The sequence below is a fragment of the Lepidochelys kempii genome, chromosome 6 (genome assembly GCF_965140265.1).
Source record: "Lepidochelys kempii isolate rLepKem1 chromosome 6, rLepKem1.hap2, whole genome shotgun sequence".
NCBI classification, from domain to species: Eukaryota; Metazoa; Chordata; order Testudines; family Cheloniidae; genus Lepidochelys; species Lepidochelys kempii.
The window spans coordinates 50,233,839-50,305,927 of record NC_133261.1 but is presented as its reverse complement, the minus strand read 5'-3'; the positions used below and the strand labels follow the sequence as shown (position 1 = coordinate 50,305,927).

General features: G+C 40.3%; 3 protein-coding genes across 4 annotated transcripts; 2 read left to right on the top strand and 1 right to left on the bottom strand.

Moving 5' to 3' along the window:
• Window positions 1-1,243: 1,243 nt before the first annotated feature.
• On the top strand, window positions 1,244-5,845 carry FGF19 (fibroblast growth factor 19). The gene is made up of 3 exons (XM_073350655.1): window positions 1,244-1,478; window positions 1,785-1,888; window positions 5,513-5,845. Exons 1-3 carry the CDS (start codon window positions 1,244-1,246, stop codon window positions 5,843-5,845), a joined length of 672 nt encoding a protein of 223 aa, XP_073206756.1.
• A 12,598-nt stretch (window positions 5,846-18,443) lies between these two features.
• Window positions 18,444-43,563, top strand: LTO1 (LTO1 maturation factor of ABCE1). Its single transcript, XM_073347869.1, has 5 exons — window positions 18,444-18,580; window positions 19,956-20,061; window positions 21,837-21,907; window positions 27,402-27,522; window positions 27,897-43,563. The coding sequence occupies exons 1-5, from the start codon at window positions 18,522-18,524 to the stop codon at window positions 27,963-27,965; spliced, it is 426 nt and encodes a 141-aa protein (XP_073203970.1). The 5' UTR covers window positions 18,444-18,521; the 3' UTR covers window positions 27,966-43,563.
• CCND1 (cyclin D1) lies at window positions 40,090-58,286 on the bottom strand. Of its 2 annotated transcripts, none has more exons than XM_073347867.1 (5): window positions 57,932-58,286; window positions 56,135-56,350; window positions 55,141-55,300; window positions 49,206-49,354; window positions 40,090-43,451 (listed from the first exon to the last, which is right to left on the bottom strand). In XM_073347867.1, exons 1-5 carry the CDS (start codon window positions 58,127-58,129, stop codon window positions 43,296-43,298), a joined length of 879 nt encoding a protein of 292 aa, XP_073203968.1. In that variant the 5' UTR covers window positions 58,130-58,286; the 3' UTR covers window positions 40,090-43,295. The 2 variants fall into 2 exon arrangements, with proteins under 2 accessions (XP_073203968.1, XP_073203969.1); XM_073347868.1 differs by lacking the exon at window positions 40,090-43,451 and adding an exon at window positions 46,469-46,548.
• Window positions 58,287-72,089: the final 13,803 nt, after the last annotated feature.

The following is a 72,089-nucleotide window of genomic DNA, read 5'->3' as shown; positions in this document are numbered from 1 at the left end:
CCTTGCTTTGCAGATTTTTATTATTATTATTCATCTCGAGTCTGGATGGTTTGCATACTTTTCCATCTGCACCTGCCTCTGGAACAAAGGGTGAGTAATTATAAAGGTGCGTGCTAAGTGAGATAACGTTAGGTCACATCCTCCTCAGTCTCTTCTCTGGCGTAATGTTCACCAGGGAAGTTGGGAAAAGATTATCTTTCACCTATTCTGCAGTATCTCAGAGCCATGGTACTGAATAGGGAGATCTGGGGAAGTAGTATATATATGAAGGCGGAAAGGTGTTGTCGTAGTGTCAGAAACTAAGGGGAGCCTTCTTCACATTTAATGTTTTGCTTAGTATTAATATATTTAATACTGTATCTTTAACACTGAACACCCCCCCCCTTTTTTTTTAAGGACTTTAACTTTCTCTTTGAAAGGGAAATACTGGGGGAAGTGGGCGTTAGATCCCTCCCAAACAGCTGATTGACTTTAACAAAGAATTTGAGCTTTCATGGGTAAATTAGGGCATTGTGATCTTTAATCAAATCGTTCTTGTCATGTATATGACTCCTGCCCTTGGCCACAAAAGATGTCCCTAGGGTTACCTTCATTTATGATTGATTGATTGATTTTGATTTATACACAACCACATCTGTCCCCCTCCCCCAACTCTAAAACGCGGGCACTGTGTGGGCAAGAGAACATTTCGGACTCTGAAGTTGTCCCTCACAGACTGAAAACCGTCTTTCTTGGTTTCCCACTTCAGTGCCAGTCCTTGCATTGACAGTGCCGATCCCACGTTGCGTAGTTTTGCACCGGTATGTAAGTGTTTGCACCCAAATACACATTTGTGCTTTGCTAGGCATAAGAAATGCTAGACTCCAAATAAGAGAGAGATTTCTGTATAAAGCTTTTAGGAAAGAGAGAAGGAGGGGGGGTGGGAACAACACCCTAGGGTGTCCCCTGTGAAATGATGTCATCCAATCAATACTTGGGGGGCGGGGGAGTTGTGACTGATCTGACTAACTCCTTCTATGAAATAGTCTCTATATTGGAATTGGAATTAGCCGTATCGATTGGGCTGATAACAGAGACCTATAAAAAGGCAGGGGGATTGGCTCTGCATTTACTACATCCCCGAAGCATTTAGCTCAAAAAGCACCAAGCCACTGCCTTTTCTTTAGTGGCACTTGCGCCTCTGTATGCGTGGCGGGGGGGTCTGTGCCTGGAGTCCTCTTGCAATTGAAATAACCTGGAAAAGATGTGGAGGAGCCTGTGCAAACCGTACACGTCCCTGGCTCTGCTTGGACTCTGCTTTGCAATGGTCGTCAGATCTCTGCCTTTCTCTGATGCAGGGCCACATGTGAACTATGGCTGGGGGGAACCTATTAGATTAAGGCACCTATACACAGCCAGCAAACACGGTCTGTTCAGTTACTTCCTGAGGATCAACAGTGATGGCAAAGTGGATGGCACCAGCATTCAGAGCCCCCGCAGTAAGTATAAGGGAAAGCTGCGGTCTTGCTCATGAACGGGATCTCGGCTAAAGGAATGGAGCCCCACGCCCTGAATTCCCTTAGTGAGCTTCTGAGGCTGCATTCTCCCATAGCACTGGAAACAGGCAAGCGTGTGCTTGGGTACCTGACAGTAAGGGCTCCTTTGTGAAGGGAACAGGACGAGTTTCACCTCCGATTACCTGCGAAATGTAGCCCTGAGAGGCGGTGGGGTGAGGGGGTGTGTGGCTTGCAGACGGCGATCCTCTCCCCCCCTCATCTGAACGCTGTTTTGGTTTTGCTGCATAGGTCTGCTGGAAATCAGGGCTGTGGCAGTTCGCACGGTGGCGATCAAGGGCGTCCACAGTTCCCGGTACCTCTGCATGGAAGAAGACGGGAAGCTGCATGGACTTGTAAGTTACAGGCAAGGGAGGCTGAGCTGATCGGGGGGCCGGCACTGAATCGGCATGGGAAAGTCCATAGCAAATGCGGGGATGGTTGCATGCGCTCGCAGGGCTTGTTATCGTATTGGAAAACCCGGGTGCAGGGCTTGTTATGATTTTATCTGGAAGCGTCCAGATAAAACAACTTGAACCGATCACATCTTTGCTCTACCACCAAGCAGCTCATGAAGGGTCTGACTTCAGCGAAGGAGCAAGGAAATCAAAATGTATAACGAGACAGTTTGTGGCTATGACACTGGGCAGTAACACTAATAACACTGGGCAAAATAAATAGAAAGTGTGCGTTTGCTGTAAGCTTTCATTTTAATAGGTCTCAGAGCCCCCTAACCTAAAATAATGTGTAAGATTAAATGGTTGAGTTCTCTTACTATAGAGAGTTGATAAAATGTAGACAGAACTCTGAGCTGTTTACTTTTTGTCATTACTCTCTCATTACTTTTTGTCACTATTAGTGTCATTAAACTGTAATGTTTATTAGTAGAAATTTAAGTTTAGTGTCAAATGAGAAAGCAACTTTCCGGAATTTCTAAAACAAATAAAAATAAGGAGGGCAATCGGCCATTTTCATTCTTTGTTGCATTTCCCCCCTTCCAATTTTCTATCCACTTTTAGTTAACATAGAAGAGAGGACCCAATAATGTCTACTATAAACAGCCTATTTGAGATGTGGCTATTTATCTGCAATCAAACTAAAACATGTTCATTGCATTGGAATGTAAATGATACAGGCATATTTGTAATTATCTTCTTACTGTTCAGCTTAGGTATTCTGCAGAAGATTGCTCCTTCGAAGAGGAGATACACCCAGATGGCTACCATATGTATAGATCAAAGAAATATGGGGTTGCTATCTCTTTAAGTCATGCCAAACAGAAACAAGAATTCAAAGGAAAGGACTCTCTCCCACTGTCTCACTTCTTACTTGTGATCAACAATGCACCTGTAGGGTTATGGGAGCCTGAGGACTATAGTGATTCTCTGACATGGTGTTGTTAACTCATGCCTTTTTGCCTAGGTTTTTCAGCATATCAGCTAGATACATCAGAAATACGGTCCTGCTCTTGAGAGACCCCTGCAATACCTACTCAAAGGCATGAGTTAATGAGAAAGGTCCAAATTCATTCCATGTAACTCCATTGTAGCTACCTGAGTTTCATGGGTGGGAGGTGCATTTTCCCCAGAATGCAAATGTAAGGCTTGATCCTACTTTCCTTAGCAAAACTCCCGCTGATTTCAACTGGAGAAGAAGTGGGCCCAATGGCAAAACATCCATGAACTTTAATGAGAAAAGGATCAGGCCGAATAGGATTTTTACTTGAGTATCTAGGGCAGAATTTGCCTTTCAAGTCTGAATTTCCTTGCTTTTATTATCTAAAGTCAGACCTTCAATAAACTGAAAAGGTGAGGGAGGTGATCTGGTTTTGGGCTCAGACCACCATATATGGAAAGTGTCAGTTGGAAGTTTTTATTGCATGTCCAAACTGAAATACTCAGTGACTGATAACTATAGATAGGATCCTTCTTCCACTGAAGTCAGTGGGAGATTTCCCATTGATTTCCCTAGCTGCAGGCTCTTAGTTGTTGCACTGTGCATTATTGTAATAGTCTTTGAGGAAAAAAATGAGCAGCCCTTAATTTGTAACTGTTCATTGAACTATAGCAATACTTCATTACATTAATTGATATTCTGAATAGGTACGTGTTTGACAGTTATTAGCCATAACTGCCATTCAAACTCCTGTATATGTACTGGACCAAATCCTGTATGTCTTACTCTCATGAGAAGTCCCATTGACTTCCCTAATAATGCTCACATAAGTAAGGTGAGCAGAATTTGGCCCAGAGAAAATTTGTCTTCTGAGATGCACTATCCTTTCCCTGTTTCCACTCTGCTCCATATGCCTTGTGTGTGTATATGTATATTGAGGGATGGAAGAGGAAGTCATTTACTACTGGCCTATGCCAACAGCAAATTATGGACTCCCACACTGGTTAAAATGTGCTAGCCACTCCTAACCCACCTACTCCAGAGTGATGCAGGGAAGGAATTGATGCATAATGTCTTCTGAGTCCTCTGCACCTAGACCCACCATCCTAGTAGCCTGTGCAGGACCCAAGGGGATATTTGTACTCTTCCCCTTACTCATTTTGGTTAGTACCTTACTCTGAAAGTGAATGGGGAAATGTACTACTCAGCATGAGTTGGGAGGTGGTGTGCTGGGATGGACCGGAAGGTATAAAAGCATGATCTACTGTGGGTTACAAGGTGATACCTTAATTCAGGCATTGACTAGTAGAACCTTACTCCAGGAGTAGTTCTATTAACTTCAGTGAGACTACTTGTGTGACTAATTTGGTCACCTGTAGAAGTAAAGTGTTCACAATCTGGCCCTGATATACATTCATTCAAAATGTGTGATGTCCAGACTGATAAATATTGCAAGTCTTAATCGGTGAGAAAAGCAAGTTGTTTTTTTTTAAATTTATTCCTTCAACATTAAAAGTACTTTTAAAAGGTGACCATAGCAAACACAACAGTCTATTCTACATTGTTGATGGTATTTAACATAGTTTGATTTTTTACAACTGAAAAAAAAAGAAGTCAAATGTGCTCTGGGTTATATTTTGACAGGTAGAGAGTTCATTGGGGAACACTTTGTTTGTTTGTTTTTATCATCAAAGACCTAGACATAACCAGCAATTCTCCTTTATTGGCCCAGAGTTCAGTCACCTCGAATGACTGAGCCAGAAATAACACCAGAGTTGTAAGGAAAATAGTGATTACTTAAAGGATCTGGAAAAGTCTGAGATAACACAAAATCTCAACATACAAAATCTCAACCATATCTACATATAAACTATGTCTAAGATTAATTCTACAAATTGCTAGGCAGGTTATAAAATATATTATCCTATATAGAATCTTTATTGGTGTCACAGTAGAACTGTTTGATAATTTAATGCCTGATGAGAAAGAGATACTGTACTAATACATTTTTAGAAACTTTAATAAAATGACAAGAAAAAACTTGCAGTTTGCCCTTTTTTATTGTTGTTTTTTATTTATTAATTTTCTTTATTTTAAAACCAGTCTATTATAAAAATACCTTTCTGCAGACCTGATTCTTGAAGCCCTTACACAGGCAAATCTCCTGTGGGATTCAAATTGAGTTTTGTATGCATTAGGACTGCTGGATTGAGCCCTTAGCTATCGTGGTTGCAATTAAAACATCAGCATTCATCAAAATTTATAAAACTGAGATATCTACCAGAGATTACCAAAGTTTTCCCCTAAAATCATAATAGGGCAGTCTGTAGCAACTGTGTGGTAATAGATGGAATAAAGATCACTGAGGATAATGGAAAGACTCCCAGTGACTTCAAGGGAGTGTGGATCAGGACTATGTTGACTTTTTAATGACCTCATAGATTGTTATGAATTCTGTGCATAATACGGAGGGCTTGAATCTCTCTCATATCAAGGAGAGCAGGGTCAAGCACATACAAGATTTATATCATATCTGATAAGTGTCATAGACATATCTGTAATTGTCTTCACTCCTTACTGTTCAGCTCAGGTATTCTACAGAAGATTGCTCCTTTGAAGAGGAGATACGCCCAGACGGCTACAATGTATATAAATCAAAGAAATATGGAGTCTCTGTGTCTTTAAGTAGTACCAAACAAAGACAACAATTCAAAGGGAAAGACTTTCTTCCATTGTCTCACTTCTTACCTATGATCAACACTGTGCCTGTAGAATCAATGGATTTTGTGGAATATGGTGATTACAGTCATACTTTTGAATCAGATCTATTCTCTTCACCTCTTGAAACTGACAGCATGGACCCCTTTGGAATCACCTCTAAAATATCTCCAGTGAAGAGCCCCAGCTTTCAGAAATAACTAATGCTCCTGACTTTAAATATGGTTTTTAAGAAACATTACCAGAACCAGGATATTATTTAGCTTTTCCAGTAGTAATATGTAGAATATGTAAACTTTTAAGGTATGGTGGTAGCATTGTTCTTGCAATGTACTAAACTTGTAAGGTAGTAGCACCATTCTAAGGCTACATTCTAAGAACCACCTATTCATGTTTTCACATCACATTTGGGGGAAAAAAAATCTAAATAGCTACTTAACTGGTTCACCTCTGACAAAAATACACAACATGCAGAAATTCCTTCCATCTGGTGATGGCTGGGGTGATAAGATCACTAACATTTTTCTCCACCACTTTATTACTACTTATGCTCACTTCGGATTCGTGCTGATAGGAGCAAATGCAGCAAAAGCTTTTCATTCACAGGGAGGTTAATGACCTCTTCAGTTCATAGCTTTTCAAAGACAAACATTTGTAATAAAACATGATTACAAAACCTAACAAACATTACCCTGGGAACTAGGGTTAAAACTATCTCTTAAAAAACTGCTGCTGATACTCTGGGACAACTTTCCATTTTAAACATTGCATTGAGAAATAATTCTGCTTGTATATTACACATTTTCTTCCCTTCTTTGATTATTGCTAAGGACTCACGCTGGAACACTGGATCTTTGATTCTTTATGGGCTTACCTATGTTTGCTGATGAATTCTTTGGGACCTGTATTAATATCCTTGGTCTGAGGTAGAATTCTCATTAATGTTAGTGGGAATTCTATGTATGGATTGAGGATCGTACAGAATCCATAATTATGTTAATCAGGTAGGGAACAAGCAGTAGAAACAGATTAACTTTCAGGTCATAAAGGTCCTGTTATATGTAAATATCCATAGCAATTGAAGGAAAAGACAGAAAATAAATGTTGTATAGGTCAAATGGCTTCCAAGTATGTTTTTATATTTTTCCTTAAAGCATCAGCAGTTCTTTCGAGGCCATATAAGCCTGATCCTGCACCCATTGACTTCAATGTTGCAGAATTGGTCAAATACTGCCTTTGATATGTGGTGGAGTGATTCTCGGTAGTATATGGCCCATAATGTATATATGATACTTTCAGTCCTGTTCTCCTATGTTAGCATTCGAGCAAGAGAATAACAACAAAAGGAATGTGAGACAAGGGGTCCAGGAAAATTACCCATTTCCAAAGTTTCATTTATAATAGGTATTTCTATACAGAAAACTGTACTGGAAATGTTAGTATTTTCTTGACCTAGCACTTCATTACCAATGCAATATTTATAATTAATTTATTGAATACATACATCTGTTTATTTTGTTACTGTTATTTATACTCAAAATTATATTTATGTACTCATGAAGGTTTTTTTAGTTTTAACAAATTTTGTGAAGTTTTGTAATCATGAAATCGTAAGGAAAATATAACTTTTTTTAAAATTTTCTGTGATGTCAGTAATTTAGTGTGTAAATTTGTAATTAAAAAAATCATCTCCAACATAAAATCTAACTGACTCTGTTTCAATAATTATGTGGCACCTTTTACTCAAAGACTTCAAAGAGCTTTACAAATGGTATTGGATTAAGTTTCACTGCAGCCTTGTAAGGTAGGTAAGTGTTATTATCCCCATTTTGTAGATGAAGAAACTGAGGCACAGAGAAACGAAGCAACTTGGCCAAACTCATGCAGTGAGTGACAGAGCTAGAAATGGAATCTGTTCAGGCAGGATTAGAGTGCTGCTTTCAGGATGTCAACAATGTCTCTGTTGCACATTAAATGTAATCTGATTAACACAGTTTACAGAAGCAAGGCAGGCCAGATACAATTTTAAAACGAGGGGAAATTCTGTACTTATGGGAAAAGTCCAGGAGATTGTTCACTAAGTGGCTGACCCTGGGATACACTGAAGTCATAATTCCCATTGACTTCAGTGGGTCAGGCCCCAAGTTCTGGTTCTCTGGCATAACATCTTACTGAAGCTCTAATTTAAATTCTGTATTCCTTTTATGAGGAAAAGAAAGAAAAATGCCCATGAGCATGGATTCAGGGGCATTTTTTATAAAGCCCTGTCTGCTTTAATTTTGCAGTAGTGTCCTTAAATCCTTTCTAAACTGTTGAAAAGTGTGCAGTAGCTTTCCATAAATAATTTAGGGACCTGTGTACACTGATAATTTGCCTTTCTTCCAGCAGCCACATACTGGAGCAATTGCCCTGCTGGAAATCCTTATTGTAGACAGGCAAAACTGGTATAAGCTGTGATTTGAACCACTTGGTTTCATGCAGGGGTAGACTGCACAGGTTCAAATAGCAGGTATGCACAAAGGAGTTGCACAGATGCAGCTGCTTTGGTTTCTGGCCACTGATGGCTGTCATTTGACAAAACTCCCAGCATGGATGAAGGCTGTTCTAGTCTGTGCACTGTAGCATCTGTGCCTTTAAAACAGACATGAAATGACAGTGAATAAAATGTATGTAGTGATTTTCATCCAAAGACCCCCAAACCATTCTATAAACTTTACAAATAGATTTATGTATTAACATATAAAGAATACTTCATCCGCCTGTGAAATGCAGGCACCTCTGGGGAGGAGTGTTCTGCCTTTTCTAGGAAAACTACAACACTACCCAACAATAGACCGAGGCAGAAAAGGGGTTATTTTTCTGGAGAAATTTTTAACTTTCCAGCAAGAAATTAAAAACTGAACATTTCAATTTGGAAAATCTGTCACAGTAGCTCATATGAATTGTAGTTCAGATTCCTCAGGTCCCCACTCTCCTCTATGAACTGAGTTTCTGGGGTAAACTACAACTCCATGGTGCCCCACGGTCTCCTCTCTTGCTGAGCCACCTTAGTCCCCTGGCCATAGTGCATCATGGAAGATATCATCCAGCTTTTCATGTTTAATTTAGCACAATTTGGGGGGGATTTTGAGTGGTCAGTTTCTCAACAAAAATTCAAAATTTTCTGTGGAAAGCAGATACTTCACAAAAAAATTGTTTAGTCAAAAACCCAAATTTTTATCAAAAAACAATTTTGATGGAGAATTTTTGACCAGCCCTATGCAATAGTTTAGGAGAGGTGTTGCAGCTATTAGAAAGCTGACAATTGTCAAGAAATATAGTGACCCTTCAGAGAGGGGTTCAAAAAATGGATCCAAGAGCACATTTAATGTGAGGAAAGATCTCATGGGCTACACCGTGAATAAAAGGAGGTCTGATTAGGACTGTAACTTTGAGAATAAATGTGTGGGTGATGGGATCAGATAGGTTAATCCTTGGCTGCAAGAACTGAGGCTATAAACAACACTTGAGATCTGACTGAATTGGATACATTATCTAATTAAAATTACACCTGGAATTTCAGGTAGACAGAATGTAACTACTCAGATGATATTTGGCTAGCGCACAGAGGTTAGCATCCTTACATTTGTGAAAAGTATTCTGAGATCTTACTGACTCCATGTGCTGACAGCTTTGGTTTTACATCTCACACCAGCAGTACAACATCTCTTATTGTAACAGCATGGTCAGTATTTACTCATAGAGAAGAATACCAGAAACTGAATCATCAACACCCCTTTCTGTAGCACTTAATTTTTTGCTGGAGGTTTCCCATCCAATCACTGACTAAGCCTGGCTGCTTCACTTATGAGATTATGACAATAAAATGACCTAAGGTGAAATGATGACAGGAAAATGTTTTTTCTTACTATTAGACACCTGACTAGGTCAGGAACTTGGCATGCAAAACATCTAAACAATATTGTCTTGCATTGATGGTTGGAATATAAACAACACAACCATCATGAATTGCACTGTATAAGTCAAAGGATAACTATAGTTTGCTAAATACGGTAAATTGTTTGCACTCGCTTTAGATTTATAGGTTTCAGAGTAACAGCCGTGTTAGTCTGTATTCGCAAAAAGAAAAGGAGTACTTGTGGCACCTTAGAGACTAACCAATTTATTTGAGCATGAGCTTTCGTGAGCTACAGCTCACCGATGAAGTGAGCTGTAGCTCACGAAAGCTCATGCTCAAATAAATTGGTTAGTCTCTAAGGTGCCACAAGTACTCCTTTTCTTTTTAGATTTATAATTACATTTTACAGCCCTCAAATATTTTAAAGGATTGGTGTCCAATGTTTGAGTGTGAAATCCCAGTTAGAAGCTACAATTGTTGTTCAAACTATGAGTAAACTATTGAAAGGGAGACAGTGGACATTTCTGTCTGATGTCTTTGGAGAACATGAAGGATGAACAATGCCCTTCGAGCAAATACCATATTAGAGTGATGGATGTTTGAGATAACAGTACCAAGACCACATATTTGCAAAGTCTTTTGAGATACTGTATACTTTGCCACAAGTGTTCTGTCCATCTAGGGAGAAGGCATGGTGGGAAGGTCTAAATCCATTTTTTCATCAAAAATGCTTGCACTTTGGGCAAATTCAAGCCTGAAGAAAACAAATGCACTTCCCTTTGAAGTCAATGAGAGTCCAAAATCAATAGGAGATGCACTTGTTTGCATTAAGGATAAATTTAATCCATCGTGTAGTTTTTTTTCATGAATCCCATCAGGTTGGGACCTCTTCTTTAAGCTAAGGAATAATATGCTAAAGCCAAATTATTGCTAATATTTTGTAGTCTTGAACTGCAGAGAAACTATTCAGTAATTTTTGATGTATATAACCAACCTAACTACCCTTGAGATCAGAGGAAGTTTTGTCATTTACTTCCAGGGAAGAAGAACCAAGCCAAAAGACTAGATTTATTTGAATTAATTACATAGACTGAGATTTTCAAAAATGCCTCAGGTTTCTGGACGTCAAATTCCCATTTGGAAACTGAGCACCCAAATTCCTTAAGCAGCTTTGAAAATCTCAGCTATTTATTTATTTAGGACAACCAAAAAGAAAGCTGAGTCACTTGGTATCTTTTAGAGAGTTACTCAGAAATGCTTTATTATACCCGCACACACACAAAAATTCCAGCATTAAATGCAGAAGAATCTTGTAAAAATAAAACACTGTAGAACTATAATTTTTGATTGGAGATTCTGAGAATTACCACAATATTTCCAGTCAGAAAAAAAAAATGTAAGTCTTATAAAATTTCATAAGAGAGTAAGATGTTGCTGATTTACCTACGGCAAGACTATTGATGAACATTTATTCAAACTGCTTTATTCCATTGTATTGATTTTCACCATCAGGTGACTGTGCTGATAGTCTTAAAAACGTGCAAATGTATGAAACCTCTTTTGTTCACGTAAATCTAAGAAAGATCTTAGATTTCTATGGATCTGCGTAGATACTTTTGAATGTGCTATTAGCTTTTTTAGTATTAGTCAAGATTTTCTAACAATGCAGTGATATCCCCAATATTCATGTCTAAGTTGTTCTGACCTCTTTCAGCTATTGACCCATAACTATACAGGTTAGAACTTCATTAGCCAATCAAATCACTTACTCTTTTCTGCTCATTTCATAATTGTAGATGGTGCTGGTAGCTACACCTCTCATTGAGCATACCAAACACTTTCTATTATGTGACTCTGTTTTCTGCCTCTTATAACTTTGACAAACTTTAACTGTTGAGACTGAAATTTTTCATAACAGGTTTCTGCCTTGTAGCGAGGCGGTCTGGTTCCCTGCCGCCCCGGAGAGGGACGAGCCTCTCTGGATGCCAAAGTGGGCGGAGCCAGTGAACCCTGCGCCTGCCCCTCAGAGGTCAAGGCACAGGACTGGAAGTATAAAAGCCTGACCCCAGAGCTCAGTTGAAAGACAGCCACTGGAAAGGCCAGACACATGTGGCAGAGCTCCCAGTCAGAAGACCATGGTGATCGGCGGCTGACCCGAGGACTGGCCAGACCAGCCAATGCCTGATGCTAGTCCGAGCCCAGAGACGCTGCCAAGCTTGCCGTTCGCCAGTTACCCCGAGGAGCCGCCAAGCCAACTGAGTGCCAGTTACCCCGAGGAGCCCATGGTGTGTGACCTCTTCGAGGACGCCGGCCGGACCCAGGTACTTCTGGAGGGGGAGGTAGGAAGTAGCCCGGGGGCAGCCGATCCTGGACACAGTGCAGTGGGTGGGCCTACGTCCCTCCTGTCACCCATCTTGTGGGTGGCAGTCTCCCCCTCCCAGGCTGCTCGGAGCCAGGAGCCTGGGTTTGCTATTGAACTCTGCTCAGCCCCTGCCTGAGGGCCCTGAGCTACTGACTGTTGCCCTGCCCTGACCCAGGGCTGGGCCTTGCTATTGAACTCTTTGCTCAGGCAGGCTAATTCCCCAACACACCTGACAGAAGTAGCGGAGCGGTCTGGTTCCCTGCCGCCCTGGAGAGTGACGACCCCCGGCTGGACGTGCCTACACGCCTCAGTCTGGATTTTTTTGGAAACATTCAGCTGGAACAGTTCAGCCTTTTCACTGAAAGCAATGAAGCTGCTCACAGTGAGTCTGTGAATCAAGATAAGCATATGTGCATATCTTTTCTGGAGCAGGGCCTGAGACTGTCACTTCCTGAATCTGATTCTGATCTCCCTCATACCAGTGTAAATTCAAAGTAACCACATTAGGTGGTACACTGCACACTTCTTATGGCATTGTGTAGCATACATACACAGCTAGCCCTCCTAGTGCGGGTATAAATAGCAGTGTAGATGGTGAGGCACTGAGTAGATGAGTAGAGCAAAGACATGCCTGAAGCTTGTAGGTATTTATCCAGGCATATATCTAGGATGACCAGATGTCCCAATTTTATAGGGTCAGGCCTGATTTTTGGGTCTTTTTCTCACATAGGCACCTATTACCCCCCACCTCTTGTCTTGATTTTTGACACTTGCTATCTGGTCAGCCTACATATATCCCACATGGTTCTTTACATGCCGGAGGAGAGCCTCCCCTGTCTATACTGCTGTTTTTAGCAATAGAGTGTCCCACTGCCTCCCCCATTGCTGGAGCCTTTCCCTGATGCAGCAAAAGACTCTGGCAGTAGGAAGACAGAAGGGAAATGTTCTTCCAGGTCCCTGCTTCTGAAGCTTTTTCCTGCCCTCCCCCCACCAGAGCCTTTTCTCACCTTAGGGAAAGACTTTGGCAGCAGAGAAAGGCTCTGGCAGGCAGGAAAGGTCCAGCAACAGGGCTGAAGCTTTTCCATGCTGCCTCCCCCACCAGAACTTTTCACTGATGTGTAGCAACATACCTGAGTGTGGAAGCAGCTTGCTTTTCACTGCAGTGTGTAGCTACACATAGCCTACATGCCGCTGACACTGGTGTTCAGTGTAGACATAGCCATTGATGTCAACTGCGTTACTCAGGGTTTACAACAGTGTAAATCTGGCCCACTAGATCAGCCTGATATAGTATCAATTTTAAAACAAAGTTTAATGTATTGTTTTATGTTTTGTAATATTTACTATGAAATAAACTCAGGTGAACTACTATAATTAATGGCATCATTCAAATTTCAGGTTGAGCTACATTACATGATAGATAAGGTTGCCTACTTTTAGTATATATAAGACAATGTCCTTGTGAGAGTTTAAGAACATAGCTAACTGCATCATCGATTATTTTGTTACCTACTAACAAAACATTCAGCCATGTCAGAAAAAATAAAGAGCCTTTCCTTACTGTGTTTCTCACTCTAGTATTGGGGCAGGGCCCATCTTTTGTTCTATGTATGTACAGTGCCTAGCACAATGGTGTTCTAGTCCATTATAACTCATAGGCATAGGCACCAACTCCATGGGTGCTCTGGAGATGGGGGCTTAGGGAAAGGGGTGGAGTGGGGGTAGGACCTGGGGTGGAGCAGGGGTGGGAAGTAGCAGGGTGAGGGCTTGGGGGAAGGGGAGGAGTGTGGGCGGGGCCTGGGGCAGAGCTGGGGTCAAGCCCCCTCCAAGAACACAGGAAGTTGGCGCCTATTTTCATACTGGGTAGAGTAACAAAGCTGCTTTTCTATTCTTTAAATATCTAACACTGCTGTGAATCAAAACCATTGAGGAGGTTCAACTGTTGCCTCTGACAGTGAATTGTACAATTTTTGTTGTGTAAAAAATCATTACCTTTTATCTATATTAAATGTATTATCTTAACTTCCTTGAGTGGCCTCTTGTCATATGGGAAACGGTAAACAGCAGCACCTGACTGAGATCCTTTACTCGTAATTGTGTATAATGTCACTGCTCTGATTCTCTTTTAATGACCAGGAGCCAGACTGGCTGATTTACACAAAGGCCTGTACTGGAGGAGAGCTGGGGTGCTTCACCCCTTGCAGAGTTGAGAGATTGTGGTCCGGAGGTTGTACATCCTTTCCTTTGAGTGCTGCAATGTACTTGTCCAGGGGACCTGTTCAGCTGACTGGTCGAGTGGTGCCATTGTCTCACCTCTTCCCTGCCCATTTTGGGATGCTATGCACACTTGGGGACAGACAGAGGGAGCAGATTCTGAGCTTCAGAGTGAAGGGACAGCAATTGTCCCTAGTCTTTGAACAGGGGAGCATGGTAAGATGAGGCTTATTTTGACTTCTCCCCTTTCCTGACCTCAAAGATTTGCTTACGGGCTGAGGGTTATTTAGCCCTAAAAAAATCTAATCCTTTAAATTTCAGAATGTACAAGACTCCTCTGAATGCTTCCCTGTCTTTAATCATGTCTGATGCTACCTCCAAGAGATTCTTCTGATTCTTTTTAACACAACCACAAGATCTCACCATAGCCAACAGATCAGCTCTCATTTTTTCAGTAGCTTTATATTAAATACGTTTTAGATAAAGATTAATTTTCAATGTTCCTTGCTCAATATTTATGGTTTATCACCTAGCTTGAGATGGGAGCTGCTAGATGTTTGATTAGTTTTTTTGTATTATTTTTTGCTTGAACATCAAAAGGACCATCACAAAAGTCTGGGTTGGAAGAGACCTAATAGGCTATCAAGTTCAACTATTATCAAATTCTGTTTACATGAATTATGAGCATGGAATTATTTTCACTGTGCAGGGCAACCAACAAATAAAATTCTACTGCCATAGTAGCTCTGCTGAAGGGGTGATATTAACACCACTCTCTGCATCCCAGCTAGCTAATGGACAGGGAAAATGGAGCCTTAGTAATGGAAAATTAATAATACCATATGGAACGTGTAGGAAGAAATCTTGTGTTTGCGAAGTATTCGGGAACAGGTTGCAGAACAGAAATAGGTGAAATCAGAGAGATATGAAGTGGAAGACAGTAATTCCATGGTAGATAGAAAAGGAGTACTTGTGGCACCTTAGAGACTAACCAATTTATTTGAGCATAAGCTTTCGTGAGCTACAGCTCACTTCATCAGATGCATACGATGAAGTGAGCTGTAGCTCACGAAAGCTTATGCTCAAATAAATTGGTTAGTCTCTAAGGTGCCACAAGTACTCCTTTTCTTTTTGCGAATACAGACTAACACAGCTGTTACTCTGAAACATGGTAGATAGAGAAGATGGAAATGTTATTTTGGACTCCAATATGGGCAGCCTGCCAATGAAGATTTCTGATAATGGATGTGAGGTTCTACCAACTTCATGCAAGGAGATGGATTGCAGCTTCCATTTTCTGACAAACCAAAGTTGAGAGAGTCGTAAAGGAGGAGTTACAGTAGTAAAGCTGAAAGGAGATGAAAGCAGTACTCTGTGAGTTTGTTATAAAGAATATTACATTCCTGATACATCTTGGTCTAGCTTTACACATTAAAAATAAAAAAAATTATAGAATTTTTAGTGTCAAAAATGAGATATAGCATAAGCCTACATATGGTCATTAAAAGAACACCAGTGGCATGATTCAACACACCATTACATCAATGTAAAAAGCCAAAAATGCAAGATCAACTGTGAAACTGTCCAGTTAACTCACAGATATAATTATGCAAAACTAAGCTATTTTTTTTCGGCGGGAGGGCTGTCACAGGGTGGCCAGCCCACCTGTGGAATAACTAATTAGCTGCCTCCCAGATTGAGGGGGTGGGATTAAGGCGAGTCAGATGATAGTTTAATGGACACTTGGGCCTTGCATGAGGGTTGAGAGAACTCAGTCTGAGAGTAGAACCACAGGGAGTGGGTAGGTTTGGATGGAAGACCCTGAGAATGGTACGCCAAGGGAACCAGCTTGTGCTCTGTCCCAAAGTAGCTCAGGAAGGAGCTGGGAACAGGGCCTAGAGAATGGGTTGAAGACAAGCCCCTCAAGGGTAGAAGAACTTTGTTTACTGGAACTTTTTAGTTGGTCTTCTGCTACCCTGGAAAGGGTTAAGTCGTTTCCAGCACAGAGCAGTGTGTGGAGAGCTAAGGAATTTCACTCTGGGAAAGGAAACTGAGGCAGGGAGTGGGGTAATGCCTGACTAGCAGAGGGTGCTATTGGGCAGCCAGGAGCCCCTAATCAGGTCCAATCCTGCAAATTAATCTACATGGGAAGATCCTTACACCAAGGTGGTGTCACATTCAAGCTGTCTTCATGTAGGCACAAAGATCTGCCCATGTGAATCTGACTACAGGGATGAAGACTTGGTTTGTAGGGGTTCTTCAGATAAATCTTTTATTCAGTGTTGGTTTCTGTGAGTCTTGTATGTATTCAACTGGCAACTATAAATAAACTCACGTTCACTCAGAAATACTGTCAACTTTACTTTAGAACACAAAATTTAGATGACCTCTCATGTAACCATATATCCATAACTCATCTCCTTCCTAGCTGAAAAACAAGAAAACAACGTTCATGACCATTTTTATCTGATTTTTTTTTATTGTGATGGCAATTTTTTAAACAGTTCAAAATTGTAATCAAACTATTGCCTATTGATGCAAGATATCAGAGTTTTGGTTAAAAACATGCAACAAAACACTAAATGCTAATCTAAACCCATCTGGACTAAATTTAAGATTTGTAATGACTGGTTTGGGGTTTCATTACAAAAATTTCTCACAACTGGAAATCTGAATAAATTTGGTTGATTTTTAATATTTGGATGCAGTTTATACAAAACAAAAAATAGATAAAATATAAAGAAAACAGCCTAGGGTTAACTAACACCCTGAATATATGACCCCTTTTTATAATCTAAACATGAAAAGCTATTGCTGTGTTTATTGTTTTTGTCTTTTTAATCTTTTCTTCATTAATTTGTGCTATTGCTTTATATTTTTATTGATATAAATGGAAAGCACCTGAGCACCGTCTAGTGGTTAGTCACAAAACTGACAACAGAGAACAGAAATGTCCAGATAGATATTTTCTGTGTTTATTGTGCCACCCAGTGTCCACTGATTGCTGTACCCGGTGAACTTCTTCAATGACTATTCATTCACTTGTCCCCATCTTTTATCTCTTGTCAGCTAAGCTACATTTTCCTGCCTTTGCAGCAATTGGAGTTCCATTTGTCAAAGTAGAGGTGGCTGTCTTGTTAATTTCTTAAAATTAAAAAATAAACTGAGTAACAATGGTCAGTGGAGTAACAATAGTTAAATGCAAGTACTGCAGTGACAACAGCCAAATTCAAACAAACTCACTTCCAGTATACAGGAAAGAGAAAATGTATCTTTTGCTTAGGCATGCAATAAGACATTTAATACAATAGACAAGATGATTATGTGCCAACTCTGTTAACTTAAAATTAATATTAGTGATGATGTGTTTTGACTCGCAAGGATAATTGCATTTGCCATTAAATTTTAAACTAATGGCAAATGCAATTAAATGCAAGCAAGCACCCTGATTAGTTGGCCATTTCTGCACTGGGCACAGGGGAGGCTGCTCTAAGGTATGCCACCTGATAATGGTCCCTAAGAGGCATCTAATCAAATGTGAATTGCCAGAACAGTGTTTTCTAGCCACATCGCTTTTCCCTTTAAAGCCAGGGCTGTGCAGTAAATGGGGGGGGGGGGGAGTAGGCAAAGAAGCTGGATGTGTCACACAACAGAATAATCCTCGGAAGACGGAATTGTTTCTGTTCTCTTTGTGCAGGCTCAGAGGCAACGAAGGGAGCTCCAGCAGTTGGGATAAGCTGTACTCGTATGTATTTGTATTACAGCGGTGCCCAGAGGCCCCAAGGAACCCCAGGGTACTACACACGCACAGAGGGAGAGGCTCCCGGCTAGCACAGCCCTACCAACCAGGCCGAGGGCTCGGGCTGAAACATCCAAGCAGCAGACATGGGAAGGGAAGCACGAGGCGATTAGAAGGCTCGCCCGCGATCACTGCGGGAGACTGCCCCAGAGCAAAGACGGTGCAACTCGGATCTCCTGGGTCCCAGCCCGGGGCCCGAACCACGGGAGCTACCGCGCCAGGGACAGGCCGCGCAGCCAGTGACCGGGCCGAGGGGTGGGGCTGCGCTGGCCCGGCGGCGCGGGGATCTCGAAGGGCTTGGGGCCCCTACAGGGGCAGAAGCAGGGCGGCGGGCAGCGCGGGCGACGGAGGGGGCTGTTTACATGGGAGGCGGCCTGCGGGGGCTCCCCGGGGCGGGGCACAGCGAGAGGAAGCCACGCCCACTAGCCTCGGCGGGTTGGATGGGGACAGGCCAGCGCGGGACGCTCCTTCCTTGTCCCCCCCCACCGAGCCTGCGCACTAGAAGCTCCTCGGCGCTGACTCCTCCGGCTCGCCGTCCCTTCCCAGCATGCCCTGAGCGGAGCGTGCGCGCCCGGCCGGGCGTTCGGGGAGATTCGTCGCGCGATGGCGGCGGCTGCCAGCGCTTCGGATATGTTCGACGCTATCGTGATGGCGGAGGAGAGGTGGGGCTGGCAGAGGGGAGCCCTGCCCGGGGCTCCGCCCGGTGTCTCCCCCTCTAACGGGACCGGGGGGGGGAGGGAGAAACGAACTATCCCGGAGGGGAACGAACTTATCCCGGGGCGGCTACAGGCCCCCCTTCGCTCCGCGCCCCGTTCGGGAGCCTCAGCGTGACTGGAAGCCGGCCGGAAGTCGGGTGTCGTGACGGTAACGTTCGGCCGCAACCTCAGCCCCCGGCGGGCAGGCTCCCCCAGCCGGGCGGGCACGCGCCGACTCCCCCTCTTCTCCAGCTGCTGAGGTCAGGCTGCGCGCGGGGCTGCGGGCGGTTCTGTGGCAAGGTGGACAGATAACACGGGTGTGTAAGGCTGCGGAGCCTGGGGCTGGGGAGGTGCGTGAGAGCCGCCAGCCCGTGGCGTTTAAAGCTGCTGCGGGGCTCTGACAAACCGTGTTCAGCACAGCTGAGAAGAGCGGGGCCTGCATGCGGGGGGACTGCCCCCGGTTGTGCCGTGGTTTCCCAACGCTTTCCCCGTTAGGAAGGAAGGCACTTGTGTTACTGTGTTGACCTGTCGTGTGTGATCTGAAGGTCCAGTGAGGGGAAAATGTTCTAAATACCTAAAGTACCAAAATCTCTCCCTTCCTCACCTACCTTACCAAAGCAGGGGAGTTGTTTAATATATTAGGCTAAAGAATCATAGAAATTAGATTCTATGTTAGTTTTTTTGCAAATGCAGGTTGGAAGGAGAGCGTGCTGCACTGATTGGGATTTCAGCTTTGGCCTCCATCATTGCAGACAAGATATCTACCATCATCTATGTTACATATCTGAATTCTTTCGTTTAACACTAATTTCTGAGAGTTTCCCCTTTAGATTTCCCTTTCCCTTCCCTAGCCTTTCTATGTTACCAAGACCTCAAATATTGCAGAATACTACTGTATGCTGTGTAGTGGTAGCTGTGTCAATCCCAGGATATGAGAGAGAAATGGTGGGTGAGGTAATATATTTTATTGGACCAACGTCTGTTGGTGAGAGAAACAAGCATTTGAGCCAGAGCTGGATGATCTAACAGAACTTTTGTCGTCTTTAAATTACATTATTCTTTAATCTAATATATTAAACAACAACTTGGTCCAATAAATATTACCTCACCCACATTGTCTCTCTAATACCACTATATAGCACATAGAGTGGTGTAATTGTTACTCTACTTTGTCTCACGAATACGCCGTCTGAAATTGCTTTGAAATCTGTTGGAATTACAAAGGCAATATTTCAGTAAAAATAATAAAATATTCTCTATTTTTATGGCCTAGTATTTCTGCATTATGCCTTTGCTGATGATTTTATTAGGATTAATTTTTTATATCTATTTCTCTTTACAGATTTCATGGTGAAGGGTATCAAGAAGGTTATGCTGAAGGAAGCCATGTTGGCGTTATTGAGGGAAGCAGGTATGGAACACTACATGGTGCCAAGATTGGGTCTGAGGTAAATGTCAAAACTTCCTAAAAATCAATGTGTTGCTGAGATTAGATGATGATGTATTGAAGTAGTGCCTGAGCAAAGCATGATGGGTGACCTAAGCCTTGTATTGTTTTTATTGCTCCATGGCCTTCATTCCAGGAACACACAAAAAACTGATCTGTAAACTGTTCTGAATCCTCCATTTAATCCCTTACAAAAAGCTATATTAAGAACTTGAAATTCATGAGATGCCACAGCTGAGGTTATGCTCATATATGTGCGTTGTGCAGTCTTTAATTACATAATAAGACAATTTCACATTTTTTCCTTCAACCCTAGGTACGCATGTGTCTTGTCTTGTACCACTATGCACCACTCTGTATTTTAGGCAATGTCAGTGAAACTCATTTAAAGGAGGTATTTTGTCACATGAATGCCGAAACATGAAGTTTCAACATTCTCAATATATTTTTGTATTGATTTTTTGTTTGTTTTTTTTTCAAGAAAAAGAAGGGGGGGAAAAACATTAAAGCTCTTCTGGCTTGTACATATTGGCAATAAGAGGCTGTAACTTCCATAATCTGGAGCAGTTTGGCTAGATGCCACCTTGGCATCATATTCTGTGCATCTTAATAGAGAAGAGAAGAAGAGAAACCCACTCCTGTGTGTCCCAGGAGCTATTCAGGATCTAGGTTCCCACCTGCATATCTTAAAAAAAGTGAACAACAGCCCTTTCTACTTCTTTTTCACTTTTAGTACACTTTTTACTGTAATGCTAATTTAACCAGACTACTGTATAGTCTACCTTGTCTTTGCAGTTTAAGATCCCAGACTGCTTGCACAGTCTCATTGAGATCAGGTGGATTTCTGTGCAAGACTGGGACATGTGGGACAGTAATTATTTTATAATGTGAGTTTTTTATATTTATATATTTTCCCCCTTTTTCATAATTAAAAGAAAGCCTTAACCATTTTTGCTCAAATTCACTTTCAGGAATAATTCAGCTCCAAAGATCAGGGCTTCAGAAAATTGAGTGACAGAAAACTGGGCATTAGAATGAGGACTGTTATGAAACTGAAATTGGCAGTCATCTCTTAGCATAATTAACTGTTTATTATATTGAAAAGAATCTGATCTTTCAGTGTTGGCTGCAGAGCTTTCTGATTTCATGTTATGGGCTTGCCTCAGAAGACCACAAAGGACTGAAAAGGACTACCAAAGGAGTGGTAGTCAAGACAATTGTGGCCATGCGAAAGCTCTCTGAGCTTGCTCAACCATTTTAAAAGATGCTAGATACAGATATCCTGCCAAATTTCTCTCTCAGGTATTTATAGGGAGTAAAATTTTCAAAAACACCCAAGTGGCTTAGGCACTTAAGACGCTAAGTTTCATTGAAAGTCAGTGGGACCTAGGCTCCTAAATCATGTTTGAAAATGCGTGCATCTCCTAGGTGTCTTAAGTTCAATGCCATTCCCTGCCCCCTCTCCCCTCCCCCACCCATGCAGCTGGATTTGTAATTATGAATCGGAAGTGTGGTAACAGATGCACAAATTTCTGAGGGATCAAAGCAGATGAAATATGGTGGGGTGTTTTCAAAACTGCACTTTCCATCGCAGTTTATATTGGAGGTTCAACACACTCTGATGCGAAACAGATTTTAGAAGTAGCATAACAAGATGTTTTGATTTTAGTTTGTCATGTGCTAGTTATCAACCAGAATGTATATTTTTAAAATTATTGTTTAAATGAATACAGATAAAGGATAATTTTTTTTAATTGAATTCTTATAAATTCACAGATTGGATACTATCTTGGGTTTGCGTTGACATGGCAGCGTTTGCTTCATAGATCTGCAGAGGAAAAGCCCAGGTATGGTTTAAAAATGTAGTATTGTTAATATTGCCCTGAATTTCATAGTTTCTTTTCTCTAAGGAAAGGCTAAAATATTTTTATAGGAGCCCTGGTAATGCCCATTATTTTTTCAAGAAATATACAGGAGGAACAACTGATAGTTTGTTTTTTTTTCCTTTGCATTACAAGAATCAAACTGGCCAACCACAGGTAGAGTGTTTTTGAAATGAAGTAAAATAGAAACCATGAGAGTAACATACATGCAAGGATGCCCTCTTCACAGCTGTGATGCTGAGAAAAATATAAATTATTGGTATAAATGTAGATATTATCCTTTGAGTGAAACTACTAGTTGAGAACATACCAAGTTCTTACTGCTAAAGATTGAGGGTCAAAGTCTATGCAGCATCTCTTAGGTCCATATCCTTCAGCCATGGCACACTCCCTACACTGAAGTTATGATGGGGGTCCAAGTAGGATATCTTACTGCCCTCCTACACCATGCCACTGCTATCATCTATGTGGGGCCAAAGAGGAATGGCAGAATCCCTTCCTGCCTGTGTTTACTATTGCCTGTTCTTCTGCAGCATTCATAATTTCAGTGGCAGGAGGAATACAGAGCTGAAATCTTGGTTCTAAGGAAAGGAGTCTGTTGTGTTGGCCCACCCAGAGCATCCTTTGAGTACAGGGGTGGGCAAACTTTTTGGCCCGAGGGCCACATTGGGGTGCAAAACTGTATGGAGGGCCGGGTAGGGAAGGCTGTGCCTCCCCAAACAGCCTGGCCCCTCAGAACTCCCGACCCATCCAACCCCACCCCCCACCCTCTCCTTGTCCCCTGACCGCCCCCTCCCAGGACTTCCTGCTCCTCCCCCCCGAACCTCTGCCCTATCCAATCACTCCCTGTCCCCTGACTGTTCCCCCTCTGCTCCCTGCCCTCCAGGTTCCCCTGCCCCATATCCAACTCCCCAGTCCTCTTACCATGCCGCTCAGAGCAGCATGTCTGGAGCCGCACCGCTCGGCCAAAGCCAGACACACTGCCCTGCACAAGCGCGCAGCCCTGCTGCTGAGAGTGCTGCCCATGCAGCTGCGGGAGAAGGGGAACAGCAGAGGAGGGGCTGGGGGCTAGCCTCCACGGCGGGGAACTCAGGGGCCGGGCAGGACTGTCCCACGGGCCGTAGTTTGCCCATCTCTGTTTTAGTACATGATGAATCTGGTGAGGTCCGTGATTTGGATCTGCTAATTGTGCCATCCATGAACCATGTAAGTTCTATACATCTAGGTATATTTAGCCAGCAGTCTTAGATATTCAGGTCCTCTTAATATGACAGGATTGACAGGCCTGCTAAATTTTTATAAATTTCCATTTCTATAGTGTCTTTCATCGCAAGTCTTGTATATAATTTTATTCACGTAATGCCTGTCTAACAATGTATCACAGACACTTTGCAATATAACAACTAAAAACAAATTAAGTACTACAAATATACAAGATATAAACAATTAAAACCTATGTAAAATCATAAATAAAATCAGTGTTGCTTCAAAAGCTTTTTTAAATGTAAATATTTTTAAACTTGCTTTAAAAGAAGCTACTTCTGTTGTCGTCTTGTCATAAAATGTGTGGTGGGGAAGGAGTATTTCAGTCCTGAAGCAACAGGTGCCAAAATACAGACAATTTTCATATTCCAGAAAACCTATACTTTAGACCTAAGAGAGTGGGATGGTTTAAAGGGATATTTAGGAATCCCTCAATGAAGAGCCTTGGGCTATGTTTACAGCACTGGAGAGGTTCTCCATCTCCCTGAGAGGCAGTAGGTAGTTCAGCAGAAGAATTCTCCTTTTGATCTGGCATAGTCTACACCTGGGGTTAAGTTGGCGTAGCTACACTGTAATAAGTTTTTGGTGTAGACCAGCTCTTAGAGAGAATTTTAAATTCAGGTCACATTCCTGTAGACAGCTAATGAAGTGAACACAACAGGAATATGGATTTTCCACAGTCCATCCTATGTTAAGCAGTTAGCTCAGTAAGCTGTAACATTCAACATTTGTTCAAATACTAGGTGTAATTCTTGATCAGGGCTGACATTAAATTAGGTATCAGCTGTGATCATAACTGATTTTTACCTTAAGTATGTGTGAGGGGAATAGTTTATATGGAAATACAGACCTTAGATAGAACTTAAAATGTAATATTTCAAATGGGTTTTCTCTTGGTAAGTTTTAAAGTAACTTTTCTCCATCAAGATGAAGATTCCAGAAGATAAAGTTGTTTGAGCTATATACCAGTTTCAGAATAGGAAGGTATTGTAATTGCCTTGTTGAAGAAATGGAGATGTTGAAAGTGATAATAAGTTTGAACTTATTTTAAATTTTGCTAAATGTTTGCTAAACAGGCTGATTCAATGGTTCTGTTTTTAATAGGATTTTTAAAATGAACTTTTTGTAAACTGGTGACATAATGTCATCTTAACACCTTGCTCTCAGGTAAGACTGTGCTAGCTTCCTCTAAAGTGGTCTCTGTATTTGGATTGTTTATATTTATTTATTTGGGGGGGGGGTGGTTGGGAAGAGTGGTTAGAGACTTAGTCTCTCTGTGTAATACAAAACACTGAATATTTTTATAGTGATAATATTTTCCAAAGTGATGCTTGTTAAGGGTGACCTAATTTGAACCTGATTGGGCCAAGTTTCATGGCTCCAAGTTAGGTCTTGCACCTGATTTGTCTGAAGACCTTGGAGGAAGGCATTGCAAGGCAAAGCAAAGTTTCCAAACCAATACAATCAAAATTGGTTTGGAAACTTTTCTCCTCTCCTCTTCTCTGTCTTCTCTGCCAGGCTAAAAAATTTTTTGGGGGAGGGGGAAATAGCTCAGTGGTTTGTGCATGGGCCTGTTAAACCCAGGGTTGTGAGTTTAGGGAACTGGGGCAAAAATTGGGGATTGCTCCTGCTTTGAGCAGGGGGTTAGACTAGATGACTTCCTAAGGTCCCTTCCAACCCTCATATTATATGATTCTATGATTGGAGGGCAACAAAAATGATTAGGGGGCTGGGGCACATGACTTACAAGGAGAGGCTGAGAGAACTGGGCTTATTTAGTTTGCAGAACAGAAGAGTGAGGGGGGATTTGATAGCAGCCTTCAACTGCCTGAAGGGGGGTTCCAAAGAGTATGGAGCTAGGCTGGTCTTAATGATGACAGATGACAGAACAAGAAGGAATGATCTCAAGTTGCAGCGGGAGAGGTCTAGGTTGGATATTAGGAAACACTATTTCACTAGGAGGGTGGTGAAGCACTGGAATGGGTTACCTAGGGAGGTGGTAGAATCTCTATGCTTAGAGGTTTTTAAGACCTGGCTTGACAAAGCCATGGCTGGGATGATTTAGTTGGTGTTGGTCCTGGTTTGAGGAGGGTATTGGACTAGATGACCTCCTGAGGTCTCTTCCAACCCTAATCTTCTATGATTTTATGAAATGGAAGTCTGAGACGCTTTCAGGTCACAAGCCATCTGCGGAAAGACTGACCTTCCGGAATCTCCCAGACTGATCACCTTAGGGAGAGGAAGTCACAACATCAACAACCAGACTGCTCCAACTTTTGACTAGTCTCTCCCTGTACCAGAAGGAGACCCGCTAGTGAGAAGCTCTCTGCCAGCAGAACATCACTATCTCCTTTACTGCTGTTCCAGAGCCTATTTTAGAAGAGACAAGAAGACTAAGAGCTGAAGAGTGTGCATCCCCTCTCTTATCTATCTTTTCTGTTTCTTTTATTTTTATTCACTGGGAGACACCCTGGCTTTTTATTTTCTGGATGTGGAAGTAAATGTGTGGCTGTGTGCATTCACATTTGTATGAGACCACCAATAAAGTCCACACAGCGAAGGTGCCTGAAAGAAAAGCTCCCCAGGTTTAAGCAGCCTTATATATTGTCTAAAAAATTATTCATTAAACTGTGTTATGTGTCGGTCTAAAAGTCCTGAGAGACTTGAGAGTGTCATCTATAATATCTGGTAAATAAGAGTTGTTAAGCATCTGCTGATCAAGAGTGTCCTGTTAAAGTCTCTGTTATTAGATCCTTGGTGGGCGGTGACGGGAAAGGGAGGAGGAAATGGTTAGACGCCACATAAGAATTGAAATCTGGGAAGGAAACTTTATAACTTGTTCTGAGGCTGTGTTCCAGACATTAGATGATTATTTGGTTTCAGTATTAAGATATTTAATCAAATCTATAACAGGAATGGTTGAATTTAGTAAAATTCTTTAGGTGAGACTCATAACCAAACAGACAGCTACTTCTTTAAACACCTCCTTGGAATTTAAGAATTATTTAGTATTAATTTGATTATTTAATTCCATGACAGTCTTGTGACTAATTTGTTTTCTTGATTTGATAGTGTAGTTTAATAGTAATGGTAACTTAGCTTCGGTGGTTTTTTTTTTAAGTATTTTAATAAAATTTATAAAAAGAGTAAATACTGAGTAATATTTCTTTCAATACCAGAACATTTGAAGACCTGGGTGGATACCTACTCAGTCAATATAAAACCCTGACCAGCTTCTCCTAATTAGTTTTGGTTTGCACAGATGTCCAACTGCAGCTGTCTTGTTCACCTGACATACGCAGTGCATGTTAGTCTAATGTGAATGCCACAACTGTATTGCACTTCGTGTGTTTTAGAACTCACAGTCAGTAATAACTGTGACTATAGGCTCCCAATTCCATTTTAGATGTGAGCTTTAGCTGTCAGGAATCATTTTCTCAAGCCAGTGAGATGTAAAGGCATCACTACTGTTTCATGAATGATCCAGAAGTAGTGCCAGAATGCCTGCAATCTCTGCTTACCCTACCTGAAGAATGGCTTAATTACTTTTATTTTTTTCCTTACGGCAACACAAGTATGTCTTGCAAAATCTTTTTGATGCCAAGAGTCTGAATTTCTTAGTGCCTGTTCTGCCAAGTGGGAAGTAGATTTTTTTTTTTTAAACTCTGCCATGTGTATATCTGTAGGTTACTATAAATTTTCTAGTGTCAGGTTGTAGTAAAGGTACCTTAAAGAGCCACCACCACACGTACACAACTTTGAAATATATTTTGGCAATCTGTCTTACATATATCAGCATTTATCAGCATTATTACTATTCTTGTTTACCAATATGTTTAATAATACGTTGCATTTTCATAGTTCCCTCCAGCCACTGGTCTGAAAATATATTATAAATATTTCCTAATGAGTCTAAGGAAAAATCTCTGTCAAGATATGTACAAGGCATTTAACACAAAGTACACACAGTGTGCATATTGAAAAACTAATAATGCATATGATTGGCATTGGTAGTCTCATTGACTGAAATGGGGAGCATTGCGTGATAAAACGGTGGCAGGATTGGGTCATGTATTTTGAAGTATAACACTAATATTAAATACTCGGTGTCGTCTTCATGTGGCAACTGGAAAAAAAATCTTCTTGCTGCTGAACAGAACCACCATAAGAAAATCTGTATTTTCATTTTTTGCAGTAAAAAGAAAATAAAGGCTCTGGAATCATTAATAGGAATGATTCAGAAATACCCTTTTGAAGACCCCATTTATGACAAACTTCACGAAGATCTGGAAAAAATCAGAGGAAAATTTAAACAGGTTTGTAGTACTTAGTTGTCATTTTAGAAGGTAATAGCAATTTCTGAAAAGACTGCAGTCTAATGTGGCAGTAATATAAAGCTGCAATTATGCAGTTCAGAGTAATTATTGTTATGCAATCTTTTTGGGCTACTTTTACCAGTTACAATTGTAATGTTTAATTAGCGTGGGGGGGAAACTAAGGTGCAATTCTCCAGTCCACAGAAAATGCAATAAACTCATCCTAAAGGAAAAAGCCATTTAATACTGACTTGAGAGAGAGCTGTGGAAGGGAGAGGAGAAAAGAGTAAAAATGGGGAGGGTATCTTGTTACAAATTTACCTGAAATACACACACACTTTAAAACACCTGTATGTGTTCTTTTTTCTTTTTAGGTTTGCTCATTGCTAAATATTCAGTCTGATTTTAGAATCAATCCTGAAAGATCTGCCCTTACTTTTTGAGCATAACAGATGAAGATAAAGAAGAAATGTTAAGGAACAGCTATCTGGGGGAGTGATTAACTATAATAAAGGCAGATAGTCAGAATATAAACAGGTTTTTATTTTCCGAAAGGGAGGGTAGAAGAGCTAAGCAGCAGTGGAAGGGCACCCCTTTAATGTCTGCTGTGTCCCAGTTTTATTTGTTCATTGCAACACCAGTGCATGTCCTATTTTAAAAAACAAAAATGCACAACCTCCATATTCATTCAACACTAGTCCCATATTGATAGTCTGTCTTTAATTTCTACGGGAAAAATCATTTGCTTCTATGATGGTTTGTTTTATGATGTTTTTCCCTTACTTATTATCCAAAGGATGAATCTTTCAAACCATGTATAGATCACTGAATTTACATAATATGTATACATTTACACAAATAGGTAGTAAGATATTTTCCTTGTCCTGAGGAGCTTACAATAAAGAGCTATGTTATTTTTGAGGGTGAAAGGGTGAAGCAGAGGATGGGATAACAATGAAGAGGAGGTGTATTACAGACATGGTTCTGAAAGCAGCTACAGCTCAAAAGAGAATATTGCTGCTCTGTTGTTGGTTTTTCTGTATTATTTTCGTGAGCTGAGACACCTGATGTCTGATCCAGTGCTGAAAAAATGTATTGGCAGCTGAAAGTGCTGAACATATTTAAAAGAATGAGATCTACCAGTGCCACTTAGAATAACTAAGTAATGGTGAGGTGTGTGAGGTAATATCTTTTATTGGACCACTTCACCCACTTTTGTCTCTCACATTATGGGACCAAAAATGCTGCAATAATTGAGTGGTAAATTGTTTCCAAGATGGGAAATGTATTTTTCAATTTAATTTAGAAAATGGATGCTGTCAGAATATGTAAGTGAATACTCCACTATGTTAGTTTAAGAGAAACAAATTATTTTGTTCAAAAGATATTTTGTATTTTGGTGCTAGAATATTTATGTAACTTTTTACAAGTAGAATGTAAGGTGATCACTTCTAGAAGGCATTTCACTATAGTGTAGTGTATGTATATCTGTGGAGCTGGTTCACTTATGTCATTGAGCAACATTCCTTTATGTTAATTTTTAAATTTTTTCTAAATACAACTATACCAAAATTCATCATAATACACAAAGTAAATAAAGAGGATTACAACATTCCTTTTAACGTGTGTGTTCATCCTGCTTTCACATTTGAGATATGAAGAGGGAAAATTACAATTTTAGAAGGAGAATTCTAAAAAGTGATATATACCAGATCTTTAAATTTTTGTTTGACACACATGCCACTAACCAGAGGCTTTGTGTAAAAGCTATCACATTTTGACATTTTTGAATATATGTTTACATGGCAAAGCATAAAAGTACCTGCTTTAGAGCCACCTACTGGAAGAAGCTATTATATCAACTCAAAAATAAGATCCTCTTCTAAGTGTATACATGTGACTCATCTTTAAATATTTTTGATTATGGTGTAAAAATTTACATTCTTTTGAAATAGTTTTCTTAAAGTATTAGTTTATACTGCTACAGTTTGCATTGATTTAATTAATGCCATAAAGAAAATGGAAAACATTCTAAAATAGATAACTATAACACATCAGAAAGAATTGTATGTCTAAGTAATCTTGTTTATGAATGTAAGTAAATGTTTCAAAACAAATATTTCTTCAGATAAATGGAAAACGTTTCAAGAGCTATCCTACAATACATTGAGGGTCAGTTAATATCAATAAAAAGCATCTGCATGTTAAACATGTTCAGCAATTAAGATTATTTAAAAGCTTTTTCCATGGGTATTTGGATGGTTGCCCTGTGGCATCTTTCATTGAAAAAATTTGGAAGCAAGATACCATCCTAAAATGGTCTATTCCTATAAAACAGCGTGCTGTGGGACCACCCCACACAATCTCTGAGTAGGTAAAAAGGGTCAGTTTAGCTTGTGACAAGCTGCTGGAAGAGAGCCAGGAACTGATAGACTAACTGATGATGAACCCCAGCTGAGTAGGGGCAGGCAAGCTTGTATCAAGCCAGCAAGGTGAGAGCAGAAGAGGCTGGTAGAAAGGAACTCTGCAGTCACTCCCTAGAGGAGGAGATTTGGCAAGAGACAGAGTGGTTCTAGGGGGGTAAACCCTGGGATTTGGCCTGGGAATACAGATTCTGGCAAGAATTTCTTTTTGGGGTGGGGGTGGGGGGATAGTCACAGGGAGCAGAGGAAGCTCCACTGGTAAGGGCAGGGAGGGAGGTGGCAGAGCTAGAGAAGAAATAAAGGAGCCCAGGAAAGCAGTGACAGGGTGTGAGTGTGTGTAGAGAGTGGTTGTTGGGGCATAGGGACTCTGGGCTGGAACCTGGAGTAGAGAGTGGGCTTGTGTTCCCCTTCCAGCCACTGTGGAAATGGCATAGTCAGGGCGGTGCATTCGAAGACTGCCTGAGACTATTCGTCCAGAGGAACTTCGATGTACCAGAAGGGGAAAACTATAGTGGCCATGCCACAAGGAGGGAGTAGCTTGGGTCCTGGAGAGGATGTAACTTCACTCCAAAAAGACTGAGGGAGACCAGGGGCTAGAGGCAAAAGGAGGGGGTGTCAGACTGGTTGAGAGCAAATCCCTAAATAAGCCACAAGGAGGTGTGTCAGCGATGAGTAGTAAACTGCAGTTTGAGGGTATCCCTCCGTAATTTAGTTTCTAACAGCCTTTTGGCAACCACATCCAGCCTTGGCAAGCAAACTCATGAAAAATGCTTAATTTTAACCTTATATTTATTCAGCTTTAATATACATTAGAGCAGGGGTTCTGAAACTTCATTGCACCATGACCCCCTTCTGACAACAAAAATTAGCACACAACCCCATGAGGGGGGACTGAAGCCTGAGTCCACCCGAGTCCCACTGCCCTGGGTTGGAGGGGCCAAAGCCTGATCCCCACCACCCCAGACGGGGAAGGGGTCAAAGCCCAAGTTAAAGGGCTTCAAGACAAAGGGCTTCAGCCCAAGACAGGCGGCCTATAACCTGAGCCCTGCTGCTCAGGGCTGTGGGGCTTGGGATGAAACCCGAGCCCCAGCAAGTCTAAACCAGCCCTGTTGACCCCATTAAAATGGGGTCACAACCCACTTTGGGGTCCTGACTCACAGTTTGAGAAGCGCTGCATTAGAAACAAATTGAATTAGCAAAAATAGCTGTGGAAACACTATCAAGAAAGGAAAATATCACTCTTGGGAAAATAAAATCTCATCTTTATATCCATTCCAATGAGATTTGCAAAATCAGTTTAAAAAAAAAATCTTAAACTGCATCTGTGAATCAGTTTTCTTTCAGGAATCAAATCAAAGGGTTTGTTACATATTGACTTCAAGAATGAAAGGATGCAGACCATTTGCTGTGTGACTAATTTTGACTGCTATAAAATGTGGTTGGTTGCAATCCCTTTATTATGTTCACAATGAAAAATCCAGAAACCAGTTCTTTTTTGGTGGTATGAGGAAAAAAATGGAAGTCAACTTACTGTTCCTGTGCACCATGGTAGTGGCAGAGATAAATAGCAAGGGATGCTGGACACCTGGAACTCATGTTTTTCAAGATTTGTATCTCTGTTTTGGGATCTTTGTCCTGGATCCACAAAGGGGATTTAGGTTAGAAAATCACAGGAACAATACTGTGATCCACAAAGCCTGAGTTAGGTATCTAGGTTCCCTATACAACAAATGGAAGAGAGAGGTGCCTTAGAATAGAATCTACAAAGCCAGCATTTCAGGTGAGGAGCTGCCTAAGCTAGCCAATAGAAGCTGTTGCTGAGAAGGGTACTAAGCCCCAGCCCTCTGTCAGTCTGGCATCTAAGTCCAGGCTGCTTGTGATTCACAAACCAGGGGAAAATGGACACTGACCACCTAAGTTGTGTATGGGGCCCAATCAGATGCCACCTCATTCTACACAAAACAGCCAGGGAGAAGGAGGAGCTCCCTTAAAACCTTTTGTGTCATGGTTGGGGTACTCACTTGGGATGTGGGAGACCCTTCTAGTTGAAGTCACCCTCTGCCTGATGAGAAGGGATCTGAACAGGGATGTCCCACCTCTCTGGCAAATGCCCTAACCATTAGGATATAGATTTCGAACCCTCCGGCTCTATTATTTAAAGTGGAACAACTTCAGAAGGAGAGCTTGAGGAAGCCCCTATCAGAATACTCTGTAGCCTAGTGGTTAAATCACTCAACTGAGAGGGGGTAGATCCCTGTTCAGATGCCTTCTCTGCAGAGGGAGACTTGAGCTAAGGGTCTCCTGCTTCCCAGGTTTGTACCCTAACCACTAGGCTAAAGATTAGAAAGGTGGTTCTCCTTTTTCTCCCCTCCCATTGGATCAGGCCCTACATGTGACTTAGGGAGCTGAACATCTTTTCACTGGTCTGTAAATCATACTGGCACTTAGGTGGGGAATAGGCATTGGTGTGCCTGGAGTGAGGCATTAGTGTGTATGCTCAGAGGCTGAAACATAGTTGCCTAGGGAACTGTTACTGCGAAAACTACAGCACTCAGCGATTTTAGGCACCTACAAGGTTAAGCAGCAGTGAAGAGGAAGTTTTGTGGATCACAGTGGTGTCTAAAAATGGGACCTAGGCACCTAAGTATCTTTGTGTATCCCACCTTTCATGCCTGGTTTACAAACTTCAGTATAAATGAGGTAAGAGCATGAAGTCGCAAGACATCTGTAAATGATTTTATTACTATAACTTTATATATTGTAAGGTGAATGTAAAGTATCACATCCAGATACAGCAGTAAAGAAAGTAAATTCAAATATTTTAATCAGTCCTTCTGAAATGGAAGGGCCTCCGCAAGTCAAAGCAGAGAGTTACTATGCAGTTGACTGACTTTAAATAGACATCAGTGGCTGTAAAACATGCAAATTCCTGCACACTAAATTGTCAGTTTCCTCAGACAAATAATTATATATCAAAAAACTATACAAACAATGTTAAGGTTGTAAAGTCAAGAACTCAAAAATTAGCAAATCCCTGTCTTAAGCTTGCCCTGCAACCTTAATTCAGCTCCCTTGTGCATATGCATTGTGATAGTTTTAATTACATGATTACTAAACATCTTCCAAAATCTGCAACAGATGAGGCACTACGTTCAGTACACTACCTTGATTCATCTCCTGAACATTTCTTATTGGCATAGGAATGAGCCAGGGGTCCTATGGAAAAATTGCGCTAATGTAAATTAATACTTTATTACAATGCATCTGCACAAGGAGGCCGAACATTCTTTTAATGGTTTGTTGTGTATAACTTCCCAGGATTTTAAAACAGCAAACTGAAAAAAACCAGAAAATCTCATCGTATGGAACCATACTGATTCCACCAGAGGTTATCAGTAGCATTGGAACTTGTAGAGCCAGAGTAACTAACTGAATGCAGTAGTGTGTCATCCAACTATTAGAGGGGGACGAGGGAGATATTTGCCACTGGGTTTCCTTAATGGCAGCATTCAGAGAAATGGTGAGACTCAGGAATCCTGGATTCCAAACCATGTTCTGAGAGGAGTGTATTCTAGTGGTTACAGAACCTCCTGTCCCTTCTGGCCTGTCTTTGATCCACTCTTTTGCCCCCAACTCCTGGCTTCTCATTTAAGCTCCCTTCCTCCACCACCTCAGCATCTGCCAGTCTTCCCTACCCTACCCTTGGCTTCATGTCCCAAACTCTTCCAACATTCTTCAAAAGCCCACTGCCCAGCTCCTCAACCTCTGTATTCCAGTCAAGCTGCTTCCTCCTTCCTGGGCACCACAGTAGTAGTAGTCAGGCTGGTCCAAATCCAATCAGTCTTATCTGAAACAAGCTAACAACTCTTGGCATTATCGTGCTAACTTACTTTTGGGTTTATAAGTAAAATTTAGAATGCCAGGTTCAATCATACTGCATTCTATCTCATGGTCTTTTGAAATTAAATTACTACTAATGTCAGGATCTAATACTGGCCTTGTGACACAAGAAATAATTAAATCTACATCTTTTATTATATACAGTACTTCAAAATTGTGATTTAATAGTAGTTATTTTTACAGGTTCTTTCCCCAAATACAATACAGTACTGTAGTGCAGTGATTCTAGATGCCCTGTTGAAATTTTTGACTAGTTGTTTAATTCTTACATACTGAAGTGTTCTTAAAAGGGAATGGTGGAGATTTGACTGAAAAGCATTTTCTGGAGATGAAAATGATGGTTGTCATTACTGGGTTGGGACTCCTTGTCATTGTGACTACTCCCAAAATAATGTCCACCATGATTACATTGATAATTTTGGTGTAATGCTGATGTTTGTTCTATAAATACTATTTAGAATTGTAGTTAAAAATACAGGGGCACATAGGAATTGTCATACTGGAGCAGACTAGTCCATCTAGTCTATATGTTGTCTCTGACAGTGGCCAGTACCACACGTTCCAGATGAAAGTGTAAGAACCTTGTGGTACACAGATGTGGAGTAATCTGCTCCCAACATTCAATCTCATCCTGATCTCTAGTAGTTGGAGATTGGTTTAAACCTTGAAGCATGAGGTTCAATCAATTGTTCAATCAATCAACAGTGTGGGAAAGGGAGAAAACTCACCAAGCTCCTCTGAGACATAACTAAAAAAGTGTGAAGTAAAGATACAGATTTCGGAAGTTTTTCATTAACAGGTAGTACTTGGAATTGCATTCTTAGCTGAAATGTGTGAAAGATGAAAATTAGGCCAGACTAATTATATACTGATTCTAAAATTGCATGATACAAAGTTTGTTTTAAAGTGTTGCTTTCATGTACTCATATAATTAACAAATATGGATGCTAGCATTTTGTACACACACTTTGGCATCTCAAAATTAAGTGGACAAGATTTCTGGGTACTTTATAGAAGCAGCATGTAGCTTTTATCTTGAAAAGGTAGAAAGCACTACTTCATTCATAGAGAATTTGCTCTGCAACTAAGACAGTGGTTTACTGTACAGTTTGACACTAGAGATAATCAAAGTGACAATTATTGTTTGTAACATAATTTCAAATTAGGTTGCACATGTTTAGCAAAATGTTTAGATAGAAAAAGATTAAATTATGCCTATACATGCTCCCCATCTAGGCTTTGTACGAAACAGGATCAATACCAGCATATTTTACTGCTTTATTTAAATACTATATATAACAAAAAATCAATGTTCAGGATCACAGGGAATAATCAACATTGTACAGAATCTTTCTTGAATGTAGGAACTGTGAGTCAGCAGCCCTTTAATTTTTTTAGTTGCAGCTATTGTTCTAGCAGCAAGCTTTACTGCTATTGTCCAGTGTTTGTCCAGCTCACGTTTACTGGACTGTGGGAACGGATTAGGTTTTCATGGCTTTTTTTTTTCCCCCTTCTTGCATAAACTCTTGATCAAAGACATTCCTTGGATGACAAAACACTGTATACTGTGTCACACAGTCCTGACCAGACTGCACGAATGGTAGTTTAAAAACACATGCCTACATTGTTCTCTAACTGGCATTTTTTACAATATATGTGCGGACACACTGAATTTTTTGAAACCCATTTTACCTGCTTTACAAGAAACCAAACAAACCACAACTTATCCATGGTAAACAGTTGCCAGTTTTTTAAAACTAAAAAAAAATGGAAAACTGGATTCTTCATTATCCAATACAAATAACAGACCTATGTGAATAGACAATGGTGCCACTTTTAAAGTAATTTGAAGTTATATCTGCTGTGTATTTGCTACCTGAAGTAAACCTCCAGTGTGATGTGGTCTGTGAGACTTCTATTTGGGTCAAACTCATCATGAATCTGTATTGTCTTGATATATCTTTCTGGTACTGCCTATCTAGAACAGCTGAATAGCGTGGAGAATAGAGCATAAGTGGAATTCAGGATTTGGTGTGAGGGCAGAAATGGGTGGGGGAGTGGGGATGAAAGACACCAGGTTATATAAATTGAAGTTCTGGGCCAGATCCTCAGTAATTATAGTTGATGGAGATATGACAATTTTTATCAGCTGAGGATCTGGCCCATGATATCTGTATAATACGTTTTTATTTTGTATAAGGTCTTTTGTACAAACTATATCACAACAAGCTTTACAAGAATCAAATAATATTGTTAGAGAAATAATAACTGAGAAAGAGAGAAATTAAGAGTTAAAAGTTAAAGAATAAAGAGTGGTTTTTTGGGTGAGATTTGAACACAGAATCAATAAGAAAGGGAAGCTTTTTCAACTATCATGAGCTTCAGGGGAAAATTGCATCTACCATAAAAAGGCTGGTTCTTGCTGGGCAAAAGTGGGAGGGAAGCAGAACGAGTTCAATGAAGTAGCCTACATATTGGTAGGGAAGTTTGCAATGTTATTATCTATGGTGAACCAGTTCTGTGAATAAATTGGGGACATCATTTTCTGTTGCATTCATTCTGGGATCTTTAACAATTAAATGTACTTAACCTAACTTCCCTAGGTCCTTATGGTTAATCTACAAATGAGTTCCATGCACTATGCTTTTAATGTTCTGATTCTGTAAGGAGATTTAGATAAATATAAAGAATAAAAAACTCGCTACAATACTCTGCTTTTAGGAAAAAGCAAAATTCTGTCTTTTGACAGAGACTTTCACATGAAAGCACACTTCTTGAGCTTGGCTAGAGACCATGTAGCCTCTCCAGACAATTTGGATATAAACGGTATGCCTGTCAGGGTTGTCTGAAAAGAGCAATGTATTCTCCATATAGATCACCACATACTGATCCAATATATCTCGTGTAACAAAGTAAATAAAATGCTTGAAGATTGCCAAGGCATCTGTCAGCCCAAAAGGCATGACTAAATATTCAAAGTGGCCACAGCAGGTATGGAAGGTGGTCTTCTATTCATTCCCAGCTTTGCTGTGCATGAAGTTGTAGGCTTTGCTGCTCACAAACCGGGAAGAATTAGTGGGGGAAGCAAAAGTGGATGGGAACCTGGGAGGCAGTGACCACGAGATGGTTGAGTTCAGGATCCTGACACAGGGAAGAAAGAAGAGCAGCAGAATACAGACCCTGGACTTCAGAAAAGCAGACTTTGACAACCTCAGGGAACTGATGGGCAGGATCCCCTGGGAGAATAACTTGAGGGGGAAAGGAGTCCAGGAGGGCTGGCTGTATTTTAAAGAATCCTTATTGAGGTTATAGGAAAAAAACATCCCGATGTGTAGAAAAAATAGTAAATATGGCAGGCGACCAGCTTGGCTTAACAGTGAAATCCTTGCTGATCTTAAACACAAAAAAGAAGCTTACAAGAAGTGGAAGATTGGACAAATGACCAGTGAGGAGTATAAAAATATTGCTCAGATATGCAGGGGTGAAATCAGGAAAGCCAAAGCACACTTGGAGTTGCAGCTAGCAAGAGATGTTAAGAGTAACAAGAAGGGTTTCTTCAGGAATGTTAGCAACAAGAAGAAAGTCAAGGAAAGTGTGGGCCCCTTACTGAATGGGGGAGGCAACCTAGTGACAGAGGATGTGGAAAAAGCTAATGTACTCAATGCTTTTTTTGCCTCTGTCTTCACAAACAAGGTCAGCTCCCAGACTACTGCACTGGGCAGAACAGCTTGGGGAGGAAGTGACCAGCCCTCTGTGGAGAAAGAATTGGTTCTGAACTATTTAGAAAAGCTGGACGAGCACAAGTCCATGGGGCCGGATGCGCTGCATCTGAGAGTGCTAAAGGACTTGGCCGATGTGATTGCAGAGCCATTCGTTATTATCTTTGAAAACTCATGGTGATCAGGGGAGGTCCCGGACGACTGGAAAAAGGCTAACATAGTGCCCATTTTTTAAAAAGGGAAGGAGGATCTGGGGGACTACAGACCAGTCAGCCTCACCTCAGTCTCTTAAAAAATCATGGAGCAGATCCTCAAGGAATCAATTCTGAAGCACTTAAAGGAGAGGAAAGTGATCAGGAACAGTCAGCATGGATTCACCAAGCTCAAGTCATGCCTGACTAATCTAATTGCCTTCTATGATGAGATAATTGCCTCTGTGGATGAGGGAAAAGCAGTGGACATGTTATTCCTTGACTTCAGCAAAGCTTTTGATACGGTCTCCCACAGTATTCTTGCCAGCAAGTTAAAGAAGTATGGGCTGGATGAATGGACTGTAAGGTGGATAGAAAGCTGGCTAGATTGTCGGGCTCAATGGGTAGTGATCAATGGCTCCATGTTTAGTTGGCAGCCGGTATCAAGTGGAGTGCCCCAAGCGTCAGTTTGACGTCAGACTAATCAGCCTGTAGTTATTCATTTACTCCCTTTACTCCCATTTATTTATTTACTCCCATTTACTCCTTTTGTGGCATGAGTTTTTTTCCTGTCCTCTGGAACTTCCCTGGTGTTCCAAGATCTGTTAAAAACCAACATTAATGGTTCAGAGAGCTCCTTGGCCAATTCTTTTAATACTCTTGGGTGCAAGTTATCTGGTCCTGCAGTTTTAAAAATATGTAACTTTGATAGTTGCTGTTTAACAATAATAGGTGCTTTTTATTAGTGTCTGTGCATTTAAGTGTAGATTGACAGTCAGATATTAAACCAAATTCAGATTCAATATAGAAGGTGCTATAAATTAACTCCTTCCCACTCAGCTAGACACCTAGATCCATTTACACCCACTTGCTGATGTGTGTAAGGGAGTCTCAGGTATACTTAGTATCTTACTTTCTAAGTAGTGAGGATGTAAGTGGTGTAAATTAAGTTAGGATAAAACAAAATCCTGTGAAAAATAATAGGTACAGTTTTACCACCATTAGTTCAGACTCCTTCTAGACCTGTTTAAACTCATTCTAAATTTAGCTTAGGTCTTCTCTTCTTCCATCATGCAAATATCCCCCCACCAACCCATCAGCGTGCCCTAATCCTTTTAAGGAGGGACCATTTCTAGAGGAAAGTACTAGTGTAGACCACATAATTCAGTCTCTCCTCTGTAAGGAGAGCCAGTAAGGGAACAAACTAGTGCCACGTGTAACAATGTTTGTGATGAGGATACCTGTGCATTGGGTAACTGCAGTGAGACCAAATCATTTTGCAGCTGGCTACCAGATTAGATGATGACAACTTTCTTACAACTCTTGAAAGTTTTGGTGTAGTTATTGCTTGAAAACCGTAGTGTGCTGTGAAGTCTAAGTGGCAGGTGTTACACTGGCCACATGCCAGTTGCCCAGGAAACTTATGAGTCAGGCTCTAGAAGTTTTCATGATGGGCTGGGGGGGGGAAATGTATGTCTGCTTTTAGTCTGGATCCTTTGACTGATGTACCTAGTGAGAAATAACATCCCCAATTTTCAAAACAGAGATTTGGGATAAAAAGAACTCTCCTTTAGGACTTCAGATTGGGACATGATCATTTATAATTCAACCTAACTTTAGTTTGGTATTCATATATATAAACAATACATTGGATGTATATATACACACACACTTAACTTGCTAAATGATCCAGCACGTATCTACCACTGTTATTTTTTCAAGCCTAGTTCAATTCTTTTCCTATTTTGTGTATTGCCCTTTACTAGTGTTAAGCTCTGTAAACAAAAATAAGTATTTTTACCTTTTATGGCCTACTACTTTATTTGAACTAACGGTAGTAATACACAATGCAGGCAGGTGGGAAATAAAAATCTAACACTACTGTCTTTGAAATACACTAGTCATTATCTAAAGGGGACATTTCCATTACTCTGGTAAACTTAAAAGCTAGAAATAATTTTGTAGCATCAAAATCCTAATTTATTTTACTTATTATTGAAAATATCTACCAAACAGCTGGTTAGTCGAGATAGAGGCATAAAAGAAAATCTTAAACCAAAAAAAAACACCAAAAAAAAAACCTTTGACATTTAATATATATCTCTCTAGGAATTTGTGCTGACTGACCCATTGCCAAAAGACCTATCATTTCCTAGAGATGTTGAAGAATGAATTATTTAAACACTGCAAACTTTAAAGCATGGAGTGTCAACACAAGAAAATGCCACGTGGTTTGCTCACTACATCAGGATCCAGTTGTTTAAAAACTGCTGTGTGCTGTTAAACTGCAAATTTTACATTCATGAAGCTAATAAAAAACACAGCACACAGGCATTGGGTTTTACAAATTTTATTTCTAGACTTTAGTTCTTTTGCTGGAAACTTGTCTGTTACAGGTCTGTTGGTGAAAATGTGCATTTCAGACCAGTGATGCCAATAAGTACAATATAAAAAAAATGTACAAATCTGAATTGCTTGCTTACTATAGATTGTTATAATAATGTGACAAATAAAACATCTCTGTTGGCACATGAACCTGCTTTATCAGGATTTGGCCTTTTAGTACATACATATTTAAAGAAATTTGCAGTATGTACTGCCACTCAGTGTAACACACATAACCAACAACCACTAATGCAATAATCATGTTTGGTTCAGAGACACAGAGATGCCACAAACAGAAGTGTTCATGAGGTAAGCAGTAAGAAATGTTCCTGAAATTTGGACAGAATGTATCCAGTCCTCCTGGGTCCTGCGACTGCTAGTAGCATTGCAATGCTTTATTTATACACTATGTAGGATCTTAACTGCATTTGCCCTCAAAATGAGTTCTAATTCTGTTTTGGTTTAGCAGCATACAGGCAACAGCTAGATTATTCTTCAGCATACAACTCTGTTAGCTGGCTTATTTATGAGATTTACAGGCTTTTTTAAATTAGCATTACGCTATAATTAACAAAAAACAAAACAAAAAACCCTAGTATATTATAACAGATTAAACACACAAAATACTTAGAGTTCCAGAAGATAACCTATCATACCAAATGATGAGTTCCAGCTGATGGGAAACAACACCAAGTGGCATATAAGAGTTATATTATAATGCACCTTTCATATATCAATGTGGCTAATAACACATCTTAAAACTACTATGATAATAAACCCCAGATCAGACAAAGAATCCAGCTTTATAAAACGCATAACAAAAAACTGACATTACTTGATCTTCTGAAATGTCTGTCGTTTTTAAATTAATGCAACCTAGTTGCGAATCGCGAGACCCATTCAGAATAACGTTCAATGCATTTCAGTTTGCAGTAGAACTATGAGGCACTGTGTACGAACATTAAAACCTGGTCTAAACATGGTTAACTGAAGTATGAGGTATTGTGAAACAGGAACCTTTTTGGAATAGAGCAGTAATAATCACATTAAGTAAAAATTGATCACATAAAAAATCTACAAAAAATGATGTCAATAATATAATTTTCTATGAGAAAATTAAAACCTATAACATGGCAGTATATGACATTGTATAACAACAAAAAACAAAAACAAAAAAACTGATCCATAAAATAGCAGCAAAACACAATGACAAAGATACAGAAAGCAATGTTAATTTTTTTTCAAACCATGCTGGGAATTTATCCATAGCAGCTCAATAAAAATGGAGCATCCACTCCTTTTTTTTCTTTTTTTTTTCCTTTCTTTTCTTTTTTAAATTTTTTTTACAATCAACACCTTAGCGGCAGTTTTCTCACATACATTTCACCATCACATTCTCCTCGAGCATCAACTTCAACAGCTATGTCCACGTCCCTTCAGCTACTTTCTAAAATAATAATAAAAAGATACATAGCCAAGATGTGCAAATTTTCTATTTGTAGCTAAATAAAAAAACAACAACTGGGGGATATATTGGAATAAGAACTCCTTTCAAGTACACCAAATCTATTCTTTTTTAACTATGGCGTTTCTCATGGTTAGATAGTTTTTGGAAATGTCTAAGAAGGGGCCAAATACACTGTTTTTGAAAAGAGTGTCTTTTTTTTTCCTTAATAAGCTGTGTTAAAACTGCAACATCAAGGGTAGAAAGATTTTTTTTTTAAATCAAGGGGCGATTGCGTTATTTTACAAATCATACTGGCCTTATGAACATCCTCTGCAATAAATATTCTTTTTGCCTTAACTATAAATTATATATTTTAGTGTTTAAAAACCTTCAGTTGTAAAACATCTAGAGACAATCCTTAAACTATGTGTCCTATACGTGAACCTTTAAGGCCCCTAATTTACAAACGTGAGTTGGCACCAAAGGATTTCTAAACTTCAACTTTTCTATAGAAAAGGATAGGAAGATATCCTGGCAATTTGTGAATGCAATTTCTCTCACTGGAACACAACCTTCGAAAAAAAATCACCTTTCCTCTAACACCATAGTTAAATGCACTTGCTTTGCAATTCAAAGTTTGCGCACAAGCACTTATATATTTCCAAACCATTCCATTTAAAAAAAAATTCCCACAATAAAAGAACGTATTTCCTATATCTAATGGACTGAAAGTGCTTTGAATGGAATGGTTTTAGAATATTTAAAAAAAAAAAAAAAAAGAGAGACTAGGCTGTGGATTGAACCTGACCATAATGAGGCTGAATATCTGTTGGGTCAGACCAGCATTTTATACACAGGTAACTACAAAAATATGAAGATTACAAAAATATAATATATTATGTCAATATTTCGGTTTCTCTTTATAATAGAGTATCGTATGAGTAGTACATTGGCCCTTCCCCGACAATGCTAAGCTGGAACCCTACAAAAGCCTTATGCACAGGCAATCCACAGGTACAAAAGATTAACATATAATAATGCTGTATACTAAAATACACTAACTTATGGGTTACGTTAACCATTTATAAGGTGAAGAGGATAAAAACCTAAGAAAATAAAATAAACATTTACAGATGAATTATAAAGTGACTAAATGCATAAGCAAGCAAGATACAGAAAAGCCTAGAACTGCGTTAAAGCTATGCTTTTTATAGGAAAAAAACAAAAAGAATATGTCATTTTCTATTAAAAAAAAACCCTCTTCTACTTTAAAAATGGTTCGTTGGTTGGTTTTGTTTGTTTTATATGTAAGAAATCAAATTTAATACCTCCCCTGGAGACATTGTGTGTGTTAATGTCTATTTTTACAACATACAGACAAGAACACTTTAACATAAAAACTAGTTGATTATTATTGTATAAAAATCCTCTATTTTTTGTAGCACAAACCCCTTGGGGTCATGCAAATATTATTTTTCTTTTTTTTTTTTTAAGACAGTTTTGGGGTATTTTTTTTGTTTGTTTGAAGTCACAGATGGAAGGGAGAAAGAACAAGGAAAAAAATAACAAGAGTGAAGCTTTCCCTTCTGGTATAAAAATGTCCTGGAGAAAAGGGTTTCTGGGGGAGAGATCCTGATGCTGATTCCTTCTCAGATGCCCTTTCTTTGTCTGCTGTCATTGCCAAACAAACCGATTTGCAGAAGTCCTCTTAAATGTTCACGTCTCGCACATCGGTGGGTGTGCAGGAAAGGTCTGCTTCATCCTCAACAGTCTTTGTTTCTGAAGATATGTTGTGTTGCTGTGCCTGGCGTAGACTGGATTCGAGGAGGGATTCAATCTGTTCTTGGCAAGCTCGTAAACAATCCTAGAGAAGATTAAAGGGGAGGGGGAACACAACCCTTTAGAAAATATATAAAACCGTGTGCCAAATACTATTTTTGCAGAAGGCAAATAAAAATGTAACACCATTTATATAAGGGGGGAAGGCGGGTGGAAGCGAGAGAGATAGAAAGACTGGATAGCTCAAGGGGCTGGGCTACAGGTTTTTGCCATCTGGTATTTAGAGGATTATGTCAAATGAGAGTGTAGTCTCAGTTCATCTCCCAGTGGGATAAGTGTGCATCTCAACAAATTGCTACCACAGTTAACCTTAACTGGCCCAATGTTAGTCTCAGAAGAGAAGCCAATAACTGAATGGGGCATGGAGACTAAACTATAGTGTCACCACTGGTAATGCTGCCTCCACCCCTAAAGGCACATTGGTGGGACAATGTGTTGAAGCTTATGATACTTCTACCTGTACTGTAAGTGTTCTGTAGATGAACAGAAGGCTCTGTCTCCAAGGCTGTCAATCTTGCATCTTTCGTGAGTACAAGAGTTTCATGGATCGTGTTTTTCGAAAAATTCTAATAGCCTCATTCTGATCTCATAGCAGTGTGAATCAGGAGTTACTATCTTGCAGTCAGTGCAATTACTGGGCATAAAACTGGAGTGAGATCAAGAATTAGGCCCAAGACTGTAGCGCTATATAATTTCTACTTCTACAACAGAAATGCCTTGGCACTATACAATCCAGTAGAAGTGGTATGAGCCATTTCATAAACAATGGCTTTTCAGTTAAGGAATGGCTACATTTTTTTGAGACGAGCTTTTCAGATTAAAGGTGCTATATAAATACAAAGTATTAGTAACTAATATTCTGATTATATTCAGCAATGGCCTGATCATGTTAGCTAATTGATTACTAACTCTGGAAAACATCTAAACAAAAAATGCAGCATTCCAAAAGACCAAAATGGATGCCTTTCTGCTGAATGCAGGTCTTTCACAACATACCATCAAACAGCCAGCAACCTCATGGCAATGATTTAGAAAGTGTTGCCAACCTTTTAGCTTGCCACTGCACTCACCATCACACAGAGAGAGACCAACTAGGAATGAGACAATTCTCTCTGTGACTCATGGCTCAATATGAGCTTGATCCTGCTAAGTGCTGAGTGTCTCATGTCTCCAGGAAGGTGCTGAGCACTCTCCACTCCCATTGACTTCAATGGGAATTAAGACCACTAAGCACCGCACAGGTTCAAACTTCATATGGGTAAAAGAAACCCCCCCGGGCATCTAAGTGTACAGTTAGGAATCGGCACATCAAGCATCCAAAATCTATTTATTCACAAAATCACAGAAATCAGAGATGGAAAAGAGCTGTTAGATCATCCAGTCTGTCTTCCTGCAAATGCAGGATTAGATATTCTTTAGTGCCATGCACACCCATTGCATGGGCACAGACTTGGAGTGCCTTAAACAAGCGAAACAATCACACAGTATATTGCCAAAATTCCTCAGGCACATTGTTTACTCACATCCTTATAACAAACATTGTGAGCTTTTCTCAACATATTTAACTTTGTGTAGTAAGGACTTTGAAGTTTTCTTTTAGTATTGCCTTTTCTGATTTAACCTATGACATGCGTTAGCCCTTGCAGTGAACCCAGTCTTCCATGATAAATTGCCGTCAAAAGTGTTAGGATGTGCATGACTGAGAATGAATGTTGTTTTCCTGAGAGGGTGACCTGCCTGCTGTTTTCTTTATCTCCCAGTTTCAATTCTGCCTTCATTCAGAAGCTTCTTGTGTGATCTACCAGCTTTTCACTGATTCCACTACCACAAGAACCTTCTCTGCCACCAATAAGGGCACATGGCATTTGGGGTAAAATAAGATTAGAAACCCAAGCAAACAATTCTCTGCAAGTCCTTTCTGAGAGAGAGGGAGGTTAATCCTACCTCTAAGCAGATCAGACCATCAGTTACAGCTCACTGAAAACACATAACCTATGACCTTTTCTGGTTTAAACCCTAGTGTAATATTTCCTCTTGACAGAGACACACAGTATTTTAAATGACAAAAAGAAATGCCTCATATCCTAAAGTCATCATGCCTTCGACTCCTACGTACCTCTGGCCTTCCCAGTGAGATCTCTAACAAGACTCCCCAAGATATGACAGATCATTTCTGACTTTAGATACCACAGGACACCCATTTTAACTCCTGATAGCACGCATACCATGACACACGTAAATAGATATACAGAAATAATAAGTAAACACAATTTATTTTTTGCTTCCAAAAAGTTCAGGCACTTTCAGGTTGACTCAGCCATAACTAGGTGGCAAGTTTCTCACTGAAAGCCAACGCATAGTTGTTTCAGAGCAATTCCAACGCTGGCTCTGTTTTTTGGAAACACTCCCACATACATGTTTGACTCTGAAAACTGAAATGTGAACTAGTTTTACTCATAATATTGAACAAGCAATGAATACATTTTGTAAACAGCTTGGGAGGATTTTCTATAAATGATTATTCTTTTCCTTTTCGGCACTGAAAAAAATCTTCACTCTGACACTGCAGGAGTGGATTGAGTTCTGATTGTATGTTGTTAAATAACATACAATCTTTACAGCTTACTGTAAACAGGCTGTCTGCTAAATTGCAATTTAATGAACAATGTGATGTTTGAAATGCTTTATGTTTTTGTTCAAATTATTTTTTCACGTAGATATTAAATGAACAGCTTCTCTGCAAGAATATTAAATTTCTCAAAAATGCTACATACAAAAAAACTTACTGTGTACATTTTCATCACTAGCATAACATTATTGATGCCCAGTGTTACACTTACATTTTGTTTTTCCATTCTACTCACAGCTTCTGAATACTGGGAGCAAATACAAAACTTGTGTGTTAGTCTGATAACTTCTCCCAACAACTTTTCTGCTTCACTACCCAAATTTTCAATGCCCACAGTTTGTTCAAGGTCATAAGCCCTTCCTGGATTAATTAAGCTTCTCAGTGAAAAAAAAAGGCCTACTAGATTACTGATGTGGTCAAATACCTTTATTTAACATACACAGTAGACATGATCAGATTGAAATTCAGTCCAGCATAAGATTTAAGGTCAGATCTAAAGGAAACAAACAACAACAAAATCTATTGGAAATCCTTTGTTATTGCCTGGCTCATTAAGAATAAAAGACATATGTTTGAAGGTGTCTCTGGAGTGGGCAGGGAGGAGAAGCAAATTCCAGTGTATTAACAGACAGCATGGAAACCCAATCTAATCTAGTTTAGCAAATTTCTGGCCTGGAAATGAATGTCAGGCAAAATTCAATCCATTTGGATGATGGGGTCAGGAACAGAATGATGGAAGACAGCCCAAGACTTCTAATTGTGATTATCTGACTTGTAATTACCACTGATCAAAGGCAAAATGGGAAACTGGACTCCTACCAACATAAACATGAACTATACAAGAATTTCAATCAGGTGATATTCATTTTACTTTAGACTCAACTTTTTTGAGACTAAGGTAAAACTTATCAGTATGAAAACTGAAATCCAACAGACCATCTGCTCTGGCTAGCAAACAATCAGGAAAAGTGTTAACCATTTTGTCAAAATGCATCAGTCTAATAAATACTTTGAAACAATCGAATCCACATGATATTAAATGTATGGCAATATGTGCCATCACTTGTGGATCAACAACCCAAACAATGTTATTAAGAAAACTTTCAAGATCAGGATTAGTGTTTGATCCATCAGTTAAGATAATTTGTTTCATAAGAAATGTGTAGTAAGCTCTAAGGCCAGAGATCCCTCTTTATAGAAAATCCAGTAATTGTCAAATTCACAGAATAATTATGGCAGAGGATATTGCACCTTTATTATAAACATGGGGACAGAAATCATGTTAATACAGAAGACCAAGAAAGAAATCAACAAAGATTTAGGTGATCTTTCCTTTTTGAGGTTCCTTTAAAAATTTACATATAACTTTATGATATTTCTTATTTTATCTAGCAAACTATGTAAAAATCTTAATGTCTAGTTATTGTTATTTTAAGACATAAACGTAATTATCACAAAAGTTTCCGTCCCACTCACCTTAAAGATCTTCCTTTTAAGTTCAGTTCATATAGACTGTGGCCTTGCATACTATTTATGAATAATAAAACGCAGTGCCCAAAGTGCTATTACTTCTAATTAAAACTACTTTCCTTTTTCAAAGAGCTCTGACACTGACTAAGTCAAGTCATGTAAGGACATGTTGCAGTTCTACATGACACAGAGTTCTGCGATGTGTTAGAATCTAATTCATGGTTATATATGAAAAAAATGTAAATAATATTTTCTTTTAAATCAGACATACACTATAGGTGCTGAAAGCAGATTGCTTGCTTCTTCCTAAGTTCCTGATTCAAATGTCTTGAATTGGATAGAGTTCAAGCATACACTTAAGCACATGCATGGTCCTAACAAACAAGCCAGAATATTACAGGTACACACCACTTCAGCAGTGGGATACTTAAAGCATCTGTAGTACTTAAGAGTATATAACATTTCAGCACTGAATCAGTACTACTAAATTCTGCTCCTAGTAGTATTAAGAGCAAAAATAATTTGCTTAACTGTGTGGTATAGTATCTTGAAATAGTTAGGATGGGCCGATAATAAGCAGCAGTGAAGTATTTGTCTGTGTTGGCATCATCTAAATTCTAACAAAATATCAGAAAAATATTCCCTTATATCGGAACTAATCATAACAATGCTTTCACAATTTGCTAACAATCATTAAAATTCTACATATCACAGCCCTTTATATTAACTTGGGTGTGAGTTGTTTGGTTGTTAGAATAATTATATATCTTCAGTTTATGAATACATAAAATGAAGGGTTTTACAGCATCTCAAAGATTCTATTGCAAACCACAGGGTTGTCTTTATTTGAGTCATTGTCCAGAGCTTGGAGACCTCACAAGAACCTTTTTAAAGCATCTATTTATTGGTCTTCCACATTGTTACAAAACAAAGCTAAACTCTGCCCCAACTTCACACACCATTATGACATGGATCATTGACTTTAGGTCTTCCTTGTAGGCTCCCTTCCTGGCCCATTCACTCATGAAAGGTTTATTGCTCACTAGTTACTGATGTGCATCTCCTGGAAGCTGCAGGGCAAAATGAGAGTCCTATGAGGACCATCTACCTTGTCAGAAAGTCGTGGGACAAACATTTGTTCCAAAAAGGAATTCAATACCAGCTACTGTGCAGGTCTAGCACGTAATAAACCAAATTAGATAATTAGAACCCCCTTAAAAAAAGCATTTCACACCACTAGGCACAATAAAGGGTCTCAAGAGTGGTCAAAGATAAGCTCAGAGATACCATGACGTCTATTTATTGCAATCTTAGTAACTATTTCCTTGTCTTATTTTAAAGGTTTTTGTTCTACATAGGCTGCTGGTTTAATAACCTACAAACCGAATACAGCCTCAGCAATTGTCCTAAACCAATTTAAGAGCTTCCTTTGCTTTGTTGATATGTCTGTCTTAACAACATTAGGACTGGTCATGGTATTCATATCAATGAACTGCAGTAGCGTAATCTCTGATTTTTAATGTATATAACGATGACTAATAGTCACTGGGAAGAACAAAAGAGAATACACTTGAAAAACCACATCCAAGTTGTACTTTGATCAGCGTTTACTGTCAAATCATATACTACAGTGAGGCACTCAAAAAACTCTAAAATAGAGAGATTGAAAGAATCACTTACCGGGTCACATTTGATAACTTGTGATAGGAAATGTGTGAGACTTTGATAGGAGAGGAAAGTGTTAGTGTCTCCCAGGTGAAGGCCTTGCACGGCTGCTACCACACTCCCAGCTGCGATCATGGAAGGTGGGTTTGAAATAAACTTAACATCTGTTTAAAGAAAGAAGTGGGAAAAAAAGAGAATTGATTTCTTTAGGATGAGCTTGCTTGTGTCACTCCTAAGAGTTAGACCTGATTGCCAGATAATAAGTCTTAAGAGGCTGTAGGATTGCAAACATAAAGACTCCTCCTAATGTAATTTAACAATATCGGCAATTAACGGGCCCGATCCCACAAGCACTTATGCACATGAATAACTTTACCTGAGTGAGAAACCCTTTTTTAGAGAAAGGCCTGAAAGGCTAATCATTCCTTTGAAGGATTTTGAGGATATTAGAGCCCTAATCCTGCAAACACTTATAAATATACTTTACTCCTGTGAGTAGTCCCATTTAAATCAACGTGATTATTCACATGAGTAAAGCTATTCACATTTGAAAGCATTTGCAAGATCAGGTGCATTATGTGATGTAAGCAGTCTCTGAATCATATACCCTTTAAAACATAAACCTTTACAATTATGTTAGAAAGAGAGAAATGTATAACTTTAATATAAAAAAAAAGCAAAAACAAAAGCGATTAAGACCACTTAAACCTGTCAGTAGGTGAATATTCTATATTTAAATTAAGGTTTCATCTTCAAAATGCTTTGTCTCAACCTAGTCTCTTGTCAGTGGCTGCCATCCATCCTGGCAACAGGGATTTAATGTAAATGTGGCATAACTAAGTGACGGGGGTCCCAAGAATTGGCGGACAATCAGTTACATTCTGATGTGACACCATGCTGACAAGAGGCTGGGCCCCCTTCCAGACTGCATTGCTGTAGGTCTCTCTACAAAGCCACTCCCATGATTCTTTGAGGGGCCTATCTCTGCCATTAGAATGTTATTTCCCCCCCCCCTTTTTTTTTTTAATAAGGGCAAATAATGTGGAATAATCCACATTTTAATGCTAAGGCTCTTTCTGCTATACAGGAATGTGTTTGATTTTTGATTCATGGCAAAATGAACCCTGGACCAAGTATTAGGAGGAAAAGAAATAAGTGGTACTAGTAAATGTCTAACTTTTTAGGGGAGAAAAAGGAAATGATATCTTATATACGATAACTTGAGATACATTCCTTCCCCTATTATCAAATATACAACTTTTCCTTTGCTGCATAAACATAAAACCACCTGTCAACCCTTGAATTAAATCAAAGACATGAAAAACTTAAGCGGGAGGGAATGGGGGCTCTATGAAACAGTTTAAATATTAAATCATTTATCTCTTTATGATTTAATATCTTTTGTATAAAGGCTTTAACAGTATAAGCATCAGGACTCTCTGTATATACTAAAAAGAAAAGGAGTACTTGTGGCACCTGGTTAGTCTCTAAGGATGCTCAAATAAATTGGTTAGTCTCTAAGGATGCTCAAATAAATTGGTTAGTCTCTAAGGTGCCACAAGTACTCCTTTTCTTTTTGCGAATACAGACTAACACGGCTGTTACTCTGAAATCTGTATACACTAAACACCTATTGTTGTAGGTATTATAGGTACAGTTTGGGGTTTATATCTCTGCCACTCCATCTGTACCCTGACCCATCCCATACTCACCTTCCAAAGGGAAATTTACCCCAAGCTCTATGAAATTGAAAGTGCCTTCAGAACTAAATTGATGTGATTAAGTATAAAAGGGTTTTTTATGTGCTATGTTGCCAGCTAAACTCATGTCACATCTTGACATATCTGAAATAGGTCTAACTTATCTCTTCCCTCCCCCACCTCTCCCCAACTCTTTCCCAAAAGATTTCTAAATAGATTCAGTTTGACCATTGCCAATAAATGCATCCCAGAGATAGTATCTAATCTGTTCACTCAAACAAATCACTGGTATGTTTTCTTAGGTACACTTAAAATGAGAGGCTTCTGTTGGTTTAAACAGGTCTGAAGATTTGATTCACCAAACTTTAGTTGTATACACATACACAGTCACAGTGAATTATCTCCAGTGTTTATTAGTTTCTGCATAATTATCATCCCAAAAAATGGCCAAAATTGTGTACGTTTAATGAGCCCATTCAGACAGTAGTAAGTTTGGGATTCCTGTTTGCTTTTTTCTTTTAAAGGGGGCAATACACAAAAACATGAATTCACAGTCACACCCTTAGTATGTCCAAGGTGGAAAAGTAATAATGCAGTTTAAATGACCAGTTTATGTCTGTCCCCATAACCACTCCAGACAAGCAGCATGGACTGTCTTTTTGTTGCAACTCAACAAGGAATTATTTGTGGCAGAGGCCACTAATTTCAGCATATTAATCAGGGGGCCCCTCTGGCCTGTAATTGGATGCCCCCAAGTGAAGAGTGTGGCATCATTGTCAGCCTCCATCGCCTCATCTTGCGCTATTGAGCGCTCAGGAACAAGGGGGCTTCGGTGAGATGAATTAGACCTGACACAGCCACAATGGGGAAGGGGGCCCCATCAATTGAAGCACACATCCCCAGTAGCCTATCTGAGACTTCATCCAAAAAGAATAAACAACTTCAGCGTTGTTAAAAAGAGAGAGAGGGAGAATGAGAGAGAGAGAGAGAGAGAGAGAGAGAGAGAGAGGAGGGGGAGGAGAGAGAAGAATGCCAGCCACCCTGAAGGGAGGACAAAGCAGGCATCTAGGCGCTGCAGCGCTTTAAAAAAAATTCCTAACAAGGCGAGTCACCCCTTTTCCTTTTTAAATGGAGCAGCAATTCTATCCGTCTGGAGAGCTGGGGGCTATGAATGAAAATCTTTTCATTGAGGCAAATCAAAACTGTGAACATAAATCACTTGCTGCAAGATGCAACAGGTTCCAACTGGTCACATACCTTGAGTCTCCCAATTTTATAAAGGCCAGAGAATAGAAGAATTGTAGCAAAGTTGTTTCAAAGGGAAGTCTTTTTTCTCTCTCTCTCCACCAGGGAGGAGGAAAGAGAGGAGAGAAGAACAATAATAATAACATAAAGGGGCCTGGTATGTTTAGATAACCAGAGGGCCACAATGAAACGCTGAAGCGCCCAATATTTGTTCCTTTTCATTGTTTTGCTTGTATAGAGCTGGAGTTTTAACTTAACTCCAGTCTTAACTGGGGCCAAAAAAGGCCTGTTTCCTTCTGAGTTATCCCTGCCTTACTTGGCCACGCCAAAGCCCCATTTATTAAGGTCAATTATATGTTAACTTCGAACAACCCCTGGTAATTTTTTCTTTCCTTCTCTAACCTACCACAGCAAAAAGTTGGTGAAAATATATTTAAAAAACAAAACAAATCCCCTTCTATTAGGCAGGCAACTGAGGATGGAGCATAAAGGGAATTCCAGTCAACATCACCTTTCTATGTAATCTTTTCTATCAGAAGCAAATACTCATACACATCTTCAAACTCTCCCCTGCCTTCACCTTGTATTTCAAGTAGTGCTCACACAATGGCACTGGAGTCAATTTCCCAGTGGCTTCCATGGGCTCTGGATCAGGCTCACAAGGTATTCAGGGAAGTACAACCGGTTTGCAATCCACCTAGATTAGGGCTGGCCAGAAAAAAATATAACACACCAAAAAGTGAAGGTCAGATGCTGCTGACGCCACGTGTTCTTTATCTTGTCTGGGCATCACTAGCCAACAAGGGAGTCATCCGAAGAGAGACAAAAAAATCTTGGCATCCAAAAATGAAATAAAAATCCAAAGCTGATCAAACAGCTCTGTTCAACACTCCTTACTCAGGTAATATTCCCAGTGACTTCAATGGAGCGCTGAATAAGTCCCATAATCTTGATGACCTCCATGCTATTTTAAAAAGCTAAGTAAAATTCTCTGTACATGGGTCACATTCGCTGATCCATTTTCCAGCTACCCATGTGGTGAGGAGCATACTGTTAAATATAGACTCTGGATGTGCTTTCTAAAAGAACCATAACAACACTGACAGTAGATCAAAGTACTGGACTCCTAGCAAGGCTTCAACCTTTGAACTACTCTTGTTTTCATCACTATCACTGCCAGCACAACCACCTAGATTAAACATCCCCATATCCAAAGGGGAGACTGGATAGCTATAAAGAAACACCATATACAACTAATCTCTTAGGTGGCTTCAGACCAGGCAATCACACATTCGAATTCACTACAATCTCAATGTTCTGCTTGAATCTCTGTCTAGGAAAACACATTTGATCCACAAATGTTTCAAACCCTTTAAAAGCTGTTTGGAGAGGTTCTATTACTCACATATTAGGAGCAATGTGCTGAGTCAGTCAAACTTGTGAGCTGCCTGCCATTCTGTACTTAGGCCTATGATAAAGGCAAGACTGAAACCTACCAATAATGTATATATTTATCTTCAGAGATTCTGTGGCTATATCTCCAGGCCAGACACTTCAGTGACAGTGACTATGTGAGACCAATAAATTATTTTTATTTTTTTAATGCTTATTATTTTTCTTGGATCTTTTGACCACATCCATCCCTGGTGTAACACCACTGAACACCAATGTACATCAGAGATTAATTTGCCCTTTGGCTTTAAATACACCCTAAGCTTTCAAGTACAGAGAGATGGGGGGGAGGGGTAGCTGCATTAGTCTGTATCCACAAAAAACAACGGAGGAGTCCAGCTACAACCAACAGAGACCTTTTCTTCAGACTGAACGACTCAATGTCATGCAGGCATGACCTCTCCTTTCACTTAACTATTATTGGATATGAATATTCATATTTATAAAGGTATATTACTAATTTCAAGTGAGTTTTTTATTAGTATCAACACGATCCTTGACATTCATCTTTATGTGACGCTACAGGCTTCCCTTCAAAGGAGCATTTGCTTTGGCTGCCTTTGTTTCCTTATTCTTTTGCCACATTTGGGTTTCTCATGCCACAATTGAAAGGAATCACGTGAAGTGGATTTTAAGAAAAACTGATCAATCCTTTGAAAATCACCTTTGTCCTGCCTGCCCCGACACTCTTTCCCATGAGAACAGTGGTATCTGGAGGAGATCATAAAGGCAGTGTTGCTCTTCTGATCTCTTGCTCCCCATCTTACTCTTGTTATGGTTCAATGGATAAAATGCATGACCGCCTGCACACCATTTGTGCACGTGGAGTTTCCGGGAATTAGCACACACACACACACACACACACAATGCCCTTGAAACCAAAGATCAAGCCTCTGCAAACCTGGCCCAGGGAACAGTCAGTGTCTCTGGCTCCTCTGCAGTCCGCCCCTGCACATGCCTCCAGCAAAGCACGTGGCCAGCTGGGTGTGGACGGCAGACTTAGCCCTGTGCCAGAAAAGTGTCTGTGCCATGTGCCCCTTCTGCAATCCACCATCTACTAGCATGGGAAAAGGGGAAACTTGAATGAGGGAGATTTTACAACAAGCCAGTGAAACGCACCCATATACAGAACTAACTACATGCAAATTCTTCCTCCTAACTCTTTCAAAACTGCCTTAAAATGAATCCACAATGAGGGAGTCTGCTTCCAGGCCAGAGATTCTTTGGCAGGCCTTCATAGGCCCAGATATACACTGGAGAAGGATCTGGCCATTCTTTGAGATAGGTTTATTTAATCACTTTCCATGAAGAGTTTTACATATTTACTTCATGTTAAACTCAGAAGAGAGGCATCTTCTCAGAAACTTACCTTCTGAAAAGTAATCCACCTTCTGCAAACAACAGGGGACAACACTCAGTGCTTAAATTATCTGCACTGAGTTCTGTGAACTTGAGTATGGTAACTCTACGGAAAGTCTTAGGAATTGGGGATAAGGGTGGGTGTGCATGTTGGGTATGGGGAACAACACGCCATTTTAGTGTGCAGGGCATACCTGTTGCGCACAGAGCCACAAAAGTCTGGGCATGTTTACGGATGATTTGCTTGGTGTCCTCCGCCACAGGCATTTTAGTAAGGAAATGTTCAATGAAATCATGAGGGGTCATTGCGGCCAGATTCCATTTCAGCTTATTCACCAGAAACAGCTCCATTTGCTACAAAAACAAAAAGGAGGAAAGGGGGAAAAGAAGGAAAACAGTTAGAAGCTCTGCTTATAAACAGCTTTGAAATGTAGCAATTGCTTCTGAAGCAGTTAAGGTGAATTTCATCAGTTTTTACTGTATTCTGGAATCTTAATGCATGGGCTTCTTTTTGAGGCACTGACTTCTGCATGATTGGAGACTGATGACTAAAACACTACACTTCCTCACCAGTGGTGCTGTGATGGTGTGAAGGAGGATTACTAGCAGAGGCGTACCAAGGTGAGGGTGCCTTTATGCATGAAACTACTGCAAGACTGTCCTCACCCACAGGCCTGAAATGCAGCACTCCGTTCACCAGTCAAGTTGCTGAACTGCACACTAGGAACGCAAGAGGGCGCCAGCCACCCACTTTTTACCCCTTGTCCTGTGTTTTCTCTGAGGGTGAGGTAATAATGAGTATCTTAGGGATTTTTTCATTCGAATAATCTACTGCATCATGTAGTCTGCAATCGCACAGAGTCTGCACGAGCCCAACTTTCGCTGGCTAAGAAGCGCGTGGAACCCCCTGACGCCAGCTTACTGGAGCGGAGGGGGCGGGGGGCAGAGACAGCCGTGTAAGTTACATCTGTTGCTCCCATGTGCCGTAATGGAGTTAGCCTGGGAGCTGGAGGTGAACGGCCAATAATTCTAGGGGGTGAATCGCGCATAATTACTCAGTGTGAAGTAGGGGGTCACACTGGGCAGATCTGAAGAAGGAGCCTCGCGATTTTCTCTGTCGGGGTTGATTTTTATTTATTTTCCTCTCTCCTGATCGTGCTTTTCCAGATGAAGTAAACACGAAATTACCAGTAATTCGTCGGGTCTAATGGAGTTGTCGGTGTAAATGCTCAGTTTTTCTGCGGTTAGAGGAATCGTTTCCTTCATTTTTGAAGCCACAAACATGCAGGTAGCTCCCAGAAGTTGCAATCGGTTTTTCTTGAGGGGTTCAAACGACAAAAATCTGTCCAAATAATTCATAGCCAAGGGGAAAACTTCCTCTTCACATTTCTGCTCCTCGCAAACCTGGAAAAGGAGAGAGCTCGTTGAAACGAATAATAATGATAGCAACTAGTCATGCCTCCTCCCCCCGACCAAAGCTTGAAGGGCACGGCAGAGAATAGGGGTGACGGGGGGAGAAATAAATTTCCCCCAAAAGAGTGGGGAAAAGACTTAAAAGAAACTGAAAGAGAAAGTCGCAAACGGAGAAAGTAGGGAAATGTGGCGTTAGCAATCCACAGCCGAGCTCTGGCCAAAAGGGGAAATCTGGATTCTCACAGATCGGCAGCCGCTTTGAAAAAGGCAAATAAATTGCAAAATGATGCGGGGACAGAGCTGGGATCCCAGGGTTTTGTTCTTATTTGCCTGGGTGCTGCAGATTCTCTGCTTTGCTCGAGACACAAAGGTGGCGTCCGGAGCAGCAGCAGCACCAGCCCCATTTCCCCAGACGTCATCTTTTCAAAAAATATTTAAAAATATTTAAAAAATCAGCCGAAGCTCCAAAAAGGGCTGAAAACGACCCGGCGGGGGTCCTTTACCGATCCCCGGGCTGATGGGGCACCTGGGGGCGTCCAGGGAGATACCCCGAAATCAAACTCACAAGGTCCCCCTCACCCTCTTCAGAAAAGCAACGTGCGACATTTCGAAGAGCAAGGGCAACGTGCTGTGCTTTCAAAAATTAATTAAAAATAGATCGCAGGCGCCCAGGGCTTCGGAAAAGGCATGAAAATGTAGCCCCGGCTCCCTAGCTCCAGCTGGAAATGCCCTGACACATGTCCTGCCAGGGGAGTGGGGCATTTGAACTCGATTTTGCCATGCGACCTTGCCGAAAGTTTCTGCAACACAAGCATGTCTTTGAGGGGTGACCACAGCTCGCTCTCTGCTCTGAACAAAGAAACTTTCACCCTGCATTTCCCCAAGAAATGACAGAGCCCAACAGCCGATCCTCCTGTCCACAGCCCCAGCAGGGACCCCCGTTTCTGGAGCACCCCCGGCCCCCTTTGGCTTGCTCCTGGGGACTTGCTAATTTTCTAATTATTAATAAACACTTTTGCTTTGCAATAAAAGAACAAAGATGGCGCATAATACTGGCACGGGCAGCACTTGCATACGTGTACATGGATATTAATTTAAAATAAAATCCCAATAAAATAACTGGCGAGGTTTAACTGCAGCCCTAAGACAAGAGTGGGGCGTCGGGGTGCCTGGGAAGTTGCTGTGCTCATCTGGGATCCCAGAGAAGGACTCTTAAGGGGGCTTTTTCCAAGTGGGGCTTTCAAACTTTGTTTTCTCTGGCACTGAGTTCATTCTAAAAGGTTCAAGGGAGACCCCCAGAATTTATTTTCTTTAGAGATGGGGGTGTGGGATTTGCTTTCCCTCTATCGAAGACACCTCATTGTTAACAAGTAAATAAAAGATAAGGGGATAAAAGGCATCACACTCTTGACTGTCAATATATATCTGTAGCAATATGTCCTATGCTGAAGGAGGGGGTGTTTTTTGGGGGTGGGGGGGAGCTGGGGCTGGAATGGGGGAGTTATTCAGGGTTTATTCAGGGTTTATTCATTAATGCAGAAGCTTGCAAAGAAATCTCTGAAACATACAAACCTCCAGCATCCAAGTGGCAACTATTTTCCTCATATATGGCAAGATTTCCTTCTGCACGCACTTGAAGTAGGACACAGAGGGCGAGCAGGTCTCCTCTGCCTTCAGCATTGTCTGCAGAACCCTGTCATTTAGTAGGTTGGCATCTAGATAGGCTCTTCTGATGGTTTCCACTTCACAACACAGCAGCTGATGTTCCATGTCTGTCTCCTTCTTCTAAAGTCAGTTTTCTAAAGGACTGAGTCAGTCTCTCTCTCGCTCGCTTGCTCTCTCGCTCTCTCTCTCTCTCTCTCTCTCTCTCTCTCTCTTCCCCTTCCAGGAGTCCCTTGGATGCTGCTTGCTGCTACTGCCGCTACAGCCCTCTGGAGGCTGAAAAACTTTCTAACTTCCAACAAAACTCTCCTGTATAGTCCCTGTGACGTTACTGTTGTTAAGCAGAGATCAAAGCACAAGAGAGAATGAGAAAGAGAGTGAGAGAGAAGCCAAAAGCAAGGGGCAGAGCCCTAAAGCCATCCCATAAGCTTTAAGTCCTTCCCCTTATACAGAAGCAGGGGTTTAATGCAAATGAGACAAGGGCTTGCTTTCTTCAAGGGAAGCAGAGAGGTGGGGGAAACCCAAATTGTCTCTTCAGTGTATGATGCATAATTTTTAAAATGGAGAGAGTTCTGCAGTGGGAGCTAAATGATGAATGGGACTAGGCCACACACAGTCAGGCATGGGTATAAATACAGGGAAACTTATTTATTATTATTTTAGTGGGGGGAGGGCAGCAGGACCATATTAATTATTATTATTGCCTAGCTCTAAATGAAACTAGTATTATTTAAAAATATGCTTCCAACTCGGAGTGCCAGAGCACGTACAGGACCATGTCCTTTCCCCTTTCCATTCCTTGTATTCCTCCCCACCCCCATTTCAGCATAGATTTCTGCTACATCCCTGAATTTGAACAGAATTAAGTTCCCCCTACAATATTTGGGTTTTTTTTTAAACTTTAAGCTTTTACTCTGCAAACGGGGTGGGGAGGAACATGGTGATAGCTCATCCAAGCTGCACTAAGAAAACAGTTAACCCTAAACAGGCAATAGATCAGATATCAACACCCCACCCCCACTACACTACAACCACCCACAAAAATCCCAGCAGTGCAGCAAAATGGTGACCAGCACAGTTTCCTCCAGCACAGTTCACACCTGGAGGAAGGTGCTGATAGTCACTGGGGTTACCAAGGGCCTGAGCCAAAGCCCATTGAAGTTAGCGGCAGCCTTTCCACTGCTGTAATATTTTCTAATGTCCTCCCAGCATGGGTGACTTTAGTTTCCCAACAAAGTTAGCCTATTTTATACCCAAGAATCCTTTTCAGTTTGTTTTTTTTTTTAATTAAACACTTGTTAAAGTTCTTCCCTTTAACTCGAAACATTTTCAGAAAAGAAAGCTGAGCAGGCATTCGGGACTGAAGGGATTTTGCTGCTTCTTGCATATGGGTGAATGCTACGAGTGAAATCTTAGCCCCATCCAAGTCAATGGCAAAACTCTCATTGACTTCAGTGGAGCCAGGATTTCATTGTGTCTCTTGACTGTTTTGGGGGGATTGTAGACATGGGAGTCCACTTTTGTCTCCTGTTTGCCGAAATGGTTCTCCACCTGCCTAGTGTGGACACATCTTAATAAATAATGCATAATAAATAATAGTAATACCTAGCTCTTCTGCAGTGCTTAGCAAAGCATTGCCAATTGGGTTAGATTGCATGGGTGCCACAAATATGCATGGGGCATGGTATAATGCTGTGTAGCCACATCCTTGTCCCTCTCCCACACACAGATAAGATATATTGGACATATTGCTAAGATCACAAGACACAGGGCTATAGTTTTATTTATGTATAGTATATATATATGATAGGTGATCTTCACATCTGACATGTCTTTTCTTTGTCTTGTCTATATTATGATGACACATAAAGGCCCCAATCAGGATCTTAGCCCCTATTGTACTAGGCGCTGTCTACCTAGGTGAATGTATAAGGTCCTGCCCAGAAAAATTTATGGTTTTTTTTTTAATGTGGGAAGAAATGTCCACTTATATAAATTACATTTCTTTTTTGAAAAGTAGCAAGTATGTTTCCATTTTTATTAAACAAACAAGCAATACACTCACCCCTTTAAATTAAATAAACTAGTAGTCCAGCCACCATGGCCAAGTTTAGGGTTACATTTTGTTTCACCAATACTTAAATCCCTCCTCCACCTCAAAGGTTTTTTTTTTTTTTTTTTTCTAATTCCTGATTTGTTCCTTTCAAGAATTAGTGTCATTTTCTAAGGCATTACAATTTGAGGAGCGACTGGGCATCTTCTCTTCCCCACCCCCTCCCAGATCATGGTCACATTAGTATTTGTCTGTTTGTTTCTTGGTCGCCTTTGCTAATAAATCTTCATCAGTGATCAGCTGCACTTATTCTCCTTCCCCTTCCCCCACACTATATTTGCTTTATGGAATCCTTGCTGTCCTGATGCATTTGCTTTTTTTTTTTTTTCTTCTTCTCCTTTTTTTTTTCCTTGCACGATGCGAGCAAAGTTGTTTTTTCATTCATAAAAATCCGCGTCGGTGTGGCAAGAGCCCTTGATTTATGAGGCGGAGTGGTATCAGCTACAGCTTTTCCGGAGCCCCCCTTCCACCACCACCCTCCAGCTGAGACTGCTGCACAGACTGGCTTCTGCTGCGTGTGGCAAATTATTGCATGAACGAAATCGCCCACTTAAAACAAAATTGGCTCTAATTCCTGGAGGGAACCCCCGCCCCCTAAAATGGGCTGAAATACAAGAGGAAACTGGAATTAGCATAAGCCAATAGGGGAATAGATCTGTTACCAGGCGGATCAGGCAGATCTGAACTAGGAACTTGGTTGATTTCTCTCTGACAAGACAAAGGGGACTGCTCAAAAGTGCAAGAGCTACAGAAAACCGTAAAAATCTTGGATTGACTGAGGGAGGAAAAATTTTATGACACTTTACATGCAGAGGTTCACACCACTACTGCTGTCACTGATAGCCAGTGACTACTGCTCTTTTGCAGACATAATTCTCAAACATCAAAGCAGAGTCATGAGGAATTAAAATATTTACTTGTACACACTTTAAAAATCGCATCCTAACGCCGAGCAGAGAGAATTCTCAGCTCATTGTAGAGCTTCAAGTCCGATGTTTAAAAGCTCAATTTGTTCTATCATGGGTGATCGGCAGCAGTTTTAGCGCTGTTGCACAGAAGCATTCAGAATACAGTTTAATTCCCTTCACAGAGAAAGAAAAGCGTTGCAACATTTCCAGAACAGATTGCATATTCGTGCCTGTCCCTTTATTATTCAAATGCAGGCAGGACTTAGAATTGTTCAGGTAGGGGATAGTTTTATACCTCTATTAAAACATCCATTTGGGTTAAGTTACCCACATGTACATGACTAATCTTGTTCACTGCTGTCTCTTCTGAGTGTGCACTTTTCACTCGATCCCAGACGGAGGGAACCAGCCTTCTTTTGTTTGTAAGAATGCCATAAATTAAACAAACCACTTCCCACATGTGTAGGTGGAATCTCACCTTGAGCCAGATACCTGATCGGCAACTTTAAAGGTTTTTTTTTTTTTTTTCCCTCCTCAGTCAATGTTTTCCATTGTTAAACTTTTTCAATCTCTCATTGAAGGGGAGGGGAAAAAAAGAAAAGAAAAGAAAAAAAGCTTCTTCCTTCACGCTCAGTCTCCCTTTTCACATCGCAGATTTCTGAAGTTTGCCTAACACATGCTGCGAGTCCCAACCACCCCTTAATTCTGTCTCGCATTTTGCCTTCCGCAGCGCGTGTTGTCCCTAGGCTTATATTCTGCTGGCAGTTTCCACCAATGCCCAAAGCAATCAGCCCTCTCGAGCTGAGCACACATCCCACTGCCTACAAGACAGAGCGAGAGTGCGTGGAGAGGTGGTGTGGGAAGGTCGTTAGCGTGTTTAAAAGCAAAGCTGCCTGTTTCTTTTGGATCAAAGTCACACGAGGTCTTGGGCAGGCAAGGCTTTAGCAAGGGCCTGGTACAAATAGATACGCTACATCCCGGGAAGGACCGGGATTGGGGGTAGAGGTGCAAGGTGGGAGTCCCCACAGTGAGCCAGGTCCACCAGGCCCGGGCTAGAGCAGCACTAACGGGTCGAACGGGCCATTTCTATAATCACACGTTTGCCTTTGGAGGCGACGTTCTCCTTGTGCAGTAAAAGTCCCATGTGCGCTCTGTCCCACAACGCTTCTCCCAGCCAGGGGCAGCAGCAAACAGGGATCCCACACGCCCTCAAACTCCTCTGTGGGCTACTCGCCCGAACTGAATGAGCACAAGCAGTCTCACGCAGCAGCAATGTGCTGGCGCTTGCTCCGCAGCCAGTCACTTTCCTGGGTTGAGTCACAACCTCAAATTAGTTCTACTTTCCGCCCCCCACCCCGACTTATCTCTATATAATGATTAACAGGAAGCAGGCTTTGGGGAAGGGGCGCTGGGCACTTTTTAGATCAGATCAGTAACCAATAAACCATATAGTGCGAGAGATTTCTGTGTTCTAGGATTGCCCAGACACTGGGCTATTGTTGCTGTTTAGATAATTATATTTTCCAAGATCCGACTTCGTCTCTCAAAGGCTTTTTTTTTTTTTTTTTTTTTTAAGACAAAGGTACCTTAAAAAGCTCATGAAGGCAAGAGATTTTTGTCTTTGACATCTAACCTCCAGACTGCGTGGTGTAGCAGGATACGCACCCCTGATCTCGCCTCTCTTTCTCCAGCACACACATGCATGTTTTCTAAGGGCTTGCTGTGTCTTGCCCTTGATGTTGAATCGCATTGTGTTCCTAGCGATGAGCATTTCTATCACTTATCTAAGGATTTTGAAGAGATTTGGATGTTTAATTTGCGAAATATTCGCCTTCTTCGTCTGGTGCTTTTTTCCCTACAGTTAGAGGCTCACTTGTTTAACTATCCTGCAGAATCGAAGGGGGGTGGGTTTTTTGGGGGGAGGGGGGTGTCTCTTCAAGCCAGTTTCTAATGATATAAAGATCATTCCCTCCTCATGGGCAATGGGATAACTGCAGAATATAAAAACTCGGGGGGCTAGCAGTTCTCTGAACTGTGTTCCTGTTATACAACGTGGTCAAAGTGGTTGGACACGCTTACATATTCTGGAGGTCTCAAATAATAAATAAAAAGAAAAGGAGGACTTGTGGCACCTTAGAGACTAACACATTTATTTGAGCATGAGCTTTCCTGAGCTACAGCTTATGCTCAAATAAATTGGTTAGTCTCTAAGGTGCCACAAGTCCTCCTGTTCTTTTTGCGAATACAGACTAACACGGCTGCTACTCTGAAACAAGTAATAAATACTGGATTATGCCTTGCCTCAAAAACACTTTTCCCCTTACATGTGGGCCATTGGTTACATTGTATTCTCATGGAAGAGGGTGCATCCAATAGGACAGGATAATGCAAATAATTGCTATTGTTATTGTATGAAAATCTGTAGCCTTAGGTATTGTAATGACAAATAAAAAGTGACAGTTTGTAACTGCATATTTAATAGATTCTGCATGTTTGTGTAGTGTCGCTGAATATTTTGGTATAAATTAAGTAACCTTTTACTTTCTTCCTTTAGTTTTTAACAAGACCTTTTAAAAGAAAATAAAAAATGGTAGTAATGATCAATCTCTACTATCCCATGATACTGTTCAAAATATGTTACCTCCCCCTCCCTCCCCCCCCAAAAAAACCCCCCAAAGCCCACTAGCAAAGATATATATATATTTGGTGAGTTCTGTATTGAAGCCAAGGCTGGGGAAATATAGTATGCTATCGCTTTAATTGAGGCTTCTGTCTTCTGATCATTAAATGGAAGCGCTGCACATTCCTCACATTCCTGCCTGTGCCTAAGTTAACAAGCCCACATGGTTTCTCTTATCACCACCGTATGTCGTAATCTTTCTAAGAGGCGGACACATTAAACGTGAAAAGTATACAGCATCTTCTTAGCCACATGATTTACTGTTTGCAGGTTTTATTTATTTTGGAAACTTTGTTAACGCTGAACAAAGTTTTATATAACTAGCAGGTTTGCTTTTTGCAGCACAATTGATGTAGCAGTGTCAATGCTTTTACGCATGAAAAACATATACATTTATTGAAAGTTGCATTGTTAGAGATGAGAAATTCAACTCACAAATGAAGAGTAAACTAAATCTTTGTAAATATCATAGAAATTAACTGTGAAATAACAGACCTATGCACTGATGTCAGACTCAGGAATAAGAGGGTTACATCACAGACAACATATCATTTTAGAAAACCGGACAATATATCTTTACATTTCTCAGAATTACAGTATTTAACCAACATGAGTATTTTTTTTTAAATTAACTTGAGAGCTTAGTCTTGTTCTATTATACTTTTCCATTATTTTCCTTTTTTAAACTCAGTGCTATTTCTAATTATATTACTTTATAGTATAGAATCATAGAATCATAGAATATCAGAGTTGGAAGGGACCTCAGGAGGTCATCTAGTCCAACCCCCTGCTCAAGGCAGGACCAATCCCCAATTAAATCATCCCAGCCACGGCTTTGTCAAGCCTGACCTTAAAAACCTCTAAGGAAGGAGATTCTACCACCTCCCTAGGTAACGCATTCCAGTGTTTCACCACCCTCTTAGTGAAAAAGTTTTTCCTAATATCCAATCTAAACCTCCCCCACTGCAACTTGAGACCATTACTCCTCGTTCTGTCATCTGCTACCATTGAGAACAGTCTAGAGCCATCCTCTTTGGAACCCCCTTTCAGGTAGTTGAAAGCAGCTATCAAATCCCCCCTCATTCTTCTCTTCTGCAGGCTAAACAATCCCAGCTCCCTCAGCCTCTCCTCATAAGTCATGTGTTCCAGACCCCTAATCATTTTTGTTGCCCTTCGCTGGACTCTCTCCAATTTATCCACATCCTTCTTGTAGTGTGGGGCCCAAAACTGGACACAGTACTCCAGATGAGGCCTCACCAATGTCGAATAGAGGGGAACGATCACGTCCCTCGATCTGCTCGCTATGCCCCTACTTATACATCCCAAAATGCCATTGGCCTTCTTGGCAACAAGGGCACACTGCTGACTCATATCCAGCTTCTCGTCCACTGTCACCCCTAGGTCCTTTTCCGCAGAACTGCTGCCTAGCCATTCGGTCCCTAGTCTGTAGCGGTAGCACATAAAGACCCCTCTCAGTGTTGGGGTCCCATTGTGTTATGTGCTGTACAAACACATAGAAGAGACAGTACCTGCCCTGAAGATCATACAATCAGTGGCCCCAGTCCTGGAAACTAATCCATGCAAGAAGATCCTTGAAGTCAATGGGGCTCTGCATCAGCTCATGCAGCTCAGTTTACAGGATCAGAACTATATGAAATAAGACATAGAAAAAGTAGGAAGGACAGAGGGAAGAAATGGGTAATACAAACAAAATCATGCAAGTATATGGGCAAGGATCATGTGATTACATGGACTAAGATCACATAGTTGCATCTTGACAAACCAGAGAAATGGTCTGAATAAATAGGATTAAATTCAGTAAGGACAAATGCAAAGTGCTTAACTTAGGAAAGAATAATCAATTGCACAAATACAAAATGGGAAATGACTGCGTAGGAAGGAGTACTGCAGAAAAAGATCTGGAGGTCATAGTGGATCACAAACTAAATCAGAGTCAAACAATATTATACTGTTGCAAAAAAAAAAAAGGGAACATCATTCTGGGATATATTATCAGGAGGGTTGTAAGTAAGAGAGAAGAAGTCATTCTTCCATTCTACTCAACAGTGATGATGCCTCAGCTGAAATTCTGTGTCCAGTTCTGGGCACCACGCTTCAGGAAAGATGTGGACAAACTGGAGAAAGTCCGGAGGAGAGCAACAAAAATGATTAAAGCTCTACAAAACATAACCTCTGAGGAAAGGTTGAAAAAATTGGATTTGTTTAGTCTGGAGAAGAAAAGACTGAAGGGTACATGGTAACAGGCTTCAAGTACATTAAAAGTTTGTATAAAGAGGAGGGGGATAAATTGTCCTGCTTAACCACAGAGGACAGGAGTAGAAGTAATGGTCTTAAATTATAGCAAGGGAGATTTAAGTTAGACATTAGCAAAAACTAACTGTAAGGGTAGTTAAGCACTGGCCCAAGTTACCTCAGAAGGCTGTGGAATCTCCATCACTGAGGTTATTAAGAACAGGTTACACAAACACCTGTCAGGGATGGTCTAGATAATAGGATGAATGCTCGTTTTTTTCCCACTTCATGAATATGCATATCTAGTTTCATAGTTTCAAGGCCCGAAGGGACCACAGTGATATCTAGTCTGTTTGACCTCCTGTGTAACAAAGGCCACAGAGCTTCCTCAAAATAATTCCTAGATCATATCTTTCAGAAGAACACCCAATATTGATTCCAAAATTGTCAGTGATGGAGAATGCACCACGATCTTTGGTAAATTGTTCGAATGGTTAATTACAATTAATTACTCATTGTTAAAAATTTATACTGTATTTCCAGTTTGAATTTGTCTTGCTTCACGTTCCAGTCATTGGATCATGTTATACTTTTCTCTGCGACTGAAGAGCCCATTATTAAATATTTGTACCATGCATACTAAGTCCGGCTTCAGTGCAGGGGAGTGGACTAGATGACCTATCAAGGTTCCTTCCAGTCCTACATTACTATGATTTCTATGTCAAGATCATGTGATTACATAGATTAGGATTATGTGGTTACCTGGGTTATTTTACACGGGCTAGCATTATGCAACTACATAGGTTAGATGTTGTATAATAACGTAATGGTTCCTAATGGCTCCAAAGAGTCTTTAAAATGAAATTAGCTACCTTGAACTATTGCACAGTCAAACCATTATTAGTTGGATGACTTCTTGTAGGTGTCACAACAGAAGTGAATCTTGAGGAAGGTTCTGAAAGAAGAGACAGAAGTCACAAGGTGCACTGGGTCAGGGATGTTAGTCCATGTACAGTGAATAGCATGGGGAAAGAGTGGAGTGCTTGTAGGAGTCAGCATGTAAAGGATCTGGGTTTACATAGTAGGGTTTCAAATCCAGTACTGAGGAAAATGAGAGCTGAGGCTTTAGCAGAGCTGTATAGGGCCTTTAGAGGGAGGATGAGTAGTTTGAAGAAATTACAAATTTAGGAAAGGGATTTTAGTAGGGAAATTACATAGTAAGGTCAGCAAAAAAGGAAGGTAATTTTTAGTAACAGCATTTAAAACAACTCAAGGGAGTGAGAGTAGGTCAGAGAGTAGGTAATTAAAATACTCTAGGTTTTTATCACCAGATTGTGGAGAAGGGCTTTGGTAGTAAGAATCAAGAGGAAGGGAAACATTTTGACAATGTTGCAGAAGAACAAGTGATAGACTTTACCAAAAGCCCGAAAACTGGAGGTAAGTAGAGAAAGAAGACAAGTGTGATACCAAAGTTGTGAGCTCAGGAGATGTGGTAGACAGTGCATTTTCTGTCATGGTGGAGAAGGGAGTGCTTGGGGATGGTCTTGTGCTTTTGCGATGCCAAAACTGAGTTGTGGTAATGACATCTAGGAAAGAAAGCCAGAGAGACAGTGGCAGATGTGAAACTGAGCAGATATAAAGATGTCAGGTAGATCTGGAATCATCGGCATACTAGACACGGGATAGCTGCAGAAGAGCAGGGAGGCCAAGAACAGAACCATGAGAAACACCAATGGAGATGGGAAAAGCAACAGCCAAGGGAGACACATCAGGAGAAGGAGGGACTTTCTTTCACTGTGTAGTGTTTGCACAGTGTCTAACACAACTAGGATGGTGGCCTCTGGGCCTACTATAATAATAATTAATAATTAATAATATATAAATAACCTTCTTTAAAGTTTATAGTTAAGATATGACTTTTTGTGAGATATTTCCTAAAAATCTGTGAGCAATACAAAAGTAGAAAACCTTTTATTTAATTGAAATTTGTTTTAAAATATAGACTACAATTCTAGCTTGTGCTTTGCAATGTGTGGGTTACTGAAAATCCTTTCTTACCAGTCTATTTTGATAACACGTACATGGCAATGGCAAATGTAGATGCCATTGATTTGTGAGCTGTGTAAAAACACACATATTAGCCATGCTAATACATTTAAACACAGTTACATGGCACAATTTAGAGATAACACATTTTCCACCTCAGAAATGTACAATTTTTTTCTGTGTAAAGTTACAGGATGATTTAAAAACCATATAGTAAAGGCAAATTTGAATTTTTGTTGAACTAGATATGATTATTTTTAGCCTATGCTCTTTAATTGCTTTTATAACAAAGAAATTGAAAGGAGATGCTTCATTTTTCATGTTTAGGGTATGATTCTACTCCCATCAGAGTCAGTTTTGCCATTGACTTCACTCTGAACAGAATTGAGCCCTATCTGTATGCAGAATACATGATGGAGTGGTAGGGAATCAAGGTGTTATTGGAATTAAGTTAGGTTGACTGTGTGACTCATAATTTCAAAGCCAGGAATGAATGATGTAGGTCATCCCAATTGAGTGCCTGTAAATTCTTTATCCCACAGCATATCATCATATATTGAGTATATGTCACATATGTTACAGAAAAGCTGTTTTAGCAACATCTTAGAGATTTTAAAAATATTTTACTGGGATTATTTATTGTATCCTTTTGCTTGTAAAGCCAATTGCATTAGTAATCATGGGCCAGATCCTCAGCTGGAGTAAATTGACATATCTCCATTGACTTTAATGATGGATCTGCCCCTGTGCAGATGTCCAAGATTCAGATGGAGTTAGCTATACAGACATCAACAGGTGACCAAAAACACTTTTCTGTACATAACAATGGCATGACTTTAAAGACTTTTATCTCTGCACTTTCTGGGACTAAAAGCAAATGAGACATGGCATATTTTAGTTAGCAGCTCAACCACTCATTGTCTACTTCTTTGAGAGAACCTTTGGGTGTATAGCATCTGGGTTCGCGATTTGTTACCTGTTATTTCAGTACCTGCTCTTCTGACACCTGAGTCTCTGACAATATCTCATCTTCATTACCTGAAAATGGCAGATCTGCATTAGGTATCTCCTCAGCATTCTTTGTGGTGAAGAGTGATGCAAGGAATTGATTTAGGGCCAGATTTTCAGAGGTGCTCAGCACCTACAACTCCAGTCTAGTCAGTGGCAGCTGAGAGGGCTCAGTACTTCTGAAAATGAGGCCCTTGATTTCTCTGCAATGTCCTTACATTCTTTAATCACACCATCTGCCCTTGGTAGTCTGGTGGACCCACTAATTCTCTGGCAGGCTTCCTGAACCCTATGTATTTAAAGAATTTCTTGTTTGTTTTTATATCTTTGGCTATTTGCTCTTCAGATTCCCTCTCAGTCTCACTGAGTTTCATCTTGCATTTTACCTGCCACATTTAATGATCCTTTCTATTGACTTCAGTAGGGTTGGTGTTCCATTATTTGAAACCTACTTGATTGGTTTGAGTAACCTCTTGAACACTGCCATTTAAACATACTAATTTGAAAGAATATGACAGATGACCAAAACGGGAGCAAGAATTAATCTTCTCTTAACCTGTAATATTCTGTTCATATATCATGTAACATTCTATTACAACTTTACCATATAAAGCCATAGAAAGAAAGAAAGAAAGAAAGAAAGAAAGAAAGAAAGAAAGAAAGAAAGAAAGAAAGAAAGAAAGAAAAGCTGGTAAATACAGTATTTGTTTGTGGATTTACACCAATGCAGCCCCATTACAAGCAGTGAGGTTGGATATTGTAAATAACAGAAGATAATATTTCTCAGGGTGTTTTATTTAAAGGGTTGTGGCTAAATACTCATATCCAAGGACACTGGAAAATCATACCATTTTCACCTGACCTCAGAAGCACCTGTCAAAACACCCCCTCTCCCCCGTCCCCCCAGCTTTCTTCTTTCTAAATAGTCATTTTAGGGCTCTCCATAAAGTCAATGAAAATTTTGCTATTGGTAAAACAAAAATGCATTAAGTTAATGGTATTTTTACCATCATCATTAAAAGGAGCAGAATTGGATCCATAACTTACGACACCAATGACTAATGTCAAACAAAAACTTATATTGGGGTGATTCTCCATGGCTTTGCACCTTCTCTGTGGGGGCACCTTTATGTGCATGCCAAGTGAGTGTAAAGTAGATCTAAAACACTAACATTTTGATTTGGTATCATTTTATATCCAGTTGACACAGGTGTAAACAACTAAACAATGTGCAAAGCAGTGGAGAATCTGGTCCATAGGTTTCTGTAGATCAGTAATGGAACTGAAGGCTGGAAAACCTTGAAAGATGAGGTATAGTCTCCAGGCAGACTTTAGAAATATTTAAACTTTCCTTTTGTTAATTGGTGGCTTCTTCCTTGGTTCTGTGTCTACATATTTAATTAAAAGTAAGTTCTAAGTATCACATCCTAGAGATACTGTCTATTATTTTAGCTCCATCTTCAGGATTAAATTGTTTACTTTTGCTTTGTTTGAGGGATACCTGCAGTTTTCCAGCACTGGGTTAGCAGATGGGTTGTTTTCCCTGTATCGGGAGTTCTTACTTGATCAAATGCCCATGAGCTCTAGTTGCTAGAGAAGAGAATGCAAGCTATGATAATAGCTTCCTATTTAACTTAATTACATTTCTTTTGTTGAGTAATTTTCATGTGCATTCACATTGTGTACTAAATTGCTCAGATTTACAACCTTAAACTGTGGAAATATCTTGTTGAAAAAAGGAGAGTCTGCCTACAGCATGCTTCCTATTTTTCACTGGGACTAATGATAGACACAGCAAGTGAGAGTATTTCTACAAGTTGAAATAAAGTTAGACTGTCAATGTTGATTAACAGCTGCATCAAAGAATACTTTGGTTCCAAAGCACAAAATATATGTGCATGGAGCTCACAGATGGAATTCTGATCAGACAAAATAAAAAGCAGCTCCCATTATATCCTCATTGAACTCCTGACTTTACAAAAGCAAGTAAATTCAGAAATAGGGATGCTCCACAAATGGGATTCCTAACTTCTCCTGTCCATTTACATTCTTTGATTCCCAGCTTAGGGCTTATAGAGATCTTAAATAAATGCTTGCATCTTTCGCTGCCCCCATGATGGGATTTCTGTTTTTCACAAAATTGTAGAGCTCAGTCAGCTTGTTTAAATACATTCATAATGCAGATATTTCATTTGATGGGTGTGTTTTTAATACTAGACAGCAGCTTCAGAGGGGAAACCAAGCTGGACTGGTCTGAATTTTTCAATCATGAGTGCATCAGCCTGCTTAGAGGCTAGCCATGGATGGACTTAGTGGAGTTAGACGGGAGCAACTGACACAGATTCTCAGCTGGAAAATGGTACCATTGCCAAACCCACGAGTTTAAAAATCTGAAAACAAACCAAGATAAACCCATAATATTTATTCCAAACCAGAAATACATATAAAGTCCATGCCAATGCACAAGTCTGGATCCCTTGCATGCGGGGTGCTGTGGCGTGACTGCGAATAATACCATGTCTTGAAAAGACCAGGAGACTTACAGAAAAATATCTGATGGATAACTGGAGGATGAAACCAAGTTTTTGCTTCTCATTTACTCAGGGTTGTCTGCTACAGATTTTGGAGAAGACTTCTGCCCCTCCTCAGAACTTCTTTAGAGGTCTAACTTTTTTTGGGGGGCTGGGGGGAGCTACATCCAAATTGCAGTTCAACCAAGCTTTGTCAAGTTTAAGCGTTGCATATACACTAGAACTAGTGGGGGGATTTGAGTGGAAATAAAATGTCAATGGAAAAACAGGAAAAGTTTTTCACAAGAAATATTGAGAATATTTTTTCTGTTTTTTCAGCAACTCTAACATGTGACTCAAAAACATAACAGTGATTTTCACTGGAAGAAATGGGTCTGGATTCTAGATGATTAAGAATGGGACTACTCACAGGTTTAAAGTTAGACTATACATGTTCTTAAGCATCTTGTTGAATTAGGGCCTACGTGTAGATCAGCTTGGGCTCCTAAGTCGGAGTGATATTTACACATTCAAGTCAGACATGCATTTA

Excerpts from the sequence above, each read along its gene's own strand:
- FGF19 (XM_073350655.1), top strand. The coding sequence starts at position 1,244 with ATGTGGAGGAGCCTGTGCAAACCGTACACGTCCCTGGCTCTGCTTGGA. Across the intron at positions 1,479-1,784 it reads CAGCATTCAGAGCCCCCGCA|GTCTGCTGGAAATCAGGGCT; the intron begins GTAAGTATAAGG and ends TTTGCTGCATAG. Across the intron at positions 1,889-5,512 it reads ACGGGAAGCTGCATGGACTT|CTCAGGTATTCTACAGAAGA; the intron begins GTAAGTTACAGG and ends CTTACTGTTCAG.
- LTO1 (XM_073347869.1), top strand. The coding sequence starts at position 18,522 with ATGGCGGCGGCTGCCAGCGCTTCGGATATGTTCGACGCTATCGTGATG. Across the intron at positions 18,581-19,955 it reads ATCGTGATGGCGGAGGAGAG|ATTTCATGGTGAAGGGTATC; the intron begins GTGGGGCTGGCA and ends TTCTCTTTACAG. Across the intron at positions 21,908-27,401 it reads TCTGCAGAGGAAAAGCCCAG|TAAAAAGAAAATAAAGGCTC; the intron begins GTATGGTTTAAA and ends CATTTTTTGCAG.
- CCND1 (XM_073347867.1), bottom strand. The coding sequence starts at position 58,129 with ATGGAACATCAGCTGCTGTGTTGTGAAGTGGAAACCATCAGAAGAGCC. Across the intron at positions 55,301-56,134 it reads TTAGACCCGACGAATTACTG|CAAATGGAGCTGTTTCTGGT; the intron begins GTAATTTCGTGT and ends TTGTTTTTGTAG. Across the intron at positions 49,355-55,140 it reads TGTGGCTCTGTGCGCAACAG|ATGTTAAGTTTATTTCAAAC; the intron begins GTATGCCCTGCA and ends TTCTTTAAACAG.